The 72089-nt window shown below is 41.6% G+C and overlaps 2 protein-coding genes and 1 long non-coding RNA gene across 5 annotated transcripts; 1 reads left to right on the top strand and 2 right to left on the bottom strand.

Annotated features, from left to right (window-relative positions):
* Positions 1-17138: 17138 nt before the first annotated feature.
* LOC132867082 (uncharacterized) lies at positions 17139-36095 on the bottom strand. Of its 3 annotated transcripts, none has more exons than XR_009650680.1 (7): positions 35804-36095; positions 35634-35678; positions 35468-35528; positions 35328-35387; positions 35002-35081; positions 34769-34846; positions 17139-17265 (listed from the first exon to the last, which is right to left on the bottom strand). It is a non-coding gene; the product is annotated as an uncharacterized LOC132867082 (long non-coding RNA). The 3 variants fall into 3 exon arrangements; XR_009650678.1 differs by lacking the exon at positions 17139-17265 and adding an exon at positions 25989-27025 and having other exon boundaries at positions 35804-36094; XR_009650679.1 differs by lacking the exon at positions 17139-17265 and having other exon boundaries at positions 34678-34846; positions 35804-36091.
* On the top strand, positions 26501-31104 carry LOC132867081 (endonuclease domain-containing 1 protein-like). The gene is made up of 2 exons (XM_060899802.1): positions 26501-26984; positions 29376-31104. Exons 1-2 carry the CDS (start codon positions 26694-26696, stop codon positions 30765-30767), a joined length of 1683 nt encoding a protein of 560 aa, XP_060755785.1. The 5' UTR covers positions 26501-26693; the 3' UTR covers positions 30768-31104.
* Positions 36096-41052: 4957 nt separating the features above from the next.
* On the bottom strand, positions 41053-45023 carry LOC132867864 (acyl-coenzyme A thioesterase 9, mitochondrial-like). Its single transcript, XM_060900836.1, has 5 exons — positions 44936-45023; positions 44764-44849; positions 44580-44667; positions 42748-42898; positions 41053-41949 (listed from the first exon to the last, which is right to left on the bottom strand). Exons 1-5 carry the CDS (start codon positions 44978-44980, stop codon positions 41891-41893), a joined length of 429 nt encoding a protein of 142 aa, XP_060756819.1. The 5' UTR covers positions 44981-45023; the 3' UTR covers positions 41053-41890.
* Positions 45024-72089: the final 27066 nt, after the last annotated feature.

Here is a 72089-nt window from a genome sequence, read left to right as displayed (position 1 = left end):
GCATCCTTCTCTACCACACCTGCCACTTTCATGTCCTCTCTCACCACAGCCATGTATCTCCTCTTTGGCCTTCCTCGTTTTCGTTTGCCTGGCAGCTCCATCCTCAACATTCCCCTTCCCACATGCTCTGCATCTCTTCTCAGGATGTGCCCATACCATCTCAGCCTCATCTCTCTTAGCTTAATTCCCAAGCTCTCCACATGTGCTGTCCCTCTGATGTGCTCATTCCTTATCCTGTCCAACCTCCCATTGCAAACCTTAACATCCTCAACTCCGCCACCTCCAACTTTGCCTCCTGTCTCTTCATTAAGGGCACGGTCTCCAATCCATACATCACAGCTGGTCTCACTACTGTCTTATACATCTTACCTTTCACTTTTGCTGGGACTTTCCTATCACAAATGACTCCCGAAATCCTTCTCCAACTGCTCCACCCTGCCTGCACTCTCTTTCTCACCTCACTATCGCAGCCCCCATTTTCCTGCACAGTTGACCTCAAGTACTTGAATTCACCAACTTTCTTTATGCCTACTCCTTGCATCTTCACTCCACTCTCATCCCCATTCTCATTGATGCACATGTATTCTGTTTTGCTATGGCTCACCTTCGTTCCTCTTCGTTCCAATGCATACCTCCATCTCTCCAAACCCAACTCAACCTCCTTTCTACTTTCACCACTAGGGTGCATCAGTTGCCCCCTAAATATGGAAAGTTCCTCCGATCATGATGCATTTTTGTTTTTATGTTCCTTTAGGTAAGAAAACACACTGGGTGAAATATTTTGACACAATTCAAAAGTTTAATGGTGGCACCAGGAGCTCAAAGTTATGGAAAAAGCTGCTATTTTATGACTTTTATGACAAAATTTCGATCACTTTTCATAAAACATTATGGCACCTTATAGAGTATACCAAATATCTTAGATACACATTTATAGTACATATTCTAAATATATTATCAAGCACAGTTTGAGTTTTAGCTGTTCATTGAATCATTGTTCAACTACTTTTAAACAATACAAATGTATTATGAATCACATTAATGCTTCTCAATCCCTTGCAAAGGTTCTTAACATGATCTCTGGCTCACAAGAAATCAATAAATGGAGTCCAACATTGTGATTCAAACCTTACACGAAAACATAAAATAAGCATTTTTTTGGCAAAAAAAATGAACTTCATGGTGCCACCATTAGACTTTTGAATATGGTCAAAAATTTTACAGGATGTCTTAATTGGTGAAAAGGAACACCCAAACAAAAATCCATCAGATTTTATGAAAGTGAAGGCAACTGATGCACCCTATTCACCACATATCACAATATCATCCGCAAACATCATGTTCCATGGTGACTGCTTCACTATATGCTGAGACATAATACAGACAGACAATAGTAGTGTTTAAACACTAGAAGAGAACTTCTGTACTGACTCATAGATCAAATATGCACTGTTCCAGATCCACACACCAGAATAAAACTGATATGAATGAGCTCAGCAGAGTGAAGTCTCTTTCAGCTGGAGAGGAACTTTCCCTTCTTTCATCTTTCATCTGTCTTTGACCTATGACTCTTCATTTCTGGACAGAGAAAGAGGAACAGAGATTATCCAAACCTGACATACAGAACAATTTAATACATAATTATAATGATGATGATGATGATGATGATGATGACGGATGGATGGATGATGGCTAGCAGGAAGGTGGTTATCTTATATTTCTCATAAATCAGGATTAGTCTGAGTCTCTTACGGAAACATTGCAGAACTTCACGTTCTCTGTGCTCACCTCCTTCCCAGGTGATTTTCCCTTCCATATGTCCTCCAAACACACACATATCTGTGAACCCAAACTGGATATCTGGTCTTTGGCCTCCTAAAAATCATTAAACATTAAAAAAGAGATCAAATTCAAACAATCCTTCAACAAGGTTCTCTGGATGATCAACATTCCAGAATCCTAAGCATGGCTCCAGGTCTTTTGTTTGTTTGTTTGTTTGTTTGTTTGTTTGTTTGTTTGTTTGTTTGGTTGGTTGGTTGGTTTTGTTTTTTAACAAAAGTTCACGCTGTAGGGATACATCTGAACATCTCTGCTTTAGGGATCCCCTTAGAGTAACAAACTAAAGAATGCTTAAGGTTGCTAGATGAAAATGTTTCCCCCTTAAAAGGATACAGTTGAGATTTGGTCTTTGGCAGCCTAAGAAAAAAGAAGGAACTGAGTAAGGGATTAAAAAAAAGAAGCTTTATTTATTAAAGACCAATGTGTCATGTGTACTGTCCATTTAATGTTCTGAGACATCCATGAAACAAGCTAGTTCCTGTTATTACTTATGTTACAAAGCAGATATAAACACACGTTCCCTCACTAGACTCTTTTTTATGCTACCAAGAGACCATAAAAGTGTAAAGTTCTCGGTCCTGAAGGCTGTCTCATGTCAGACTTGCCGTGGGCAGAGAGGCAGCATGCTGCAGGTAGAAGATGGAGGAGCTCAGAGTCATCAATCCAATGGGGAAGATGTTTTACTCTGCCACCTAAAAGCAACACAGAGAAAAACAAACACCACCACATTTCATTTCACTGATACAGGAAATAATGACTAACTATAAATAAAAAATAATAATGATCAAAGTATAAATCACAGTTTCACACATACCTTTAGCAATGTCAAGTCTGAGGATTGCAGGAAACCCCACAGCACTGACACTTGGGTAGAACTCGGACGGAGGATTAATCAGAAACGCATAAGTGTCTGAAACAATCAACAAAAACACACTGTGAAAATATTGCACATAGTAAATATACTTAAATATGAAATGTATTTATAAAATATTTCTTTGCGCGCTGATTAAAGCTTTTCACCTCTCACAGTGTGTACAGATGTATTAATACCAGGCTCTATGGTCTTATAATAATCCTGAAAGATGAAAAGATGTAAAGATGAAATGATTTATTAATTAAAATAAATTGGCACATCAGGACTACATTTCTGACAGGTGCAGTAAACAGAATACCTCAGAATGCTTCAGCTTTATCCAGGACGCTAGGGCGTAATTTTGGGTAGGGACGCTAGGGACGTGTCCCTACCAATATTCAGCCGCTACTGTGTAATCACGATCAATAAAACCGATGTCCTAACCTGAGCAATGATTATATGGCACACAAAGGGTTAAATGTATGACACTGCTAATAATCCCCCCTCTAACGTAGATATCGTTCTCTGATTAGCTACCTGTTTCTCGCTAACTTACATGGTTGGCTATCCCAGCTGTCACGCCATCTGCTGTAAAAGCAGCACACTTCCCACAGCAGCCGTGACTACCCGCCCATCAACCCCCCGTATCTCACACGTACACACCTGACCTACCCCACGCACCCCCCACTCTCCGTCAGCCTACAAATTGAGCTGGACTTCGATGTCCATGCATGCTTGCCCTACGACTTGCATGCTGACTTGAGTATCATGGATGACGGCCCCCCTTCCAAGAAACGAGACATTCGTTCATTCTTCTTCAAAGTCAAGAATGTAAGTGCAGGGTTTCCGTGGAGCTTTAAAGGACCCATGGCATGGTGGTTTGTTGATGCTTTAAATGGGCTTGTGGAGGTTTCCGGATGTTATATCCGCAGCCTTTCTCGAAATGAACCCTCGGCACGTAGATATAGCCTCCTGGGAGAAAGCCCCATTTCAGCCCTTTTCCCAGTGCGTCATTTTGCTAATGAGAAGCATGGAGGCGGGGAAGGGTAGAGGGTGGGGGCAGGCCATGGGGGGAGGGGGAGGGGCTTGACCAAGCTGCGCACACACATACTCGCTGCTATCAGCGCCTGTAGCCATGCTGCTAAGACAAAACCCCGTTCTCCCTCAGACTCCTTTTGTAAACTCAACGTGACACAGAGAACAGAGAGTGAGAGTGTTCGGAGTGGTAGTTTACGAACGTATAATACCCTAGGCTTGAACACGCACTCCATAACCAAAGAGGATAGAAGCAGCAACTACAGCAACATATCGCTTATCCAACAGAAGACATGCATTGCGGAGCAATAGTCAAACATAAGCTCATAAGTTACAGTCAATTTCCAGACTAAACTCAGTTTAACAGAGCATGCTGCATGCTTTTTGGTTTTGTAGCGCAGAGTATCTGGCTAACTGCAGGAAGTGGTTAGCTGCACAGCTAATGTAGCCATTGCAAGGCTAACGCACCTATTTTAAAACACGGCAAAACGACTTAACAGTTATACACTTACTTGTTCGGTGTTTGTGGCTGATGCGGCAGGGATGCTTGGTACAGACCCAGGCTTCAGTGACAGTTGATGTGCAAAACCTGCCCTGTACTGTCCCAAATTGTGGAAACATTCATCAGGAAAATGCTTCCGACAAACATACACCGTCTTAGGTAGACTCGACGGCGTATTATTGGATTAAATAAAATTAAGCCACTGCGTCTTCAGGGGCTCTCCCGTCGGCAGTAAAAACAGACTCCTTTCTGTGTTGTCACATCCATGTACAGAGCAATTTCCATGTTTCGCTTGCTTAGGTGGTGCCATGTTGTTGTGTTCTCTATGGTCTCCTCACTACAAAATTGAAGTGACGTATCTATGGTGGCAACTTTTGACCTGGGCGGGCAATCCATACAGTGGGTGGGAATCCGGGGGGGGGGGGGGGGGGGGCCTGGGGATCATCTCCCTTGCTGACGTAGTAAAGGGAAGAGCCTATCAACGCGCCATTTTGATGCGCCATTCTCAAATGTTGACAAAGGGTGGGCATAGTTTGGTTTACACATTATGACATTTCTAGCCACTGGGGTGACTTAAGAAGGTCAGAGGAACTCATTTTAATGTTAAAAAAACTCAGAAAGTGAAAATTTCATGCCATGGGACCTTTAAAAACAACAAAATCCTTTTGATATATGGAAACCCTTCATAAAAGTATTGCTGCGGCTCCTTAGGCAGGTTTAGCAACGTGACAGGACGCATCAGAGCTAGGCTACTGCATAGCTGCAGAGAAAAGGAATGCTGGAGCAATGTAACTTGGTGTTAGATAATATCTTCGATGAATGAATGTTAAATTTATAGACCTAATGGTTTTACAGAATGTAAGTAGTCAGATGTAGGCTACTGCATGGCCATGCAGATGTGCGACTTGCATTTCAGAATCAACAGCGTGACAGCCACTGAGTCTGCTGCTGAGTCTGCTGCGTTCACCGTTTTACAGAGACCTCTTTCTACTACTAGTAGGCTAGGCTAGATACAACAAATCCATGGTCCTTTACTGCCACCTACAGACGAATATTGGTAACTGCAGCATGAACATAAAAGAAGTCACAAGCACATCTGCAGTGAAAATCATAACACACGTTACGAACACAGAAACAGGCAACAAAAAGACATAATATGGAAAATGGAGGGGCAACAAAAAGAAAAAAATGGGGAGTATACTACAAATGCAATACTAATGTAATCATAATCATGCTATAAGCAGTGACAATGGTTGACGGTCTTGGGATTGAGCCCATCCAGATTCCTCACCAAAGAAAACCACCAAAAAGATACTCTAGTGAAGTGAGCCAGCACACTCCCAAGTCAGCTGAGGAGCATTATAGAACAGAGTTCTATAAAATGTTAGATACTGTACATGTTCAGTTTGAGGAGAGGTTTAATCAACCAGCTCTAGATGTCTTGCAGAAACTGGAGGAACCTCTCCTTACTGGAGACGTGAACAACATTGCTGACCAGTACCCAGAGCTTAACAGGGATGCATTAAAGGTACAATTACTGTAGCCATGTTCAGGTCCAAGTACACTTACAAGTCCAGTGCTGAAGTAGCTGACATAATGAGAGGTTTGAGGGTTGAAGTGAGAGGTTTGCTTGATCAAGTTGAGTCCCTTGTCAGGCTGCTTTTAGTCATCCCAATTTCATCATCTGAAGCTGAAAGAAGTTTCAGTGCTCTTAGGAGACTGAAAACATGGCTAAGAACCACCATGACGCAAGTAAGGCTGAACAATCTTGCTGTGTGCCATGTCCATCAGGGAAAACTGGACAATACTGACCTGACAGAAATCTGCCAGCAGTTTGTCTCTGTTACAGACAGGCGTAGGCATGTGTTTGGTTCTTTCAAATAGGAGCAACCAGTGTAAACTAATTTGCTTGTGTTTATGTTTGAGTATCAGTAACCAACACATTTACATTTCATTTATGTGTACTTACATGTTACATGTTGTAATTATGTGTTTCAATGTTCTTGATGTATGTTAATTGACAGTATGTTGCACTTTTGCAGCCCTTAACATCCTGCATGAGTAAAGCTGAGAACTCTGAAGTTGCCTCCTTGACTTTCATTACATGACGTTACATTACATTTAGCTGATGCTTTTATCCAAAGCAACTTACTATTACTATTTTGGTACAGGGTATTGGTTACAGTCCCTGGAGCAATGTTGGGTGAGGTGCCTTGCTCAAGGGCACTTCAGCCATGGATGGAGATGTAGGGAGAGGTAAGGGTGGGATTTGAACCTGCAACCCTGGGATCCAAAGACCCTAAAAGAAAAAAAAAAAACACCTTTCGGAAGCTCTGCCTTGGATCACTTTTGTGTCCCTACCAATGTCAAAATCAAAGTTACTCCCTTGCCAGGACGTATGATGTCTTTTCCTGGAAAAAGGGAAAAAAGATAAGAATCGATATTTAAAAAAAACCAACAACTCCAGCATACCTGAACATGTTGCAAGAAAATCGTACTTAGATCCAATATTTATGTTTTATAATTATCATTTTCACTTTCTTTAGTGAAATTCAAAATATATCCAGCAGGTGTCAGTGTTGTGATAATAATTTATCTATTAATACAATTTTAATGGGGCGGCACGGTGGTGTAGTGGTTAGCGCATGTTCTCCGCATGTTGCATGTTCTCCCCGTGTCTGCGTGGGTTTCCTCCGGGTGCTCCGGTTTCCCCCACAGTCCAAAGACATGCAGGTTAGGTTAACTGGTGACTCTAAATTGACCGTAGGTGTGAATGTGAGTGTGAATGGTTGTCTGTGTCTATGTGTCAGCCCTGTGATGACCTGGCGACTTGTCCAGGGTGTACCCCGCCTCTCGCCCGTACACAGCAAAATCCCCAGTGTTGAATTAACACCCAGAGTGTTGATTTAACACCCTACTGTGTTTATATATGTCCAATTGGACACAAATTAACTCCGAAAGTGTTAATTCAACACAGGAATTTTGCTACGTTCACACTGCAAGGCTTAATGCTCAATTCCGATTTTTTTGTGAAATCCGATTTTTTTGTGAGGTCGTTCACATTAACAAATATATGCGACTTGTATGTGATCTTCAGTATGAACGAAAAGCGACCTAAAAGTGTTCCGCATGCGCATTGCAGGATACGACGACGTCACACGCAGTGAGCATGGCCAGTGTTTACGGAAGTAAAACCGCCCGGTTGCGGTATGACCCATCCAATCTAGCTTGAATAGCTGTATCCCCCCAAATGGAAATCAGCTCCCTAACCTCTGCGTCCTTGCATTGAGAAGATTCAGAACCTTCACAGCCCGAAGCGTCCCTCGCATTGATGTCATGCGCAGGGGCGCAGATACGTTTTTTGAACTGGGGGGGACAAAAAACTGGGGGGGGACAAAGCTGCCAGCAAACCAACCCCAACCCCGATATGCCTGTCAAACTTGTTGTGGGTTACCATAGCAACCAAGCTCGAGCTCGCAACCTGTGCAGTCTGCGCAGCTCAACCAACCGAATATCAGTCTTTGTTTTGTTTTATGTGAATTGTTGCAACTATGTATACACTGCTGTGCACCTCAATAAACCGAATGGTAATTAGTCTTTTGATTTTTCCGTGAGGTTTGCCTTATGCAAAGAAAGACAGCATAGACGTTTTTTCCTCCCTATAAGTGGGGGGGACCGAACGAAGTGAATTTAAATCTGGGTGGGACGAATTCCACCCGTCCCACCCTCTATCTGCGCCCGTGATTATGCGCCATGTTGTTGTAACTTTTTTTGAGAGACCCACCGCCTACTTCAGCGCAGAATAGTGACATTTGTGGCTTGTTGATGACGTGTAAGTCGGATGAATGCGACCTGGCGGTTCAGACTGAAGTCGCATATGAAAAGAGCGGATAGGAATCGGAATTAGGACCACATATCCAAACGGGCTGGGTCGGATTTGAAAAAATCGGATCTGTGTCGTTCATATTGTCAATAAAAAATCGGATACAGGTCACATATGGGCGAAAAGATCGGATTTGAGTGCTGTGTAGTCAGCTGGGATAGGCTCCAGCTCACCTGCGACCCTGTAGAACAGGATAAAGCGGCTAGAGATAATGAGATGAGATGAGACAATTTTAATGATGTTAATAAATCTAGTAAATGAATAAAATCAGTTCCAGCATTTCAGTTTTAACACTTTATAATTTCTTTCAAATGAAAACCTGAACCGGGAGAGAGAGAGAGAGAGAGAGAAAGAGAGAGAGAGAGAGAGAGAGAGAGAGAGAGAGAGATGCGGCGGTGGCATTTTAGTCCTTTTGTTTGTCCAGCTCTCACAGCTCCTCAGCTGTTCCTTCTACTCAAACACATTGTAGATCATCTTTCAAAGCGTCACCTTTCTTTCTAATACCAATGCCAATGCCATCATGCTCACCATATCACAGATCGCTAACTAGCTGAGTCTCTGCTTTAACTCACTCTTCAAAACTGCTTCGAAGAGTTGCATTGCATTCTGGGACTTTGAGTCCAGTGCAGTGGCGGCTGGTAGTCTTTCAAACAGGGGAGGCTGGTCGGTTACGATATTTCCAGATTTTAAAAGAAAAAAGAAAAAACACATCAATTTTGCCCATACTCTTGCCTCTGATCTGGCTGATTGTTGGCAGGGTCACAAACTGTGAAATAACAGGTTCTTTTGGCCCATTAGCCTACTGTCCAATATACATGATGGTGGTGTTGGGGGGGTATATTTTAACATTTTATATTTTAAAATTGTGGCATGTTGTTTAAAAATTGATCATTATTGAAAGCAGCTCTTTGTCAGGAACCTCAGCAGTAACAGCAGAGTGTTCTGGAATAGGCACAAGCACTGACCTTGGGGAGCCAAACATAGAGCTGGGTGCCACACATTTCATTCAATGACACTTTCCCTATATTTTACTTATTTTGACTGAGAAATGTTTTATTGACAATTTTGATAACCCTTCACTTTTAATCCAGGTCTGTAGTGTGAAATGTTCTCGGCTGTGTTTTTGTTTAAAAATGTTTTCCAAATTGGAGCTGTGTTTAATTCATATCCAGAAAAATATATATTCCAATATAATTTACTCAGCATAAACATTTTAAATAGATTCTATATTTTTGGTCCATCCATGACATATTACTAAAGTAGCCTATTTACTGTTGTTGATGTGGGTCACTTGCTGTTAGCCAATTCACTTTCTCGTACCAGGAGAGCTGAAAGGAACGAGTATTATTCCCTACAAAGTAAAAATCATAGTGTCAATTTTACTCTTTAAGAGTTGAATTTAACTCTCTGTCAGATAACATTTGGTCCCACTCAAAATCAGTGTAAAATTTACTCTGTAGCCAGTGTAAGATTTTTAGAGTTAATTTTACTCTATTTTGTGTCAAAATTAACAATGATCATCACCCTGCAGAGTAGATTTTGTCGTTGTGTGCAAGTGGGAATTAACTCTCACTTTTGACACTACCATTTAGACGATTTTACTCTGCATAGTGTTATAACTACTCTATCCAGAGGAAAATAGGTTTACACTGCAATATTGACACTCCATTTTTTACTGTGTACCTTTTTCACCAAGTCAATTTGAGGCGTTGGTCTACCCTGCTCTTTAATTTAAATTTTTTCCTCGAAAGGAAGACTGGCAAATGGCTTCGCCAAAATTAAATCAGCAATGCTTGGCATCCGTGCGCAGCTTTCTTGCTAGCTGACTAGCCCCCTCAAGTTCAAGTTCAGTCACTCAAATAAACGAAATTTCTGGAACTAAGATAGCAAACTTGACAACACTATATTTACACTTTATTTACAATGAAAATATATACAAACTAAAAAAGCTGGTAGAAACCGTATGTAATGAATGAAATCGAAATGTAAGCTGATCTCTTACAGCACTTGCGAATCCGCATGGAACTGAACTGAAATTCACCACTGCCTGTCTATATTTGAAACGAGCTGTCAATCAAAGAAAATATCCGTCCGCTTTCATCAATCACCAGTTTCCTCGTGGAAAGCTTTGCCATGTCCCTCCCACTGTGAGGCTCGGAGTCCGTAGGCGGGCGTTTTCGCAGTATTTGTCCAATAACCGTCTTGCATTTTGAGATTGAAAAGTGCATAGCTCCCAAATGCCATTGAAGTCCACTGAGGCTGGGAGTCCGTGGGCGGGCGTTTTCGCAGTATTTGTCTAATAATCGTCTTGCATTTTGATATTGAAAGCGCATAGCTCCCAAATGCCATTGAAGTCCACTGAGGCTGGGCTGCATCGCGCTGTCACGAGGGGGAAAAACTCACGCACTCATTAGGCAAACTGGGGAAAGTTATAACGGAATGATTTCGCACTGTAGTTGGGTTGAGCACATATATTTCTATGATTCTGGATCTGAAATAGCAATGTTATAAGGTCGGCTATAACATAAGCCTAGCGCAATTCATCCTACACGATGTTCGTCATTTTTAGAGGAGGCTGAGCCTCCCTCGTTGTCTTAGAGCAATCGCCCGTGGTCCAGCGTCTCCATGATACCCTTCTACACTGGACTTTCCCAAACTGTTGCTACAATGTTGGAATCATACAATTGTATAGAATGTCTTTCTAGGCAGGAGCTTTACTATTTCCCTTCAGTGAAACTGTGAGGCAGTTTCATCTGCTGCAAAAATCAAGCTCCATGAAGGCATGGTGGGTTAAGGTTGGAGTAAAGAGTCCTGTACAGAGCCCTGACCTCAACCCCACTGAAGACTTTTGGGATGAACTGGAACACGACTGCACCCCAAGCGTCCTCATCCAATATCAGTGCCAAACTGCACTAATGCTCTTATGGCTGACTGAACAGAAATCCCCAAAGGCATGCCCCAAAATCTAGTGAGAAGCCTTCCAAGAAGAGTGGGAGTCCTCTCTCTGACGTGGCTGAAAGGTGAACTTGTACAGCTCCACCCATGATGCCCTATCATCATTCTCTGTCTAAGTGTCCATAAAAAGCGTATGTCTGTGAGCCTGAACACGGTACACGCCATGACTCTGAGTTTGAAGAGTGTCTGTCTCATGGGAAAGAAGGAGCTGGAACTGGTAGTTCTGTCAAGTAGACAGAAACTTGACTTCAAACCCGAGCTGAGACAAGGGCCAAGAGAAAAGGATTCACCATAAAATGAAGCAAGATATCACCAATAATTTCATATGGTGTAGTTTTCTCTGAAGAGATGTTTATGGAAAGAGTCTCCAGTGTCAGTGCTTTGTAACAGTCAGAAGTAAAACTGTGAATTTTTCAACACAGAAAATTCTTGAGGATGGAAAGCTTTGTGATTTCTTGGTAACATGATGGACAAACGGTGGTGATCAGTGATTGGTTGGCAGTGGACAGTGGTGAACAGTGATTGGTTGGCAGTGGTGATCAGTGATTGCTTGTCAGTGGACAGTGGTGACCAGTTATTAGTTGTCAGTGGACAGTGGTGATCAGTGATTGGTTATCAGTGAACAGTGGTGAGCAGTTATTGCTTGTCAGTGGTGATCGATTGGTTGTCAGTGAAAAGTAGTGATCAGTTATTGGTTGTCAGTGGACAGTGGTGGTCAGTTATTGGTTGTCAGTGAACAGTGGTGATCAGTTATTGGTTGTCAGTGAACAGTGGTGATCAGTGATTGGTTGTCATTGAAAAGTAGTGATCAGTGATTGATTGTCAGTGGACAGTGGTGGTCAGTTATTGGTTGTCAGTGGACAGTGGTGGTCAGTGATTGGTTGTCAGTGGACAGTGGTGGTCAGTGATTTATTGTCAGTGAAAAGTAGTGATCAGTAATAATTGGTTGTCAGTGAAAAATAGTGATCAGTGATTGGCTGTCAGTGAAAAGTAGTGATCAGTGATTGGTTGTCAGTGGACAGTGGCGATCAGTGATTGGTTGTCAGTGAACTTTGGTGATCAGTTATTGGTTGTCAGTGAACAGTGGTGATCAGTTATTGGTTGTCAGATAATAGTGGTGATCAGTGATTGGTTGTCAGTGAAAAGTAGTGATCAGTGATTGGTTGTCAGTGGACAGTGGTGGTCAGTGATTGGTTGTCAGTGAAAAGTAGTGATCAGTGATTGGTTGTCTGTGAACAGTGATGATCAGTGATTGGTTGTCAGTGAAAAGTAGTGATCAGCGATTGGTTGTCAATGAAAAGTGGTGATCAGTGATTGATTGTCAGTGGACAGCGTTGTTCATTTATTAGTTGTCAGTGAACAGTGGTGATTAGTTGTTGGTTGTCAGAAAAAAGTAGTGGTAATTGATTGGTTGTCAGTGGACAGTGGTGATCAGTGATTGGTTGTCAGTGGACAGTGGTGATCAGTGATTGGTTGTCAGTGAACAGTGGTGATCAGTGATTGGTTGTCAGTGAACAGTGGTGATCAGTGATTGCTCATTGGGGACAAAAAAGTCGCTAGATTCATGTTAGGCTGTTTTGTGAAACAAAGTCACTAAATGGGTCTCAGAAGTCCTTGACATTTTGCAACAAGTCATTAAGAGGGCAAGAATTCTTTATTGTGGGAGTTCATGAGTGCACTGGATTTTCTCCACTCTTACATTCATGCTTGCTAAGACCTCAAAAATAGTGCACTTTGTAGTGGACAAGCTGCAGTTTCTGACACACAGAGTTTGTAGAGGAAACACAACTTAAGTTACAGTACTGACATTACAAACCAGTATAAAATACAACCCTGATTCCAAAAAAGTTGGGACAAAGTACAAATTGTAAATAAAAACGGAATGCAATAATTTACAAATCTCAAAAACTGATATTGTATTCTCAATAGAACATAGACAACATATCAAATGTCGAAAGTGAGACATTTTGAAATTTCATGCCTAATATTGGCTCATTTGAAATTTCATGACAGCAACACATCTCAAAAAAGTTGGGACAGGGGCAATAAGAGGCTGGAAAAGTTAAAGGTACAAAAAAAGGACAGCTGGAGGACCAAATTGCAACTCATTAGGTCAACTGGCAATACATGACTGGGTATAAAAAGAGCATCTTGGAGTGGCAGCAGCTCTCAGAAGTAAAGATGGGAAGAGGATCACCAATCCCCCTAATTCTGCGCCGACAAATAGTGGAGCAATATCAGAAAGGAGTTCGACAGTGTAAAATTGCAAAGAGTTTGAACATATCATCATCTACAGTGCAGAATATCATCAAAAGATTCAGAGAATTTGGAAGAATCTCTTTGCATAAGGGTCAAGGCCGGAAAACCATACTGGGTGCCCGTGATCTTCGGGCCCTTAGACGGCACTGCATCACATACAGGCATGCTTCTGTATTGGAAATCACAAAATGGGCTCAGGAATATTTCCAGAGAACATTATCTGTGAACACAATTCACTGTGCCATCTGCCATTGCCAGCTAAATCTCTATAGTTCAAAGAAGAAGCCGTATCTAAACACGATCCAGAAGCGCAGACGTCTTCTCTGGGCCAAGGCTCATTTAAAATGGACTGTGGCAAAGTGGAAAACTGTTCTGTGGTCAGACGAATCAAAATTTGAAGTTCTTTATGGAAATCAGGGACGCCATGTCATTCGGACTAAAGAGGAGAAGGATGACCCAAGTTGTTATCAGCGCTCAGTTCAGAAGCCTGCATCTCTGATGGTATGGGGTTGCATTAGTGCGTGTGGCATGGGCAGCTTACACATCTGGAAAGACACCATCAATGCTGAAAGGTATATCCAGGTTCTAGAGCAACATATGCTCCCATCCAGACGACGTCTCTTTCAGGGAAGACCTTGCATTTTCCAACATGACAATGCCAAACCACATACTGCATCAATTACAGCATCATGGCTGCGTAGAAGAAGGGTCCGGGTACTGAACTGGCCAGCCTGCAGTCCAGATCTTTCACCCATAGAAAACATTTGGCGCATCATAAAACGGAAGATACGGCAAAAAAGACCTAAGACAGTTGAGCAACTAGAATCCTACATTAGACAAGAATGGGTTAACATTCCTATCCCTAAACTTGAGCAACTTGTCTCCTCAGTCCCCAGATGTTTACAGACTGTTGTAAAGAGAAAAGGGGATGTCTCACAGTGGTAAACATGGCCTTGTCCCAACTTTTTTGAGATGTGTTGTCGTCATGAAATTTAAAATCACCTAATTTTTCTCTTTAAATGATACATTTTCTCAGTTTAAACATTTGATATGTCATCTATTTTCTATTTTGAATAAAATATGGAATTTTGAAACTTCCACATCATTGCATTCCGTTTTTATTTACAATTTGTACTTTGTCCCAACTTTTTTTGGAATCGGGGTTGTAATGTATAAAATACAAAGTATAGTGAAAGATCGCATTTATATGTTTATGTGCATTAATATTCGATCTAGCATGCCCATGAGATCTAAAGCACTGTTAAGTTCAGCTTCAGTCCTGATTATAAATAAGAATAAAGCTCCGAGCTGGAAGTGAACTCTTCAGCATGGGAGATCTTCCCTGTTAGTGCGTATTAACACTGCAGAACAGATTTACAGCCTTATACAGTCTACTGTAAAAAGCTTAAATTTTATATTTGTACAACAAATCACATATACACTACACTACTTTTATAAAGCTGCAGTAAAATGACAATGTGCTCTCTTGTGGCTAATAGAGTGACATGCAGATGGCATTGTATCTCTTGAGTATTCTGGCTGATTCAGACTGGAGACATGAGCTGGGAGAACTCCTGGGGGTCGTGAGCAGAGAGAACCTGCTGCTTATCTACAAAGAGAGGTGGACATGTCAGAAATCAACCAGCAGAGGCTGCTAAAAGAAATCTAAAGAAACAAAAGAAATCTGCTGCCAATACCTTTCTGGAGCACTGAAGATTTCCTGGTACCCACAAGCTTCCATTCATTTATATACCTGAGGAAATAAAAACACATTCATGTTCAAATGTAATAGTTTTTGACTGTCGAGTGCAAAAGTTTGCACACTCCAAAGTTTCTGGATAGAAAATGCATCTCTATTTAATTATTTTATTTACAAAACACAATAATTCATGTTCATCCTAAATACTACAGTAATTCAGCTCAAAAGTTTGCATCCCCCAACACAGACATAAATCACATGAACTGTCGAATCTGATTGGTCAGAAGGATTATTTTAATTATACAGTATTATATTAATGTGCTCATTAGAATATATTATCGTTTCTAGAACAACAGCTTACACAGGGACTTGGTAGTGTTTTATTCCTGTGGTGGAGACTTCCTGTAATCTAAGCCTAATAACAACATATAATAAATGATATCTTGAAGTTTTGTGTGAGGATTTTTATTTGGCATTTTTTCCCAAGCTACATTTTTTAATTCACTTCAAAAGAAAGTGAAGGAACAACTGTTTATAGCTGCTATAACATAAATAATAACAGAAACTTTCTACAATTTAATGCAACTATAATCAGATAAAATGTATGTTGTGTCATACATTATCGTTTCTATCGTGACAGTTCTAAGACCAAAACATGTCACTATTTACCAAAGAGGAACTTATAATCATTGAGAGAGTGATGTTTTCTGTGAAGAGATATTTATTTAACATTGATGGAAGGAGTCTCCAGTGTCAGAGGTTTGTAAGAGCCAGAGGTTAAAATGTGACTTTTAAATATGAATATAATGTCATTTTTTAATGGATAAAAAATCTTGAGCATTGGAAACTGCTGTAGTATAAGAAGAATAAGGAATAAAACACTTGATACATATGATAACAGAAACTATACATCATCGCTCCAGCCTAGCACTGATTATTTTCCTACAACAGCACATCCTCGAATCCAGAACAAACAGGAGGATAACAAAAAAATTTCTGGGGGCAAGTGGAAGAAAAATCCATATTTACACCATGTTCATTCATTCACACATCATTTTAAATATATACAAAATATACACACTCACTGGCCACTCTATTAGGAATGCCCATACATCCACCTCCTGTTTGATGCAGTTCTCTAATCAGCCGATCCCTTGACAGCAGCACAACGCATAAACTCATGCAGATACAAATCAAGAGCTTCAGTTAATGTTCACTTCAAACATCAGAATGGGAAAAATTGTGATCTCAAAGTGTGACTTTCACTGTAGCATGGGTGTTAGTGCCAGATGGACTGGTTTGAGTATTTCAGAAACTACTGATCTCCTTCCTGGGGTCTCTAGAGTTTACACAGAATGGTGCGAAAAACAAAAAACATCGAGTGAGCGATAGTTCTGTAGGTGGAAACAAACACCTTGTTGATTAGAGAGGTCAGAGGAAAATGGCCAGATTGGTTCAAGCTGCCAGGAAGGAACTCATAGCAATTTATATAATCACTCTTTACAACCATGGTGAGAAGAAAAGCATCTCAGCATGCAACAGCAGAAGATCACATTAGGTTCCACTCCTGCAGCCAAGAACAGGAATCTTAGAATCAACAAGAAGTTCCTGTTAAAGTGGCCAGTGAGTGTATATATCTGCATTTTACCAGTGTATAAATCATAGGGGGCGGCATGGTGGTGTAGTGGTTAGCGCTGTCCCCTCACAGCAAGAAGGTCCAGGTTCGAGCCCCATGGCCGGCGAGGGCCTTTCTGTGCGGAGTTTCCATGTTCTCCCCGTGTCTGTGTGGGTTTCCTCCAGGTGCTCCGGTTTCCCCCACAGTCCAAAGACATGCAGGTTAGGTTAACTGGTGGCTCTAAATTGACCGTAGGTGTGAATGTGAGTGTGAATGGTTATCTGTGTCTATGTGTCAGCCCTGTGATGACCTGGTGACTTGTCCAGGGTGTACCCCGCCTTTCGCCCGTAGTCAGCTGGGATAGGCTCCAGCTTGCCTGCGACCCTGTAGAACAGGATAAAGTGGCTAGAGATAATGAGATGAGATGAGATAAATCATAGGTTAATTACTTATCAAAGTTGAGTGCATTGGTCCATTCGATCAGCTCATTTACCTCCTGTTCTACGATGGTCCTGGGTCCGAGCTGCTCGACTCCACATGTCATACCAATAGCTGAAATCTCCACCAGCCCTGCTGTGTCTCTGTGCTCAGTATGAGTGTGCAGAGCCCCTTCACCATACAGTACCTGCACACCAGGGAATGTGTATCAACACTATCATAAATGCCGTCGAATGAGTTTGCAGTGGTGGAATTCAGTCCTTTTGCAGCTCATGTCTTGAGTGATGGGGTCTCCATGAAGGCAAATCTTTCAAGAGAGACCATACAGAAAACAAAATTTTACACACACACACACACACACACACACACACACACACACACACACACACACACACACACACACACACACACACACAATTAAAGGGGCAGTTGGCATTTCCAGAAGCTTCTAGTGCCTGTGACGTGAAATACGATTTGCAGCTAAAACATTGTACAGCCTTCACATTTTGTCCTGCCTCATGGAATGCCTTTTAGGGAAAAGCAGCTTTGATTCAAATGGTGGTAGAGCTGATTTCAGGAAAAAAAAAATTTTAACAGATGCTTTTGTTTCAAATATTTTTATTAATTTTTCAGAAAAAACAACAGAGGTCCGGTACTGAATAATGGACAGTTGAATATATTCAAAGCATGACCCACTCAAAAAAAAAAGACCCCCCCCCCCCCCCATAACCACCCTCACCACCCCCCTCAGCCAATCCCAACCCCGAGCGCTGGATTTAGTAGGTCAGGAAGCCCGCTCCTTTTCCAGGAAGGAAAGCAGTGGTCGCCATATCTTTTCAAATTGTTCAGTTCTGTCTTTTATAGAGTATCTGATCCTTTCCAGATGAAGGGTGTCTGTCAGCTCCGTCAGCCATCTCTTCACTGTGGGCACCTCTTTCCCTTTCCAGCACATTAGAATCAGCTTCTTAGCTGTGATCAGACCATATGACAGTAGAAGCTGTTGCGTCACTCTTAAAGATCTCAACATGTCTGAACTACCCAAGATTATTAGGACTGGTTCGGGTTGTATCTGTACTCTGAATATTTTTGAGAATAAACTGAAAATATCAACCCAGAAGCCTTGCAATTTGACACACATGGCAAAGCTGTGCAGCAGATCAGCTTCTGTATATTCACATTTATCACATAGGGGTGAAATTTCAGGAAAAATGTTGTGTAACTTCACTTTTGAATAATGGATTCTATGTAAGACTTTGAATTGGATTAAGCGATGTCTAGCATTTAAAGAGCAGGTATGGACATGTTCTAAAATGGAGTCCCAGGTGTTAGTAGTAATTTGTAGTACTAATTCCTTCTCCCATTCAGATTTAATCTTAGACATATCAGGGTGACGAAGACTTTGCAGTCTGTCATAAAGGATGGATATTACGTGGTCTGAACTTGTGCATAATTTCAAACACCCATCCAATTTATCAGGGGATGCATTTTCAAATCCAGGCAGATGCTCCCTTACATAGTCCCTGATTTGAAAATATCTAAAACGGTGTGTCCAGGGTAGGTCATATTTTTCCCAAAGTTTTTCAAAAGATGCAAAAGTTCCCTCGACATAGAGGTCACCAATATTAACTATACCTAACTCCTTCCAGGCATTAAAAAAGCTGTCCATGTTTGAGGGAGGGAATGATGGGTTAGAGGCAATAGGTAATAAAAAAAGAGACTTTCCTGAGGTTAAAGTGCCTCTCCATTTGTTTCCAGATCCTTATTATATTGTGTATTATTGGGTTGTGTCTGTAACAGCTTTTATCCACTGCCACAGGTGAAAGAATAATTGCACCAATTGAGTAGGGCAGGCAGTCCTCCCTCTCCATCTCCAACCAGTCAGATGACAGAGACGTGTCGTCCAGCCAGAAGGACACGGAGCGAAGGCAGGCCGCCCAGTAGTACGCTGTGAAGTTAGGCAAAGCGAGTCCACCAACCACCTTAGGCTTACATAAATGTTCTTTTTTAATTCTGCGTGACTTGTAGTTCTAGATAAATGTGACCCCTCACCGAATCCAGGGACACATGTCGGCCGAAACGAATCCGAGATAATCGCAAAAGAAGCATTTTTTTTTCGAAATTTGTGATTTTTGTTTTTTTCCATCATGTGCAAGTTGAGATCTTGAAGAATGCAATCAGTATTTCAGATAATAGATTGTTTTGTTGGAAAAGCATACATTTTTTGTTGCAAATTGTCTCGTTTTTGTCAGGACTGTAGCCTGCTGGGGGGTGTGGGTAAATTACCATATGGGCCATTCACATGATGATTTAAGTCTTTTGTTTTTTTTTCGCGAATCAGCTGTATGATACGGGCTGAGCGCATGGCTACTTAGCTGCATACAGGCATGTAATTTCACTATGGAATGAGTTACTAAACAGAGCGCAGAGGAGCTGAAACACCGCGAAGCAAACAGACACACGGTATTTACATCAGAGATAACCATTTCTTGCAAAAAAAACCCGCAACCTCGTTTTCCAGATTGAATGGAATACTTGAATGATCGGATGATACACGGACCGTTCTAGGATTACATTCCATCGGAGGCATTGGTGTGTGCAAGGCGCCGTTTCTCTTTCTGATGGGGTAAGTTTATTAATCTAAGGCTGTGTGGTTATTTTTGCATGTAACGGAGAGTGTTGTGGTTTGGTTTGGTCACAACCGGACGTACGATTTTTTGGCCGTGTGATTTTTGGCGTTTCCCAAATCGCTGCGTTTTTTTTTTGTTCATGGAGAAAGACGCGCGTTGGCCGTAAGTTTGTCTTGCAACCTGAAAAAAACGTTAGCGCCCGTAGAGTTTGCTTGACATGACAAAGAACCTCTGCGGCTGGTCTGCGGCTCGAAAATCAGCACATCACACGTGTGCTCTCGTGCGTTTCATGCGCGCTCTCCGTGTGTTTCTTGCATTTTTTGCGTGTAGACCGGCTGTAGGAGCACATACGGCCGGTTGTGACCGAGGCTTTACATGAAACTAGCTTTGTGTTAGTTGGTCATCATCGTGCTATCTTTCTTTCTTACGGTGTAATTTTTCAACCACAAAACGTTAAAGTATACTTTAGGACTTATTTTTGTACTTCATAATTGTTTTGGGCATACTTTGCATGGAAGGAAAATTGACGTGGTGATCTTTGTTTACATGAAAGTAGTATCGTGCTAGCTCATAGGGGGTAGGGTTTTCCTTAATGTCATGCAAATGAGTACCATTATGTGCCCGCCCTACACCCAGAGTAGCTGAGATGGAAAACTTTGAGGGCGATTTTCTCCCTTTTCTGTTTTAAGAAGTATACACTTTCAAAAGGCCACACATTCTTCAAATATTGTCAGATCTCCACATGGAAGGCATCATTGGAAAGCTTAGAAACTGTACTTTCTGAATCTGTCAATAACTCAAAATGCCCCCGGGCAGACATGTGTCCCTGGATTCTGTGATCTGCCACAAATGGTAAGATTATTGAGTCTAGTTTCTTGAAAAAGGTTTTAGTGATAAATATTGGTATGTTCTGCAGGAGATAAAGAAGTTGGGGAAGGAAAACCATCTTAACAGCGTTCAGTCGACCCAGTAAGGAGATTGGTAGTGCTTTCCAAAATTCTATACGGTTTTGAGTTTGTCAATTAAAGGAGTAAAATTTCATCGAACAGGGCTTCAAATTTTTTCGTGATTACAATTTCTAAATAGGTGAATTTCTCCGCGGTTATTCTGAAAGGGAGTCGCTTCAACCATTCGTCATCTGTAAACTGTATTGGCATGAGCTCGCTTTTATCCCAATTGATTCTATATCCGGAGAAAGTTCCAAAGAGATTAATTACCTCCAAAATTTTTGGAATTGTAGTCTTGGGCTGAGTCACATACAGTAATATGTCATCTGCGTAGAGAGAGATCTTATTTGAAGTGTAAGCTGTGTTATACCCATGTATGTCTGTGTGTGATCTAATTGTTTGTGCAAGAGGCTCCAGGGCTAAAGCAAATAATAGGGGACTCAGTACACATCCTTGCTTACAGCCTCTACCAAGTGCAAATTGTGAAGACAGTGTCTGGTTGGTCAGGATCCGAGCATTGGGGTTGCTGTACGGTAATTTAATCCATGCAATAAACTTGTCTCCAATTTTAAATTTTTTCATTACTGAGAGCAAGTATGACCATTCTACCTGGTCGAACGCTTTTTCTGCGTCGAGACTAAGAACTACAAGTTCCTCCTTAGGGTCATTGGGGGAATGTGTTATACTGAAAAGGGGTCTAAGATTGTAGAATGAATTCCGTTTGGGCATAAAGTCTGTCTGATCCGGGTGCACCATCTTTCCCATACACGTACTGAGGCATCTTGCTAGAGTTTTGGTTAAGAGCTTTTGGTCTGTGTTTAAAAGAGAGATAGGCCTATAAGAGCCCACCTTTTCTAGGTCTCTACCTTTCTTGGGGATTAGAGTTATTATGGCTTCGTTCATGGTAGAAGGGAGGGTGCCATCCTCAATGGCTCTATTATATAATCTAAGGAGGTAGGGAGCCAGAACTTCACTAAATTGTTTATATAACTCATTGCTTAAGCCATATGGCCCTGGGCTTTTGCCATTCCTCAGCGACTTGATAGATTTTATGATCTCTTCACAGGTGATCTCTGCATCTAAATATTTACGGTCATCCTGATCTAACTCTGGCAATTTGCAGTCACCCAGAAATGATTGCATTAGCCCTGGCAGTGCACTGCTCGGAAATGAATACAGCCTTTCGTAGAACATTTTAAATTCGGCATTAATGTCCTCGTGTAGTGTATTAAAAAGCTCCGGATTCAGATTTTATTTTATGAATATTCCTGTCACTTTCCAATTTGCGTAGCTGACTCGCTAACAATTTATGTGGTTTGTCACCAAATTCAAAAAACCTTTGTTTTGTGTATTGCAAGGCTCTACTTATTCGGTCAGATAAAAAATTATTAAGTTTATATTTGAGTGCAGAGATCTCATTATGCTTTTTAATTGTGGGGTTTTGAGCGTTGTCCGAATCCAATTGTTTTATTTTTTTCTTCCAATTCTAATTGTTCAATCCTGCTACTTTTTTTGGCACTGGACTGGTATGAAATGATGCACCCTCTCAAATAAGCCTTGAAAGTCTCCCATAGTAACACAGGTGAAACATCGTCCTTGTCATTGGTGTCAAAGAATAATGTGAGATTCCAAATATTCACAGAATTTTTTGTTCTCAAATAGTTGAGGGTTAAACCTCCAATTCCTCTGCGGTCTTGTGAATGAATCTAACTTTGAAGAAAAGGTGACAGGACTATGGTCAGAGATTATAATCTTATGGTATTTTGGATTAAAGGCATACTGCAGCATTTTCCCATCTACCAAGAAGTAATTGATTCGGCTATAAACATTGTGGATTTTGGAATGAAATGAATATTCTCTACCTAACGGATTGAGTGTTCTCCAAAGGTCAACTAGATTCATATTCTCCATGTACGTTTTCACCAGCTTGCATGAGTTGGAGGGGGTTATTCTATGAATGTTAGATTTATCCAAGTACGGATCAAATACAACCCCGATTCCCAAAAAGTTGGGACAAAGTACAAATTGTAAATAAAAACGGAATGTAGTGATGTGGAAGTTTCAAAATTCCATATTTTATTCAGAATAGAACATAGATGACATATCAAATGTTTAAACTGAGAAAATGTATAATTTAAAGAGAAAAATTAGGTGATTTTAAATTTCATGACAACACCACATCTCAAAAAAATTGGGACAAGGCCATGTTTACCACTGTGAGACATCCCCTTTTCTCTTTACAACAGTCTGTAAACGTCTGGGGACTGAGGAGACAAGTTGCTCAAGTTTAGGGATAGGAATGTTAACCCATTCTTGTCTAATGTAGGATTCTAGTTGCTCAACTGTCTTAGGTCTTTTTTGTCGTATCTTCCGTTTTATGATGCGCCAAATGTTTTCTACGGATGAAAGATCTGGACTGCAGGCTGGCCAGTTCAGTACCCGGACCCTTCTTCTACGCAGCCATGATGCTGTAATTGATGCAGTATGTGGTTTGGCATTGTCATGTTGGAAAATGCAAGGTCTTCCCAGAAAGAGACGTCGTCTGGATGGGAGCATATATTGCTCTAGAACCTGGATATACCTTTCAGCGTTGATGGTGTCTTTCCAGATGTGTAAGCTGCCCATGCCACACGCACTAATGCAACCCCATACCATCAGAGATGCAGGCTTCTGAACTGAGCGCTGATAACAACTTGGGTCGTCCTTCTCCTCTTTAGTCCGAATGACACGGCGTCCCTGATTTCCATAAAGAACTTCAAATTTTGATTCGTCTGACCACAGAACAGTTTTCCACTTTGCCACAGTCCATTTTAAATGAGCCTTGGCCCAGAGAAGACATCTGCGCTTCTGGATCATGTTTAGATATGGCTTCTTCTTTGAACTATAGAGTTTTAGCTGGCAACGGCAGATGGCACGGTGAATTGTGTTCACAGATAATGTTCTCTGGAAATATTCCTGAGCCCATTTTGTGATTTCCAATACAGAAGCATGCCTGTATGTGATGCAGTGCCGTCTAAGGGCCCGAAGATCACGGGCACCCAGTATGGTTTTCCGGCCTTGACCCTTACGCACAGAGATTCTTCCAGATTCTCTGAATCTTTTGATGATATTATGCACTGTAGATGATGATATGTTCAAACTCTTTGCAATTTTACACTGTCGAACTCCTTTCTGATATTGCTCCACTATTTGTCGGCGCAGAATTAGGGGGATTGGTGATCATCTTCCCATCTTTACTTCTGAGAGCCGCTGTCACTCCAAGATGCTCTTTTTATACGCAGTCATGTTAATGACCTATTGCCAATTGACCTAATGAGTTGCAATTTGGTCCTCCAGCTGTTCCTTTTTTGTACCTTTAACTTTTCCAGCCTCTTATTGTCCCTGTCCCAACTTTTTTGAGATGTGTTGCTGTCATGAAATTTCAAATGAGCCAATATTTGGCATGAAATTTCAAAATGTCTCACTTTCGACATTTGATATGTTGTCTATGTTCTATTGTGAATACAATATCAGTTTTTGAGATTTGTAAATTATTGCATTCCGTTTTTATTTACAATTTGTACGTTGTCCCAACTTTTTTGGAATCGGGGTTGTAAAAAAAATAAAAATTTCCTTTGCAGAATGTCCTGTTCATAATCCTACAAGCTGTGATTTTGAAACTTTGATAAGGAATGGTTCACACACACTTCCTGTCCATGGTAACAAGCGTTCAGTTTCATTCATTCCATGCTGAATTAGCACCAAAAGATGACGGACACTTCAGCAGTCTTGCATCAATGAGCTCAGTCCAGTGTTTCGAGAGTCAAATCACACACAGGTTGCAGCCAAAAAGTGGAAAAAATGCACAAGTACCACACCTCTTGTTTTTATTTTGATGTGAACATACAGCCACACACTGATCCAATTGACCTACACCTCCTACACTGGTGCTGTAGAGCTTGATGGCTTGTAGGAGCAAGCTTTGGATGACTTTCTTTTCCCTCTTGCTCCACCTTTTAGCGATATCATGTGGATTCTTTCCAGCACACGTTGATGTCATGCCACATAGATAATTTGTCTATCCAGCCATCAAGTCCACTCAGGAATTTTTGATCTTTAAGTTTGGACTGAGATCCCATGAGCCGATTAGCTCAGGTTCCTGTCACCTCAATTCTCCCTGGCTTCTGTTTTGGAATCAGGGTTGTATATTGATGTGAGAAATTATTGGATGAAAAAAATGCCCATGATGGCCATTATTCTGGTATGTTATGTTAGGTTATCAATACATATGATCAATACATATTTCAGCGAAATGGCCACACAACAAGCAAAGAAACAAAAGCTTCCAGACTGTCAGAGACAGCAAATTGGGACTGACACGTGACATGGGCATTTTGAACTGCACTTCAGTGTGTATTGTCAGTATCCAGTGTTTCATCCCGAACAGAAATGTTGAGAAGCATGGAATTTGAGATCGAGTGAACCACACCCATGTTGGCTGATATTTCTTGCCTGCTTTCCTGTTAAAAAAAAAGATGAACCTTATCTCTTTAAACCTGCAGTAGGTAACCTGTATTTAAAAAAAAGCCTCTTTGACATATTTGCTAGAACTATCACTATGCCATGACAGTAATACATAGACAGATAACCTGTGAAAAATCACGCTCCTCTGCCTCAACCTAGTGCTCCTAATCATGTTTTCAACAACCCACCACGCTCAAATCAAAGCAATCAAACAGAGCCAGGAAGAGTGTCTGATGGTGTGTTGCTGCTTGTGCACATGCTATGGACCACTGATTTTCTTTTCAATCTGATACTGAGTCATACTGTACTGAATCTAGTGTCCCAACACCGATATGAATACTGATATTTTAAAAAGTCTTCTCGGGTACACAGAAACAAGAAATCTTTGTGATTTCTATAGTGAAAGTTGGTAAATGCAGACATCAAGAGTTGTACTTGAAAGCTTTTGTTTTAATTTTGAATGAGAGCAATTATAAAACGCAGGTTCAGTCAGGTTGAAAAATGTCCAACAAATGTTAATATACATTAGTATCCTCTTCCGGAGTGATTCTTCACATCAACAGGTTCAAGCATTTTCAAAGAACAGCGCTTTGTTTCCATTCTGCCATTGTGAGACTGACTAACAGGCACACCCTGTTTCTCTGCATGCCTTACTCCTGCCTTTCTACATGCTAGTACAGAGAGTGGAGTGAGAAGGTAGAAGCAAAAGCAGTTTCTATCCTAAACAACAATAAAATAAATAAATGGATGAAATTAAGTTAATAAAATCACTACTTAAAGATAGTGCCTATTATCGATTTTTTAAAAATATGAAGATCAATTTTCAAACCCCATCCTTAGCTGTCACTTGGTGGAGGGAGCTACGAGACCTGAAAGGATTCACAATTGATGCTGAATAAGCCATATTTCTGTTTTATTCCAGGTGGCACGGTGGTGTAGTGGTTAATACTGTCGCCTCACAGCAAGAAGGTTCTGGGTTCGAGCCCAGTGGTCGACAAGGGCCTTTCCTTTCTGTGTGGAGTTTGTGTGGGTTTCCTCCGGGTGCTCCGGTTTCCCCCACAGTCTAAAGACATGCAGGTTAGGTTAATTGGTGGCTCTAAATTGACCGTGAGTGTGAATGGTTGTTTGTCTCTATGTGTCAGCCCTGCAATGATCTGGCAACTTGTCCAGAGTGTCCCCCGGCTCTTGCCCATAGTCAGCTGGGATAGGCTCCAGCTTGCCTGCGACCCTGTAGAACAGGATAAGCAGCTACAGATGATGGATGGATAGAAAGATTTATTCCTTGATTGTTGGCATGCAACGTTGCCATTTCACAAGGTACACGGCAGCCTCTTCTGAGGGGAGGGGCTTTGGAGGCAACGGAGCAGAGTGGAGAGAGACAGGTTGGGACTTGGAGGTTATACTTGTTTATATTTTCAAGCTACATCCACTGTCTTCTCAATCAGATTGTGCAGCTTTAACCTTGTCTTCAGGTATATGATTGTGAACTTGAAAGCAAAAGAATTGACAGAACTTGACTGCCTCCAAAACTTTACACCATGATCATTTTGGCTCTGTTCATCTTCATGACCCTGGCAGAAGTGCCCATTTGGGCAGAAGTTGTTAATAATTTTAACGGGTGCCGTAAGTTCTTTTATGAGCGCACTGAACCACAGGGCATGGATCAAAATGCCAAGAAAATCTGCCAGAAATATAACTATGGTGGGTATTTCTATGCTTCACTTTACTCAACATACCACAAGATTCCTGTGTACAGTGCCTACCTTCTTGATAACAACTGTGGCAGCCAGGATGGACGAAAAAGCGGCAACTGGTTCATTGAACCTCAGGTAAGATGTTTTTCTTCTTTGGAGAGTGAGAAGGATCAATTCTGAAAAATATGCAATATGCACCACTGCTTAACTGAAAATTCAAGTCTAAGTATCCACCCTTTTTTTAACCTTATTTTCAATTCCTTGCCCTTGACAAATTCGCAGGTTTAACAAACTCTGAGCTGAACCCTGAACTCTGAGTCTGTGAACCCTGAGTTGGGAAACACTGTGTTTTTGGTTCCAGAACAGCTGATCTGAGTTAGTTCATTTACTTCCATTCTACAGAAATGAAGCCTAAATACCTGTGCCATGTTGTTGCTAAACCTTTGGTGGCTTCACTTTTTATAGATGAGCTCTAAAGTGCAAATGCAAACACTCAGTGCACAGGGTGACACTTCCACATGTTAGCATTTCCATCATATGATTACTTTGAAATTAGAGGGAAGGTGAATGAAAAGGTGAAAAGAGTAAAAAGACTTGAATATCAGATAAGAGGAAACCTGTATTTAATAAAAGAAGAATCAGTCCGGGTGGCACGGTGGTGTACAGGGTTCCTACAGATATTTTATGTTGAATTTACTACCTTTTTACTACCTTTTTACTACCTTCACAATTTTTTTTACTACCACAGCGACAATTTGGATTTGGACATTTTCTCATAATTTAACAAGGTAATCTTTGAGTGTATGTGTTAGTCCAAGTGAATGTGCCACATATAAGTTAGTGACAACTCTACCCAAAGAGTTGGATTGATGAGACAAGATAGAAAGAAAATCTGAACGTACCAGTAGTGTAACTCTTTCCCTTTGGACACATAATAGAACCTCCCATTGCTAGGGCTACACATGGAGTAATGCATATTTGCATAAAAGAAAACAAACTTCCACATATAAGTTATAATTTTATTGAACTGTGAAACTGTGGCCCATAACCTCTTAACGGGTACACAGATTTGCACTAAACCTTGTGTGTCAACACTTCACATTAGGTACAAGATCTGATTACATTTTGTCGGCCAACACTTTCAAGATGGCCAACCTTTTGTTTGTGGAATAATCTTTTGAACAGGTGAACAGATTTGCACAAAAAATCTTATGTGCTTAGGTACATCAGCTCATTACATTTAAATCAGGTCAAATGGCAAACACGAACCCACACACACACACAAAGCGCACCAGGCGCACGCACACATGGGTGCACACACACATGACAAAGACAAGACACACACCCTAAAGATACAAAACACACATAACCCAAGCCCTATTTTGGCAGTCTCTCAACACATTGCCAAGTTTGCTTAAGATAGTCATTTGCACCAGTCCTGTAGTCGTGAAGGCCCGTGGGCAGAGTCAACACCTTCCTCCCAGAGATCAGTGTTTTAGAGGGTTAATCTTAATCATTTGAACAGTTCAACAGATTTGCTCATCACATTTTGGATGCCTCAAATGGCGCGCGCACAACGCACCAGGCGCGCGCGCACACACAACGTACCAGGCACACACACAACGCATTACATGTGCCTCAGTTGTTTGACCTTTTCTTCGATCAACTTTTCAATGAACGCCTCTCGCCGATTGCCATCTACCGCCTTTAGCCAGTCTTTAAAATCAGGTTCCTCCAGCCAGAGGTCTGAAAATTTGCATTTCCCCATTGTGTAATTCTCGTGCAGATGTCGCCAGTCGGGTCAACAGATAGATTCACCCAAATGTAGTAATTTATGGCTATTATGGCATGCAGGTTAATTAAACGAATTAGAAAACACATAGGCCCAGTTGGATGGGGGTCAAAAAAATTTACTACCACGTCAGATTACGTTTACTACCTTTTACTACTTTTTACTGGCCATAATTTAGCCTATTTTAATTAACTACCTTTTACTACCTTTTAAAACCCCGCAGGAACCCTGGTGTAGTAGTTAGTGCTGTCGCCTCACAGCAAGAAGGTCCGGGTTCGAGCCCCGTGGCCGGCGAGGGCCTTTCTGTGTGGAGTCTGCATGTTCTCCCTGTGTCCGCGTGGGTTTCCTCCGGGTGCTCCGGTTTCCCCCACAGTCCAAAGACATGCAGGTTAGGTTAACTGGTGACTCTAAATTGACCGTAGGTGTGAATGTGAGTGTGAATGGTTGTCTATGTGTCAGCCCTGTGATGACCTGGCGAATTGTCCAGGGTGTACCCCGCCTTTCGCCCGTAGTCAGCTGGGATAGGCTCCAGCTTGCCTGCGACCCTGTAGAACAGGATAAAGCGGCTACAGATAATGAGATGAGATGAGAAATCAGTCCTTTTAAATGTCATTGAGCCACTAAACAAAAAGCTTCACTGATCAACGAAAATATAGTAGTCAAATTATATATTACAGATGAACAGAATTTGTCTATTCATTTGTTGGTTAATTTATTTATTTTATTTTGTTCAGCTTTCAGGCATCTCAGATAAGTCAATGCAACCAGAGAGCAAATATGACAGAGATTTGATCAAGTCCAGTCAAGCTCTGAATGATGATTACAGCAACACGGGCTACGACAGAGGACACCTCAACCCCAACAGTTTCCAGTGTGGGGATGGCCGTAAGGCTACGTTCACCCTCACCAACAGTGCACCTATGGATGCCTGCTTCAACCGTGTCCACTGGAAACAATGGGAGCAAGAGGTCAGGAAGACTTTAAGTGCCCGGTCTTCTGTGGGAACTGCCTACCTGGTAACAGGAACTGTACCTTCAAAAAATTATAAAATTCCAAGACAAGGCGTATTTGATGAATCTGGCACAAGAGATTTTGATAGGGTCACTGTTCCTACACATGTCTGGACAGCTGTCTGTTATAAGAATGATGCTGATGATGAGTTGTCCTTTTCGTTTGGCTACATAGGGCAAAATCAACCTGACAGCAGAATAAGCATAATGAGTATACCAAAACTTAATCAACAGCTGTCTTCTCTTTATCATACAGATGTAAAAATTTTCAAAGATGACTGTTTTTCTAACAAACCTAAATCTGAGGAAACCATCAAGTATCTTTATAAGCATATCCAGCTGCCCTTTAGTGACAAACTGGAAATGTCTGATGATGTTCAGAATAAGCTTCATACTGCCATAAGCCAGTCTGACACTGAAGGCAGCGTGCCTTTAAAGAGGCCAAGGCTAACAGGTGTGACAATACGGGAGACTTTCAACAGCCCGAAGACTTGGTTTGAAAAGATAGAGGGCATGAAATATGTGTCTGGGTTGACTTGTGTACTGTCCCAACAATTTACTGGGCCCATTAAGAGTCTAAGTAGCACAGGGATTCAAAGAAGAGACACCGCTGATGATTCTCAAGAGCTAGTTTGTAGTCTCGTTCCAGAGGAGGTACCGGGCTGTACTACCTCTTGCCTGTACAAGGAGGAGGCTAGAGGTTATTATTGCTACGATAAAGTTGAAGAGAAATCGTGTTCTCCTGAGTATTCCATAATAACAGTTAGTGGAAAGACGTGTAACAGTGACAACACCTGTGGAAAACACGGGTATGACTACTACTGGTGCAGGGAAGGCGATTCATGGGACTACTGCAGTCCCCCCTTACCAATGGGCAAAGGAAAGGGAGGGAAGTCTTGCCGTTCCAACCACAACTGTGCCTTTTATGGTAAAGATTACACCTGGTGTTACACTGATTACAATGATAACTGGGACTACTGCTGCAAGATTAGTGATAATCTTTCAGCTCTAAATGGCAAGACCTGTAAGCCTGACCATCCATGTGGTTACCACGGTTATAATTACCTTTGGTGCTATACCACAGATGGGTCTTCGGAAGACTGCTGTACCCAGTGACCCGCCCACACACAAACCCACACCGACAGTGCACGCATGTTATAAAACAGGTGTATATATAAACATACACCGATTAACCATAACATTATGACCACTGACAGGTGAAGTGAATAACAGTGATTATCTCATTACAATGGCACCTGTTAAGGGGTGGGATATATTAGACAGCAAGAGAACAGTCAGTTTTTGAAGTTGATGGGTCCGTCTCAGAAACTGGTCTCTCATTTGGGACATTATGGTCAAAAAATACATTTTCTAATTTTACTCTTTTTTTGCATTCATCTAACACTGTTTCTTCTGTCATGTTTAATAAGAATAAAGATAGTATCTTGCTTTATCTGGCCTCCAGTGTGGAAAATTCTTTTGATTACAATTCAAATGCTTTTGTAAAATTGATTTTCATATAAAATAACTCCATCATGAAGAATTAAAGCCCCTCCTTCACGGATGAGTGAAAATATTGAATAAATTTCTTCTTTTTGATTGCTTGGGCAAAAAAAATGCCAAGTTATGATGACTGAATTGATTATTCACTTAAATATGAATAATATGATACATTTTCAGGGCTCGAAATTTGTATATTTTTTCACCAGCCAGCTGGACTAGTTACCTTCCAAAGTAACTAGCCAAACAGAAAATCAACTCGCCAAAATTTATTCATGTATGAATTTTACTCAGGGGTGAAAGTAACTTTTATTGCTTGCCGTTACTATTATTTTGAGTCATAGTGTGCGCGCGTATCATCCACCTGTATCAGTTTTTGATTATAAATAAAATTGCAAACATCATTTCAACAACACAATCGTTTTAATAACATTTTTTTTTTAGCTGAACAGTTGAAAACTAACTTTTCATTTTAGACATTCTGTCTACTAAAACACTTTGGATACCAGCTGCACACGTTGGCGCAAGATGGTTAAGCAGTGGGCTCCGCGCACTATCTCGCACGCTGTCTGTCGAGTGAAACAGGAAGGAATTCACTTCAGACAGAATTCAGAGACAGGTCAGAACGAGTTATATGCAATGTATATTGAGGAAAACGTGTTGCTTTTGGTAAATTGACGTTAGCAGGCACCCCCGTGCAATGAACCGGTGCTACAGGTGCTCTAGCCCCTGCCCCTTTTCTGTTTGCTGTCCAAAGTGCCCTTTTCATAGGGACTGTTTTGTTGTTTTTTTTAATATTTGTAAAAGATAAGTTAGCTCCAACATCAATATTCTCTACAATTTGACAATAATATATGAAATTATATTTTTATAAAATAACGTTTTTCTATGTAAATGCGGGCATCAATCCGTGACGTCATGCATTCAGTGAGCCTCCGTGCAGAAAGCGCATGCAGGCGGTTGACAGTGGGAGACAGTGCGAGGAACGGCATGGTAAGGTCACACTGAAAGTCTCCTTTCATTTCTTATCTGAACATGCAATATTGTGCAGCTTAGAACACAACAGTAAATGCGTAGGGTTGTTTATCATTTAATGAAGCCGCCTAGGCTATATTTAAACCGTTTGTTCCATCCATTTCATTGACGTCGCAGATTCGGAAACTTTAGTTTGAACGATGGCGTTAATAACATATTCTAGCAGCTTCGAAAACTTAAGGCTGAATGACGACGTCCACAACATATTCTAGGCTGTCAGACCTTCTTCTGCTGGCAATTGAGAAAGATATCCATATTGAATACAGTGTTGTCATAGACATTTTCAAGAACATGGCAAACCGAAGACTGCTGCTTTGAAGAATACTGCAGTATTTAGATGGATCTCTCTCTCTCTCTCTCTCTCTCTCTCTCTCACACACACACACACACACACAATGTTCAGTTGCAATTGAAATTTAGTTTTGAATAAAGTTAACGGGCGGCACAGTGGTGTAGTGGTTAGCACTGTCGCCTCACAGCAAGAAGGTCCGGGTTCGAGCCCCGTGGCCGGCGAGGGCCTTTCTGTGCGGAGTTTGCATGTTCTCCCCGTGTCCGTGTGGGTTTCCTCCGGGTGCTCTGGTTTCCCCCACAGTCCAAAGACATGCAGGTTAGGTTAACTGGTGACTCTAAATTGACCATAGGTGTGAATGTGAATGGTTGTCTATGTGTCAGCCCTGCGATGACCTGGCAACGTCCAGGGTGTACCCCGCCTTTCGCCCGTAGTCAGCTGGGATAGGCTCCAGCTTGTCTGCGACCCTGGAGAACAGGATAAAGCGGCTACAGATAATGAGATGAGAATAAAGTTAACTTGTGTGAAAAATTTGTTCCAAGTGCCCTTTTTTGAATGTTGAGCCCCTGCCCCTCCAAAGGTCTTTGCACAGCCCTGTTAGCAGGTGTGTGCTGAAAGTGCATTTTTTTTTTTTTTCAGAGACAGTATATTTTCCTTTCCGGTACGGCCAAATCTTTTAGTGGTACGCCGGACCGGCCAGGACCAGCTTACTTTCACCCCTGATTTTACTTCTGTCAAAAATAACACAGAAGAGAGTAGTTACCATTGTTCATGACTAATGTGCATTTATTTCAAGAACCGGAGTATTTTGATACTGTTGTTAAATACCGTATTGGCTCGAATATAAGACGGTGTTTTTGTTGTAAAAAATAGCTCTTAAAAAGGGTCTTAAATTCGCGGACTAGACAAAATGCCGCCAAAAACGAAAGTGAAAGTGAGGACAGTGAGAGTGAGCAAAGTGAGGCTGCGGATCTCTGTGCTGAGTAGCTGTAATTTAGCAAACTACCCTTTCCATTGTTTCAGTTGTTTATTATTGTAAACCTTAATGTATTGTTTAATGCATTGTTTAAAGCATTTGCACTGTTCTGCAAATTTATTCCATATACCCGTAGGCTATGGGAAGTTAATGCATTGACATTCTGAAGTTTATGAACTTTCAATCTAAACCTGACAAATTTGTTGAATTAATGCAATTTAAATGTTTTAATTTGGCTTGTCTAGTAGCCTGCAGTTTAGCCTCTTTTTTTACTTCTATGAAAAGTGTTCACGGAAATGAGACTGAAATGACCTCTATTTAAATGTGAAAAACAAAAGCCTCTAATTTTAAACAGAATTTTGAAATAAATACGCTTTATATGAATGAACATTTGGTCTTCAAAAAACTTTTTCCCCAAAGATGAACTTGGAAAAGGGGGGGGGGGGGGGGGGGGGTCGTCTTACATTCAGGGTCGTCTTATATTCGGGCCAATACGGTACATAAATGAGAACAACACAGAGCACCATAATATAATATCAACAAATAATAACCTATGCAGGTTGGGATGTCTGTAAACCAATCAGGATACTCTTTATCTAGCATGTGCTACATGAACAGGCACACACGCAGCCTCCCTCATGCATTCCGTCATATGCGCGATGCAGACATTAATGTTGTGCGTGCACGCTCTTGCTCGCTTGCTCTAGATTCCAGGAGATATTCTCCAATTTGCGGGCATCAGGGAGCCACTATTAATATGCGGGAGACTCCCGGAACTTCCGGGAGACTTGGGATGTCTGTTATATGCATGCGCAGTAGTGAAAAAACCGACAGCCTGAGCGTCCTGCCGATAAACACAGTGATTAACACCAGGGCTGGACTGGGACAAAAAAACGGGCCGGGCATTTTTGACTTCGACAGGCTCATAATTACCGGAGTACAAACGACTAGTAACCTGCCCCCCCCCCCGGAGGAGGTTTGGCCAGGTATTGCAATGACCCCGTCTGTTAGTCTGTCCCCCTGCAGTGTGTGTGTGTGCCATCTTTACGGGGAGCCAAACACACCGGTTGGGGCCAGGTTGCTGTCTCTCATTGCACTTGTTTAAGTATGTTTTCCATGAAGCAATGTACATTTTTTTTACGGTTGTTACATCCTGGCCAAGGGGAAATGGTGCAACATTTAAAGCAAGAATTCCCGGCCCCCAAAAAACACCAACAAATGCACAGTAACTATGCAGTCAATGATTTATTTAAAATGCTTCTTGCACACAATGGGGCATGGTTGGAAGAGAGTCCCCAGAAGCTGGGAGGAACCGACCTTATCTGCAGTCTTCAGTCCAATCTGCTACTTGGACACACCTACACACTGACACAGTCACTCTCATAATCATCCCACCTGCAGCCAATCACACACACAAGTACACAGACAGAAAGGAAAAGGAAGACATTACAACAATTTAAGGTTAGGTACATACAAGTTAATAAATGTTCAAAACAACCTCAGGGTCATCACACTTTTATATTGTAGTGAGGTGTATTATGTTTACTCACCTGGTAGATAGCTCACTTGACTTGAACAAACGCTCTCATACCCTGACGATCCTATGAACATCTATGTATGCCAGAAGACCCTTCAGAGGAGCAGGATTTCATAAAGAGGGAGATGCAGAGAGGTGAGACATAAACAAGTTTACACTCACTTTTAAATGACAGCTTCAAATATTTTTAATAGATGTTAGAATAGATAGAATAGATGATGAAGATTAATAGATGATAGAATAGATGTTTCATGTCCATGAAAGCATTACAAAGACTACTAACTGGAAAAACATTGGGAAAGCCAGATAAATAGGCACATAAATGCATTGTGCACTTACTTGCTGAATCATGACTTGTGACCCCTGAATATCTATGACAAAATCCTCTCAAATGGCATCCTAAATGAATGGCAGACATATAAATGACGAAATTGTCATTAAATATTAATTTCTAAAAAATCAGATTGATCTATACTTACCCAGAACCCAAATGCCTGTCAATCTTGTGAACAATGGTGAATGAGTATCCTGAAATGGAACCTTAAAATAGTAACAGAAAAAGGATACAATGAATGTTGATGGCAAAAAATCACTATAAATATATTTCAAACAAAACAAATAAGTTTCCATACTTATATTGCTTACTTTGTGACAACGAACAGTCAACAAAACCTGAGAGACAGGGGCTTCCTAAGAGGAAAAAAGAGGAATCAATGAAAGGGGATGTTTTTGTGTCCCAATTTCAATTTCATGTAATTTTGAATAGAACATTTCGCTGAATAATATAGCTAGTGTTAATATTTAAAAAACCTTACCTCAGTATAGGGGGCGGCACGGTGGTGTAGTGGTTAGCGCTGTCGCCTCACAGCAAGAAGGTCCTGGGTTCGAGCCCCATGGCTGGCGAGGGCCTTTCTGTGCGGAGTTTGCATGTTCTCCCCGTGTCCGCGTGGGTTTCCTCCGGGTGCTCCGGTTTCCCCCACAGTCCAAAGACATGCAGGTTAGGTTAACTGGTGACTCTAAATTGACCGTAGGTGTGAATGGTTGTCTGTGTCTATGTGTCAGCCCTGTGATGACCTGGCGACTTGTCCAGGGTGTACCCCGCCTTTCGCCCGTAGTCAGCTGGGATAGGCTCCAGCTTGCCTGCGACCCTGTAGAAGGATAAAGTGGCTAGAGATAATGAGATGAGATGAGACGAGACCTCAGTATAGTAGGAGTTTCCGAAGTAGTTCACTTTTTTCTGCAACTCTGTCAATGACGGTGTCTGTCTCGAGACCCATGAGGATGTCCTTTTCTGAGGACATCAACATGAAGGCCTCTAACTTACTTGCATTCATGCTGTTCCTCAGTCTGCTCTTGATGAATTTAAGGGTAGAAAATGACCGTTCACAAGCGACTTGTGTCACTGAGAGGGTGAGTAAATATTTGTATGCAAGAGCTACATGATGATATGCATCTGTGAGCAAGTTGAATCGAAGGAGAATTTGGTAACAATACAGTGGGCAGTTCTTGCAAGAGGCACAGCTTTTGTTGATAATTGTCATCTCCTCCTTGTTTTCATCAGGTCCTTCCTCCACAGTCCTGGATGCATATGCTTCCAGTGGTGATCGTTTCAGCATTTCCCACTGGGTTGCCAAGCTTTGCAGTTCTGCCTGCAGATTGTTAACTGTTGCGGAACTGTCAAATTTAATCAGGCACCTGCTCAGATCTTGGAGTGCAGAATCAGGAACACCACTAATTTTGATATCTGGAAAGTGTCTGGGGCCCAGAAATGATAAGTCTGCATATAAACTGCCATGTGTCAGAAATCGTCTTTGAATGGCCTCAATAACGGTGTCCATTATTTCGTTGTGGACCTTTACCTCATAGGTTTTGAAAGCATCACTGGATGTTTCATCCACTGCCATCTCTCCTGGCATGGCTTTCTTCTTTTTCGGTCTTCTTTGAGGTAGTGAAGCCTCCACTTCCATGTCCATCTCCTCATCCTGCTGCTCCTCCAGCTTCTCATTTGCCCACTTCACAAAATTGTCAACAGCACCCCTGACTGCCCTGAAATCTCTTGCCACCTCTTTTAGGGCCTCATGTGTAGAGAGCACCATCCTGTGGGCAGAGAGGATGTCCATCCCTCCTGTTTGTAAGTATTTTGACAGGGGCGTTGTCTGCTCAAATATTCTCATGAATATTTGAGCTGTCAGGATTGTCTCGTGTTTCAGCAGGCCATCATTGTAACCTCTTGCTTTGGTTTGAACATTGCCTTTTACTGTCTTTTGCTCTTGAATGGCTGACAGGGTGCACAGAACATCAACATAAAGACAGTCCTGGGGATTTCCAAAGGAGCCAAACATCATCTTTAACGCCTCATGCTTTGCCCACCAGCGTGTCTCTCCAATGGGAGCTATGCGCTTGTGTCTGCTGCTGTGGCTTTCTTTCTCCCATATATTCATCCTCTGATGTGGTTCTCTGATAAACACTGCTGTTTCATTAAGAAGATGAAAAAGTGATCCACTCTCAATCACAATTTCAGTGGTGTCAGAAAGAACCAGATTCAGCACATAGGCATAGCACCACACATGAACATGGTGAGGGGACTGTGATGCTAAGAGTGACGAGAAGCCTTTGTACCTTCCTTGCATGTTGGCAGCCCCATCTGTGGCATTTCCAATGCAGAGCCTTTTGTCTAAGTTGAGACCATCAAGAACATCACTCAGCAACTGAACAAATGCCTCTCCTGTAGATGCACTGCATCTGACCACAGCAACAAGCCTCTCATTTATGGTATCAGTCACATACCTCAGGACAACTGAGCATTGGTCTTGTGCTGTAATGTCTTGTGTGGTGTCCAGTTGGACAGAAAACATTCTAGTTTTTAGGATTTCTGTGGCAATGTTCTCTTTGATCAACTTTAGTATTGTGTCAATCACCGAGTTAACAGTTGATTTAGACAGTAGAGTGACAAGGGAACCCCTTCTTCTTGAGCCTGATGCCGATTCATGGTGTTTTCTGCTTTTGTCAATTACTTCACTGAGATGCTCTTTCAAGGCCACACATATTTCCCCAGTAAAATTATCAGTTCAAGAAAATTACCATGGTCAAGGCTACTGTCCTCCAAAGTATACGCAGCCTCATTCTCTTCCCTATTACTCGGACAATTTCAACAACACGCTCTAAGACCTGGCGCCTCCTCTTGATCTGCTCTCTGTGAACAGTGAGCTGTCTTCCCCTAAGCAGACTGTTTGTCAGCTTCTGAACAGTTTAAGAAATAAGCTTCAGCACAGGCTCTATGTGCCATGCTTTTTTCATGCTCTACAGCTCTCTGGTGGGCATGTCTCCAGTCTGACATCCCAGGTATGAATATGCTGGAATCAGTAGTCTTGCTAAAAGCCAAGCATACAAAACGGAATAAAGCATGACGTTGATTACAGTACGTCAGCAACTTCCTGCTTGTGCCATCTTTGTTAGTGAACACCCTCTTTACAATTGCGTTTGTAGCATCTTGTTTGGGATGATGCATTAAAAACGCTTGCATCCTACCAGGCTCTGGTCGTGAAAAGTAATCTACTGTGTCGTCACTCTCTTCAACCTCACCTGCCACAAGAGCCTGGCTTGACTAGACAGGAAGAGAGGGATAGAATATTGCAATTTATAAACTACTCCATAAATAATTCTCATCTCATTATCTCTAGCCGCTTTATCCTTCTACAGGGTCGCAGGCAAGCTGGAGCCTATCCCAGCTGACTACGGGCGAAAGGCGGGGTACACCCTGGACAAGCCGCCAGGTCATTACAGGGCTGACACATAGACACAGACAACCATTCACACTCACATTCACACCTACGCTCAATTTAGAGCCACCAGTTAACCTAACCTGCATGTCTTTGGACTGTGGGGGAAACCGGAGCACCCGGAGGAAACCCACGTGGACACGGGGAGAACATGCAAACTCCGCACAGAAAGGCCCTCGCCGGCCCCAGGGCTCGAACCCAGGACCTTCTTGCTGTGAGGCGACAGTGCTAACCACTACACCACCGTGCCGCCCTCCATAAATAATTAATTGATTAAATAAATCTATTTGGAACTCGCATGGTGGAGCAGAAATGAAAGCAAAGCACTATTTAAAGGAACAGTCCACCGTATTTCCATAATGAAATATGCTCTTATCTGAATTGAGACGAGCTGCTCCGTATCTATCCGAGCTTTGCGCGACCTCCCAGTCAGTCAGACGCATTTTTTTTTAACAGCAGATCCATAAATAAATCACAGGTTGGTGGGTTTTTACTTTTGCGTATTTTAATACAGTATGTAAGTATTTTTACAGTAACACCTAATTCAGAAGAGAAATTTAGTTTTTGTCCGTAAACTAAGATGAACCATAACTGGATTTGAACACTCTAGTATGAGTGTGTGCTCATTGCTCATGTGTGTGTTCACTGCTTTAGATGGGTTAAATGCAGAGAGGAAATTTCACAAGTGTGTGATGAATAAAGTTGTGCTTTCTTTCTTTAAAAAGGTTGTAGTCCACTGAAAAGTCTACAGTTATCACTAATTGTATTTTAAGTTGTAACTTTATACACCTAAGGATTGGTGCGCTCACAGAATAATCATAACCGTAATAAAACATCATGCAAAATATTTCATCACCGTCGTAACTCCATTTTTCGCATACCCAAAACCAATACGATCGTGTGTTTTGATCTAATCGGAAAGCCTCAGGGTCAAGGGCACTACCTCACCAAAAGTAGTAACTCAAAATCACTACGCCATATAAAAATTTAGTTATAAATCTGCGATTTTGTTTTTTAAAACGAAAGCTGAAAGTTAGGTATAGAATATGTTTCTTACAGAATATGTTACGATGGTAGCTGGTCTTGTATGAATTTCTGAGCTATAAAATGAGTTGTGGTCTATTTTTTACCGTAGCGTGTTATTTGTGTGCGGGGAAGGACACACATTAACAATTTGCATGTGTAGAATGGAATTTTCCACTCCAACAGTTAGAAGCTGATCGTGCTTCCATTTGCAGTCTTTCTGTTACGCGAGTGATCTGTTCGGACGTTATCACTGAAAAGGTGAGTTTTGACAGTTTTGTTTTAGTCTTGCAGTATAAGGCAACAGAATGTCTCTTTTTCATCTTACTTTCATATTTCATAGTGTTTGTGTATTTTTGGCCAATATTTTGCAACCATGGTCAATTTAGATCAAACTTTTGATAGAATCTACGGCCAGTCATTTTGCCCCGCCCCCGCTCCGTCCGGTGCGGTAGTGATGTCCCGTTGCTCACACGCCGCAGCAGAGACCCGCACGACCTTCAGCCGGTGCAGTTGCTGTTCTTTTACCACCGCCGTTATTCTCATCTTTCCAGTGTGTTCTTGATTTTTCCATTGTGTCCTATTTCGCCATATCAAATATCCAAAATCAGGGCTCGAAATTTGTGGTGGTCCAGTCGCCCGAGGCGAATTAATTTGTCATTTGGTGAGTAATTCCTGTCACTAGCCAGCCCGGCTGGCTAGTTGAAAATAAAAAAGATATATGAAGCGTACATCTGAGAATTCAAATGTATATTCTCCTGATCTCAGCATAAGACAAAAAAAAAAGTCGTCATAAAACCTGTAAAGCGTAACCTTTACTATCTCTCCCGTGGTATAATTCTTACTGATACAAAACACTGACACTGGAGACTCCTTCCATAAATGTGACATCAGCATCTTACAGAAAATGTGAACATGTCAACAATGAGACATTTTCTTTTTGACGTAACATTTTCGAATCCATTTATGATTTGTCTTAGTTTATGGACTAAATTTCTTTTCTGAATTAGGTGTTACTATAAAAATGATAGCATACTGTATTAAAATAAGCAAATAAATAAATAAAAACCCACCAACCTGTGATTTATTCATGGATCTGCTGTTATTAAAAAAAAACTGATCTGAGAATTCAAATGTATATTTGTTGCTGTTAATAATAATAAAATCACAAGTGTGTATATATACACACAAACATTACATACACGATTCCATCAAAAATATCTTTTATAAACTTAATAAGCACACTAAAATGTCTGATTAGATTTTATTAGGCTCTTTAACATAAAAACATGACCATTTGAGAAATACACAACAAATGTTTGTTATAGTAAAAAAAAAAACAAAATCCTGGCATTTCATAGGTGATGTGCACACGCTAAGAACGTGAAACTTTGATTTACTGTGCTGACACCCTTCCGTTCCAAAGTAACTTTATTCTCATAATGGTGAATAAGTGCACTTGAAGTTTTCTTTTACTGGGACCATTGATCAAGATGCTCACAAGACAAAACTCATATTGCTTTCTTGCTTCATCCCTTCATTTACCTGCCAGCTATCCTAGTCCATGCGGTAACTTCTGGTAGCTAATCATTTTTTATTGTAATATACACGCACAAGACAACAACCACATAACATTGCTGTCGGGATGTGATACTGAAAAAAACTGGGAGAAAAAAAATATCACGGAGTGAAACATTTCAATCCATGATCAATTTAGTCTAGAAGTCAAAGACAGACAGACACTTTGGTTAACGAAGACACTCAGCAGCGTATCCATACAGCGATATAAAATACAAAACATCTCCTAATATCTTAATAATAAGTGCAATAGACACAGTCTAATACACTATTTTTGTAGTGAGAGTGTGTGTGTAAAAGTACAAGTGTTTAAAAAAAAACGTTCAATGTTACTACGAGTATAAATATTTGTGAATATTTTGAATCTATATTTATAAATGAATAACGTATACATGCACACAAACAGAATCTGTCCAATGTAACATCGCCTCAGAAAAAGTGCAGTTGCATTCCTTTTGTTTGTCTGCTGCATTGCATTGGAAGACATCATCTTTTATGGACACATCGTATGCATGATGTTCTTTACTGGCTCTTCATTGTCTCATCAAAGTGTCTTTTCCCATCCAGATAGAGCATGGACTCTAGAGGAGACAAAAACAGATATTAAAACCATCATTTCGAGTTCTGTGTTAATCCATATAAACAACATCATCATCACAGAAGGCTCTCAGATTCATAATCCAGAAAGAACTCCTATCTTAATTCATACACTACCGTTCAAAAGTTTGGGGTCACTTTGAAATGTCCTTATTTTTGAAAGAAAAGCACTGTTCTTTTCAATGAAGATCACTTTAAAACTAATCAGAAATCCACTCTATACATTGCTAATGTGGTAAATGACTATTCTAGCTGCAAATGTCTGGTTTTTGGTGCAATATCTCCATAGGTGTATAGAGGCCCATTTCCAGCAACTCTCACTCCAGTGTTCTAATGGTACAATGTGTTTGCTCATTGCCTCAGAAGGCTAATGGATGATTAGAAAACCCTTGTACAATCATGTTAGCACAGCTGAAAACAGTTGAGCTCTTTAGAGAAGCTATAAAACTGACCTTCCTTTGAGCAGATTGAGTTTCTGGAGCATCACATTTGTGGGGTCGATTAAATGCTCAAAATGGCCAGAAAAATGTCTTGACTATATTTTCTGTTCATTTTACAACTTATGGTGGGAAATAAAAGTGTGACTTTTCATGGAAAACACAAAATTGTCTGGGTGACCCCAAACTTTTGAACGGTAGTGTATGTAAGGTTATTCTTGTTATAAGGTTTTGCAGTTGTAAAGTGATGACTTCTTTTCTTGATCTCATTTATTCCATTCATCTTGAATTATTGTTACTACAACACACACACGGAGAGTGAAAAATAAAGATGCGAGATCTAACCTCCATAACTCTGCGGGACCACAGCTAGAACAGGCTTCTCGACTTGGAAGGTGAAGTGAAAGATGTTGGTGGTGTTGTGCTGCCGGGTCAAAGGGTCGAGCACCTCGGTGTGAACTCTGACCTGGACGTGGTGTCCTTCAGTGTAACACACCTGACGATGACAAAAAAACAAAAACACCAGAGTCTAGACACTTGCAGTTGAAAATCAATTAATAATGCAACTGTTAATAATCTTAAGCACTTTTAGATGTGATCGGATTATCGTGTCTACTGTAACAGCTCATTCACAAGGACTAAAACTAAACACACTTAAATGTGCAGCTTCAAAACAAAGAAAAATGTAGTCGTTGCTAAGGTGAAATTTTTTTGTAAGGATGTTTATTATGGGCCAAAACAAAACAAAACTGTAGCTTCCTGCTGCATAATTTTTCTTTCACTGACTTAAAGAGACAGAAAATAGGGATGCTGATGAGTGAACGACTGTTTATATACCTGCTATAACGGCACGGACAGCGTTTATGGAGGACTGCGGGCTTGTTTATGCGGCCATGTTGCCAGGCGAGCTTTGTGTTTGCCAGCAACTGGCACAAGTGTACGCGAGCGACTGTAAGCCAAATTCAGTAAATATCTACAGATAAACTTGTAGAAGTTACATCTAAAAGAACAATGCCAGAGACCTGTAGTGCTTTTGGATGTAATAACAGACATGAAGATAAGCCTGGTTTAACTTTTCACCGCTTCCTGGCGAACCCAGAAAGACGAGAACAATGGCGAGCGGCAGTTAAACAGGAAGAAAAGCATTCCCATGTGTGTGGAGAACATTTTATACATCAGTTGGTGGGAAAGCTCTGTGCAACATGAAAATGTAGCTCTGGATGCGATATATTTTATGAAACCCCTAATGCTTGGCTCGACTAGCAGCATGTTCGTTATGCACCGGTAATGTAGATTCAGCTAAACACCATAAAATATGCTAGATCTAGGCCCTGGATTGTTTATTACTATTAGAAGGTCATGTTTTAGCTTACCTTTGTCATAATAAGGGATTTTTCTTTATCAGGAATTTCCCATAACATTCCGGCACAAAACCTGCCTTGAAATATTGGTAGGCATCTGTACTTTTGTAAGTCTTTAGCATCTCCAGTGTAGGAATCCCAAAAACTAAATAGTTCAGGATGTCGTAGTGTCCCAAATCTGATAGCTGGTTTACCGAACACTTTTCAAGTGGAATAAAAACATTTGTAGGTAAATTACCTCTACCTTAATTAAAATTTTTTTTTTATCTAATGTAAACTCAAGCACAGCAAAATTCCTCTTTTGCATTTACTGTAATCCATCTGAAGTGGTGAACACGCATACATGGGGGGGCAGAATAAATAATAAATACGTGTGTGTAAATTATATGGATCTGTGATGCCTGCATGTTTCAGTTTTTGGATGTAACGCAATCTGCTGGTATAATATAGATTTTGTTTTAAAAAATCATTTCAGAGAGATTGTACTGACTGCAGTAGTTCTAATTTTCATTAACAACTGTCGCGACTGTTTCTTCGTTTGCCTGGCAATAGAATGGACGCTGCGTGGTAAACAAAAATCTGTGATGTCACTGAAAGGCCCCTATAGAGCTCCACACCTTTAAACATAAATATAACCTGTTAGTGTTGGCAAACTTCTGTGGTACAAGAGAAATAAAGCACTTCAGGACGTGCTGCAATTTCAAATTAATCAAGTTTGAAATGGTAATAGTAACTCCACTTCATCTAACCACCCTGTCATTCATTATTTTCCTACAATACCTATAGTAGAGGAGTGGTTTGCATTTTTTATTCTACCTGTGAGGACAGCAGTAGCAGGGAGCCGATCTCCACCGGCTTGCGGAACATGATGTCATCCACTGCCACCAGGACCGGCCGACAACCACTGTGATAAATACTGCGATAGAAACGTCATCAGTAAACACAACACCGATCACTGAGTAAAAGTATGTGAAAAGATCAAAGCAGAGCTGAACCCTACACGAATGTACAGGCATTGGCCCAGCCCAGCTCATACGCCTTTCTCATCAGGAAACCACCAAATATCCGATTGAAGATGTTCCTCTCCTGGATTGCAGACACACAAACACACTAAAATTTCATCCCCCCCAAAAAAGTTACATTTTCATTCACATGGGTGGCTTCTGGCTGACCTGTGGATGGCAAATCACCAAGCCTTTTAACTTCGCGTCCTCCATCCATACAGAGTTGGGGGGAAGGATTCGACCCCGGAAGCTAACAGTTCTATACAGGAGAGGAAAAAAAAAGTCACTCTCATTTTAGTATAAATATGGAGGTGATCATCCACATTGAATGAATGATATAATGATGAATGAATAATATATTGGACTTTTGTCCCCATCGGCGGGGGGGATCTGCAGGTTGGGATGTCTGTAAACCAATCAGGATGCTCTTTATCTAGCATGCGCTACATGAACAGGCACACACGCAGCCTCCCTCGTGCATATTCCGTCATCTGTGCGATGCAGACATTAATGTTTCGCGTGCACGCTCTTGCTCACTTGCTCTAGATTCCGGGAGATATTCTCCAATTTGCGGGTATCAGGGAGCCATTATCAATATGTGGGAGACTCCCGGAACTTCCGGGAGACTTGGGATGTCTGTTATATGCATGCGCAGTAGTGAGAAAACCGACAGCCTGACTGTCCTGCCGATGGAAACCCACGCAGACATGGGGAGAACATGCAAACTCCACACAGAAAGGCCCTCGTCAGCCACTGGGCTCGAACCCAGAACCTTCTTGCTGTGAGGCGACCATGCTAACCACTACACCACCATGCCACCCAGAATTTTACGGGAACGCGATGTAGTCAACCATTTATCATGTCCCAGATCAAGCCACCATTTTTTCACAAATTTGCAGAATTTTTGCCAAATTCTGAAGAGTATTCACATCAAAGATTTAGTTTTATCTGTATTATTTCTTTCATCATTCTATTTCAAGTTAAAACCAACATCACCATTCAAAACCGTATAGTTTATTGATTTAGTATATTTAGTGGGGTACAGTACCCAGTTTCTGAGACAGACCCTGAGGTGCTGGAAGCAAGAAAAATGGGCAAGCGTAAGGATCTGAGTGACTTTGACAAGGGCCAAATTGTGATGGCTAGATGACTGGGTCTGAGCAGCTCCCAAATGACACATCCTGTGGGGTGTTCCCGGTATGCAGTGGTTAGTACTGAACAAAAGTGGTCCAAGGAAGGACAACCGGCGACAGGGTCATGGGTGTCGAAGGCTCATTGATTCACATTGGGCATGAAGGTTAGCCCATATGGTCCAATCCCACAGAAGAGTTCCTGGAGCACAAACTGCTGAAAAAGTGAATGCTGATAGCTTTCTGATCCTTACGCTTGCCCATTTTTCCTGTTTCCAACATGTCAAATTCAGGAACCAACTGTTCACTTGCTGCCTAATACATCCCACCCCTTGACAGGTGCCACTGTAATGAGATAACCAATGTTGTATATATTACATGTATCACCACTCTTTCAATTCACCTGTCTTTTCCAACATGGCAGGTATGTTAAAAGTATACTTTATTCATTCATTATGTTACAATCATAATAAACAATCATGAAATCTTTTATTTTTGTTGTTTAGATTGAACAATGCAAGTCGCTTCACTTTTAGAAGTAAATGAGATTTCAAACTGGATTCCAGACTTTAGATGCAAGAAAAAAAAAAGCTTTCCTGCTGTCATTTACTTCATGTATGTGATTCTTATGTATTTCATGTTCCTGAAGGACATAAAGGACGATGCACTGTTGGAACCTGCCTGTGCTTGTGTATTCATGGAACATCATGACAATTAATAAATTAATCATTACGTTACCGTCATGTTTGTACATGTGCATGCCTTAAAAAAAAAGTATACAGATACATACTCGTACTATACAACAATACATGTATGCAAGGATATTAGTTCATTCTTTTTTACTTTCTATAGAAGAAAAGCTTTGAGAAATATCTCTTTACATTGAAATAAAGGAAATTTCAAAAAATATTATGCCACACAATTCAGTGCAAAATACAGTCCTCTGTTCACCCTCAGTTTCCTGGCAGATGTGTCCATCTGGGGGAAAGTTGCTGATGGTTTAGGTGAGTGTGATACGTTCGTGTATTTTATAAAGGCTCTGGGTCACTGGGAATGTCTCATATAGAAGTAAGAAGCATTAAATGATAAGCTATTAAAATGATTTAATTATAAATAGGTGGGAATTATAAGCCATAGGATATAGAGGTAGTACACAGACATGCACAAGCTCATGGTATTAGTGAAGTCTCATTGGACCAGAAAACAAAAACGCAGTGACAGATGAACATATAAGACAGAAAAATGACTCATATTATTCTAATTATTAACTACTTGCCACTTTATTTATTTCTTTATTTACTTACGTATTATCTAACACTGCGTCGATGGATGCTTGGTTCAACAGTGTCCACTGTATAACAATCACCAGTCAAATGTAGACCTTGCTGTAGAGTCTGAATTAAAAAATAAATAAATAAAATAAATAAATAAAAAATACCCAGACAAGACCATATGTCTGGAATACATGGTGGAACAAGCTACATGACTGGTGGTGAATACCTGAGAACTGGTGAGGTCTGTGATCAAATCAATAGTAATATAAGACCAAGGTCTGTTCAGTATAGGTCATGGTTCCAAAACACCTGAGCGTAGCCGTCATGGAAACTTAATCTGAGCACAAACTGGGCAGGCAGGATTTAACAATCTGTGTAACATCCTTTTTACATTAAACTGATATGCAGACGTTGTACTGAGGAGATGTGACCAAAAAGGGAGCAGAAGAGGGTGTATTATCGAGGTTGTACAGTGTATGTAGTATTGAAATATTTTAGAAATGCACCTCATAGCAAATATTTGTGGGATTCATTTAGATCAATTAATCACAAAGTACGTAATTCATTAGATTAGTAGTTTTTTAATCTCTTGACAGCCCGAATAACAACGTATTGAAAAGACAGTGAAAAGAGCACAACTAATTTAAACTTTCCTCTGAATTACTGCCTTATTTTGGCAATATAGAATGAAAGGAATTAACCTTTTTATGCATGGTGCTCATTACAGTGGACAGATATTCAAATATTATTTAGTTGATGTGTGAGATGATGAGGGTCTGGAGGAGAAGTGTTTATGTGTGAAATTTCTGCAATAGTCCTTTACACTGTAGGCATGGCAACAGTCACCTCTAGAGTTAGATCAGGTGTGTGTGTGTGTGTGTGTGTGTGTGTGTGTATTATGATATGGTTTTTGAAAAACCCCCATAAAGCTAAGATTGTAACAGTTACAGGAACACTCTGTAACACACGTCATGCTACTGTGATGGTGCAGTCTGGCTAACATTACCTTCTTTCCAATGCTCACAGAAAAAAAATCCCAGACAGAACAAAAAGAAATCGAAACTCCCATTTTTATGTCTGTGTACAAGTTTCTTTTCCATTGAGCTGTGTGAGTTAAAGGTAAATTTAGTTTACAATAGGTCTAAGTAACATGTTTTGAATACATTTAGTGTTACTCTAGTACTTTGCTAGTTTCTAATTCATGTTTATTTAGAAAAAAAATACTTTTCCCGGTTTGGCCAGTATTTTACAGTAAAATGGCTGTAGTTATCAAAAAAATTATGATCTACAGGGAACAGAAATATCATTGTTTTATTCAGTACATGTCTGGCAATCACAGCCGCCTGCATTCTACCATAAAATACACTGTACAATTATCTTTAATGTGTAGTAATAACACATATTTAGTGATAATATAATCCAACAGTTTGCTATTAATTTGTTCATGTAAAAGGTTTGGCTGTTAATTTTACAGTAAAAGTCTGGCCTTTGAATTCAGTCGTATAACAAAGAAAATCTGAATGTGTAAAACATTTTGATAAATTGGGAAAGTTGTAAAAAGGAAATGGAAACTGGTTATTTCAATCATCCTGAACTCAGTTTCCTCCTCATGGTGCATTTGATTGTAAGTTTTACCTGTAAACTAACAAACTGGCCAATTTGCCGCTGTTTCTTTGCTTCTTGATGAAATTGTTGCATTGAAATCCATCCATCCATTATCTGTAGCCGATTATCCTGTGCAGGGTCGCAGGCAAGCTGGAGCCTATCCCAGCTGACTATGAGTGAGAGGCGGGGTACACCCTGGACAAGTCGCCAGGTAATACAGGGCTGACACACAGAGACAAACAACCATTCACACTCACATTCACACCTACGGTCAATTTAGAGCCACCAATTAGCCTAACCTGCATGTCTTTGGACTGTGGGGGAAACCGGAGGACCTGGAGGAAACCCATGCGGACACGGGGAGAGCATGCAAACTCCACACAGAAAGGCCCTCGTCAGCCGCTGGGCTCGAACCCATGGCCTTCTTGCTGTGAGGCGACAGTGCTAACCACTACACCACCATGCTGCCCCTAATTTTAAACTAACTTATCTTAAATAAATAAGTTCTTATGCACAGTGCATGTGTGTGCTCTGGTGCTGCAGTTGTGCGAGTCTGCTGTGCTTGTCATTCCCACATCCAGCTGCAGCCACCATCTAGCTCCATGAGCAAAAAGAGGGGCCGAGTGCGTAAGACCTCTCCTGATGGTTCTACGGCTGCCACATCAAGACTCTCACAGTGCCTCCTTGTTGGCACACCACGGGTGACGCTGAACTGTGAGGGATCTAGGAGAGGGTAACTCTGACCACAAACCTCCGCTGCCTTGTGGCTACACCCTAAAGAAGAAAGGCTTCGGGAGTCAACCCTTGGAAAAATCTAGAGCTGGAGTCCCTCAGGCAGTCCAACATCAACGACGATGTTCTTCCGGCAACTCCTGCAGTCAAGCTGGCTCCAAACGTAATGCCCGGCATTCCCACGGACACAGTCGGTTCGACTGAGAGGGGGGGCCCTGTTGACTGGGCAGCACTAGGTATCCATACAACTTGCCCAGGCCTGCACCCTGGAGAGGTCACTCCAGTTTCACCTCTAGGAGAGAGCACAACATGGAAGACAGCAGTTACGGGTTATAAGACCCCGCTTGATTGGTGAAGAGTTGGATGCCACAGGTTGTCTTCATCGATGGAAGGAATCATTGCGTTCCACTGTTCAGCTACTGCCCAACTCAAGCCAGGCAGCCCCCGGTCAGTAAGGTGCTGACCCTACCATGGTCTGTCTCCTCTAGTAGGTGCCTGGGGCTCAGAACATCTTTGCTCAACAGGGAGATTGTCAAACCTGCACCAAGACACTACCACAGAAACACAGCGAAGACTCCAGCTCTTCGAATTGCAAGCTGGAACATGCGCACCATGCGCACTGGCCTGTCAGACAACCTCCAAAAAAATCAATGACATTCGCAAGACAGCAGTAATTGACAAGGAGTTGCACAGGTTGGACAATGACATAGCAGCTCTGCAAGAAACACGTCTTCCAGAGAGTGGATCACTGAAAGAAGAACACTACATGTTTTTCTGTCAGGGAAAAAGTACAGAAGACCCTTGAGAACATGGAGTTGGCTTTGCCGTCAAGAACACGCTGCTTCGCATGATTGAATACCCCTCAGGTGGTTGTGAGCGCACACTCACCTTGCGCCTGTCTACAACAGCCGGCCCTGTGAACCTTGTGTGTATCTATGCGCCAACCCTGCAAGGTTCTTCTGAAGTCAAAGACCATTTCTACGAACTTTTGGATCGCATAGTACAGCAAGCCCCCTCGACTGAGCACCTCTATCTCCTCTGAGACTTTAATGCTAGAGTGGGAGCTGACCGAGAATCCTGTCCAACTGTGCTGGGTCACCATGGCATTGGAAAGATGAATGAGAATGGCCAAAGGCTTCTAGAGCTGTGCTGTTACCATGGCCTGTGCATTACGAACACCTTTTTCCAGAACAAGGCTTGCCATAAAGCATCCTGGAGACATCCAAGGTCAGGCCATTGGCATCAACTGGAAATGGTCATTACTAGGCACAGCTCTCTCAACAGTGTACAGAACACCAGAGCGTACCACAGGATTGGCTGTGATACCGAACACTCACTCATAGCCTCAAAGATAAAGCTTCGGCCTAAGAAACTCCACCGCTCTAGGAAGAACTGCCAGCCTCGGATTAACACCTGCTATGCTGCCATTCCAGCCAAAAACCAAGAGTTCATGCAATGTCTCGTGGAGCTGCAGCCAAATACCCATGCAGAGAATGCTGCAGACAGGTGGAACTTCCTCTGAAGTGCCATTCATGATGCTGCTGTCCAGACTTATGGCAAGAAAGAACAGATGAATGCAGATTGGTTTGAAGCCAACATTTCGCAACTGGGCCCTGTCATCGACGCCAAGAGGAAGGCTCACATCCACTACAAGCAAGATCCCAGTCAGAGAAATCTACTGGCATTCAGGGCTGCACGCAAGCAAGCCCAGCAAACTGCTCATCAACATGCTAATGACTACGGGTGCCAACTGGCAAGCAGCATCCATCAAGCATCTGATACTGGTAACATCAGGGCAATGTATGAAGCAATCAAACAAACAACCAAAGAAGACTGCACCTCTGAAATCCATGACTGGTGAAACAATCATTGACAAGATCAAGCAGATGAGATAATGGGTTCAGCGCTACCTGGACCTCTACACCAGAGAGAACAGCTATAGATGCCATTGAGTGCCTCGCTGTCTTAGAAGAACTGGACACTGAATCCTCAGTAGAAGAACTTGCCAAAGCCATCGACGCCTTGAAAAGTGGAAAGTCACCAGGAGAGGACGCCATACCACCTGAGATCATCAAATGCGGAAAACAGGCCCTGCTGGAACCACTGTATGAGCTGCTCCTCCTCTGCTGGAGAGAAGGCAAGGTGCCACAACACATGTGAAATGCCAAGATTGTCACTCTGTATAAAAATGAAGTGACCGCAGTGACTGCAATAACTACAGAGCAATTTCACTGCTAAGCATCGTTGGCAAAGTCTTTGCTAGGGTGGTACTCAGACGAATACAAGTTCTCACCAACTGTATCTACCCTGAGTCCCAATGCGCCTTAAGTGCTCAGAGATCAACGGTGGACACGATCATCTCTGTTCGACAACTCCAAGAGAAGTGCCAGGAACAACAGATGCCACTGTATGTTGTATTCATTGATCTCACCAAAGCCTTCGACTTAGTGAGCAGAAGAGATCTTTTCCAACTCCTAAGCAAAACTGGCTGCCCCCCACAGTTGCTCAGCATCATTGCCTCCTTTCATGATGACATGCTGGGTGTAGTCAGCTACGATGGAGAGACCTCAGAGCCCTTTGCTATCAAGAGTGGCATCAAACAAGGATGGGTTTTAGCACCAACTCTGTTTAGTATCTTCTTTTCCCTACTGCTGAACTTTGCATTCAAAAACTCCACAGAAAGCATCCACCTGCATACCAGAAGCGATGGGAAGCTATTCAACTTGGCCAGACTACAAGCAAAGACAAAGGGCCGCACCATCCTCATCAGAGAACTGCTCTTTGCAGATGACGCAGTTCTGATCGCTCACTCTGAAGATGACCTCCAACAGCTGATCGATCAGTTCTCCACTGCCTGCAAGAAATTTGGTCTAACCATCAGCATTAAGAAGACGAAAGTCATGGGTCTGGATGTTCTAACTCCTCCATTCATCAACATTGATGACCAAATGCTCAAGGTCACCAGCAGCTTCACCTACTTGAGCACCACTGTCAGCTGCAACCTGTCACTCGACAACGAGTTGGACAAACGAATCACCAAGACTGCTGGTGTCATGGCCAAGCTCAACAAGATAATATGGAGCAACAACTATCTAACTAGTAACACCAAAGTCAAAGTACACAAGACCTACGTCCTCAGTACTTTTCTTTACGGCAGTGAAACATGGACAATCTACGGCAGGCAAGAAAACTGTCTGGAAAGCGTCCACCTCCACTGTCTTGGACTTGGCATCACATGGTGTGACAAGGTCACAAACACCACTGTGCTGAAGCGTGCTGACTGCCTCAGTATGCATCTCACCCTTTGTCAGAGAAGGCTTTGCTGGATTGGACATGTGCGCCCTATGCAAGACGGCCACATTCCCAAAGACCTGCTGTATGGGGAACTTGCGTCGGGGCAACGCTCAGTGAGCTGTCCAGTTCTCTGCTTCAAAGATGGATGTAAGTGTGACATGAAGCTGACTGACATCGACCCTGACAGGTGGGAACAGCTGTCTTGTGGTAGGAGAAACTGGCACCATGCAGTCTGCTCTGGAGTCAAGAGGGGAGAAGAGAGCCGCAACCAGCAGCTGAAGGACAAAAGGGGAAGTCAAAAGCAGAGGCAACGGGAGCGGGCCCTCAACCCACCATCCAACTCCATCTATGTCAACTGTGGAAGGGACTGCCACGCAAGAACTGGATTTCTGAGCCATTCTCGACCCTGCTCCCAACTAGACTGATGACCAGCCAAGGCACTACCATCATTTCTCGAGATGGACGGATGCCACACCATTTATGTTAAAAACTTATTAATCTTAAAATCATTAATATAAACATTTTTAATATATACATATATGTATGTTTACATATTTACATAAATACATTATACCCTACTTTACCACTACCGGATATAAGTTTGATTACTATTAATTTATAATGTTCATTATACGAAAAAATTCTCATAAAAGCATGACATCCTCCTATCCCCAAGAGGGGGGAGGATGAGGAGCCCATTCGGACGGACCAAAGAACACCGACACACAGCAATGGAAACACAACTAAGAGTACAGAATGCTTCTGTGGCAAAGTGTACAAAAACCCACGTGGCCTGAAAATCCACCAGGCCAAGATGCAATGTGTGCAGACAGTACATGTGTTACAGTGCACAAGGAACAACCCTGGTGAGATGCAGGAGGAACTAGGCCCGGAGTCAACCCACAGTGCCCTGAACCTCCAAGTGACACAAGCCCCAAACCCACACAGAACATCAGAACATCATCGGGTCAAGTGGCCCCAAGCCAACAAGGAGAAGGAGTGGCTCCAGTTCGACGACGATGCCGAGTCCATCTTGGAAGCAACAGCCAAGGGTGAAGTTGACCGATGCCTCCAGACAATGACCACCATCATCATCAGCCTAGCAACTGAGAGATTTGGGCTGGAGGAGAAGAGAGCAACGAAGCTCCGCTACACCATCAGCAACAGAGCGAGTAAGATCCACTAGATTCGGCAGGAGCTGAAGAACCTGAGGAGATGGTTCAAGGAGGTAAGGGAAGAGGAGAGGAGACCTCTCACAGAGCTGCGTAACATCTTCCGCAAGAAGCTCATGACCTTAAGGAGAGCTGAGTGGCACAGGAGAAAGAGGAAAGAGAGGGCCAGGAAACGAACTGCCTTTATAGTGAACTGATTTGGGTTCACAAAACAGCTGCTTGGGTAGAAGTGTAGCGAACAGCTCTCATGCTCCAAAACTGAAGTCCACCAGTATCTCAGAGACACGTTCGGTGACGAATCCAGGGAGCAAGATCTAGGCCACTGCCAGTCTTTGATTGATCCACCTGCACCAACTCTGGACTTCAATGGGATGGAGCCTAGCTGGACGGAGATCCAGGAGGCGATCAAGAAGGTTAGAGCAAGCTCAGCCCCAGGACCAAGTGGGGTACCTTATAAGGTATATAAGAACTGCCTGAAGTTACTCCACAGGCTCTGGAGGATCCTTAAAGTGATCTTGAGGAGGGGAAAAGTAGACTGATGACCAGCCAAGGCGCTACCATCATCTCTTGAGATGGACGGATGCCACACCATTTATCTTAAAAACTTATAATTTTAATATTAATAAGTTTAAAAAATATATATATTTTACATATTTACATGAATGCAATATATTCTACTTTACCAGTCCCATATATAAATTTGGTTACTATTAATTTATAATATTTATTATACTAAAACCATGTCATAAATGCATGACATCCTACGATTAAACACTAATACTTTTAACAATAACCAGAAATATAAACCTACATGCTGATTTTTAAAAGTAATTGCCAGAACTGCTTTATTCTAAAATTGTTACTACTACTTAAATATGTTACTATTAAATTAATGATTATTATGTATGAGTCTCGGGTTAAAATACTTACCACAGATACTTACTACACATCTACTGATGAAAATGTGGTGATGAATGTGAAGTGTTGAGGGTTATAACTCACTCAAAAATAATAAGAAAATTCTACTTCTGGTCTAGGATTGGGATGGGCCTCCTAATGAAAGCTCCTCAAGTTATTCATCAGGAGTCAATCGCTGCCTTCTACGGGGAGGGGCTTCATCATTGTCTTCTTCATCCCTCCTCCTCCTTATCCCGTGGCACTGGACAGGACTCATTATACTGACAACAGGAACCAACATATAAGGGGACGGGCCCAATGAAGGCAATGGGACAATCAAAGGGGGTGGGCTACAAATGCAGAATGGGGTTCTCAAAGGGGAAGGGTTCCCTAAGGGGGACAGGGTGCTTAGAGGAGATGGGTTCCCAAAGGGGGATGGAGTGTTCAGAGGGGTGTTGGTCCTCAAATGGATATGGTTCCATTTGGGTGTCAGGTTCCTCAATGGGGTGCAAATCCTCACAGGGGGAGGGTTCCTCAAAGGGGTCAGAATCCTAATGGGGTTTGGGGTCCTCAAAGGGGCTGGAATCCAAAGGGGGGTCGGGGCCGGAATCCAAAGGGGGGTCGGGGCCTGAATGAGGGTCGGGGTCCTCAAAGAGTTCGGGGCCTGAACGGGGGTTGGTTCCCTCAACTGGGACAGGGTCTGGTTCCCAAAAGGGGACAGGTTGAATAAAGGGGATGGGGTCCAGTTCCTTGAAGGGTAGGAGGTCATAACAGGGACTGGGTCCAGTTCCCGAAAGGGGACTGGTCCAATAGTGGGGACAGGGTCCCAAAAGGGGACAGGGCCTGTAAGGGGGATGGGGTCTTTTTTGGGTTCAATAAAGGGAATGGGGTCCAGTTCTCTGAAGGGGGAGGAGGTCCTCAATGGGGACGGGGCCTGATTCCCAAAAGGGGACAGGTGCAATAAGGGGGACAAAGTCCCAAAAGGGGACAGGTTGTGTAAGGGGGATGGGGTCCCTGTAGGGGTCCATAAAGGAGATGGGGTCTGGTTCGCTGAAGGGGAGGGAGCCCTCAATGGGGACGGGGTCTTGTTCCCAAAAGGGGACAGGTGCAATAAGGGGGACAAAGTCTCAAAAGGGGACAGGTTGTGTAAGGGGGATGGGGTCCCTGTAGGGGTCCATAAAGGAGATGGGGTCTGGTTCGTTGAAGGGGAGGGAGCCCTCAATGGGGACGGGGTCTTGTTCCCAAAAGGGGACAGGTGCAATAAGGGGGACAAAGTCTCAAAAGGGGACAGGTTGTGTAAGGGGGATGGGGTCCCTGTAGGGGTCCATAAAGGGGATGGGGTCTGGTTCGTTGAAGGGGAGGGAGCCCTCAATGGGGACGGGGTCTGGTTCCCAAAAGGGGACAGGTGCAATAAGGGGGACAGGGTCCCAAAAGGGGATAGGTTGCATAAGGGGGATGGGGTCCTTGTAGGGGTCCATAAAGGGGACGGGGTCTGGTTCCCTGTAGGGGAGGGGGTCCTCAAAAACACCTCAAACCCATGCTCATTCTCATCAGGCCTGTGGTCTTCATTCTTGTCTCTCTCCTCTGTGCTGTCATCAAGCTGACTGATAGGATACGTCCTTCCTGTGTTCATAGAGATGAAGAGACAGTGAGATACATCTGCATGTCTCATTAAATGAAACAGAAACCTTTTTTTTTTCCAACAGAGTCTGTTTTGTACAGCAGGAAATCCTCACTCCAAACATCCTTTACACCAAATGCATTTACACAAGTGATGCTACTGCAAACTCAGAAACAAACAATTCGGGAATTTCAGGTTTTTTTCCTTCCTTTTATGAGAAATACATAAAGATGTGCAAAGACAATTCTGTACACAGAATCTGTAATAAACATTCTCTTCAGTTGTCTTCACCTGCTTGTGTGTTTTTTTTAAATGATTAAACAGCATGATCGCCTTAATAAAACCATGAAAATATTTTTACACTTAGTTATCACACAGTGCAAATTTTGAAAACTGTTTTAATAAATGCTGCAGTGGAGTTCCTGCGAGCGGAGCCCCATAACAACAGAATGTGGATACATTAAGAAACCTATCGAGTTGTTTTCTGATGGTTTCAGTCCTGTGCGCGCCTGCGAGCATACCAGTGTTAGTAATTACCAGACATACACACCGCCTAGTGGCCAGTTTTATAGTAATTACCAGTCATACACACCACCGAGTAGCCAATGTTAGTAATTACCAGTCATACACACCGCCTAGTGGCCAGTGTTATAGTAATTACCAGTCATACACACCACCTAGTAGCCAATGTCAGTAATTACCAGTCATACACACCACCTTAGCGGAGCTCTGGCCCACGCGAGTGATGTCCCATAGGCATAGTGTGGATACATAAAGAAACCCATCGAGTTGTTTTTTGATGGTTTCGGTCCTGTGTGTGCTTGCCACCACAGGAAACCCAACAACTAGTGAAGGGAGTAGTGAAGTGTGAAGTAGAGTAGTGGTCGGGACAGTATAGTAGTGAATAACTTGTTGCTGTTGTCGCCCGACGTCACCGTGTGTCATGTACTCACGTGCCTGCCATCACAGGCAACCCAATCATGGCAGGAAAATCTCCATGCACGACGTGCACGCGTCATGCCTGAATTTTTATTTTGAATTATTTCCGATTCTTGATTTAAAAAAACCTGACTCATTTTTCATTCTCATCTCATTATCTCTAGCCACTTTATCCTGTTCTGCAGGGTCGCAGGCGAGCTGGAGCCTATCCCAGCTGACTACGGGCGAAAGGCGGGGTTCACCCTGGACAAGTCGCCAGGTCATCACAGGGCTGACACATAGACACAGACCAGAGGTGGAAAGTAATGAATTACATTTACTCACATTACTGTAATTAAGTAGATTTTTTGAGTAATTTGTAATTTTTTAAGTAGTTTTTGAAATGGGTAATTTTACTTTTACTCAAGTACATTTTGAACCAAGTATTTTACTTCGCTACATTCGAAAACCGCGCGTTACTGAGTAAAAAAATTTAATGCGGGGAAAAAAAACAATTGGCCTGAACTGAAAGGAAACTGGCGCAGGCGCGCGTGCGGAATATCCATATTAGCCTACATGTATCGTTGGATGATGGCTGGTGCCGAGGCAGCCAAGCAAGAGATAGAGGAGGTCATGGAGGAGGTTGAGGATTGCCAAGAAGAGAATTCCCGTGGAACAGATGCGCCGGACAGCGAGGGAAATCCTTGGCCGTATCTCCGCCAGTACTTTGCATTCAAACGCAAACGAGGCAATAACATAATAATGCAATGCAAAATGTGCCTGCCCTGCCGTACAGAGCTATCAGTCTACAAAACTTCCACATCAAATCTGCGGAAGCATGTGGTGGTAAGTAGATATGTGCATTTACCTGTGTATCCCAAACGTTATATTTATTGTTTGGTTAAAACCTTCCACTGATAAGTAAAATGTGCCTTCATTATCAATTCTTTTGGCCGCCTAGCATCCATACTGATCACTAACATTTCAAGTGAAGTAGCCTAAATGAAATGAATCACCTCACGTTTACAAATTTGTTTTATCAGAACGACAGTCAGAAATAATACGAGTGCATGGTTTTAGTTGCAATTGGTCTCTCATGAAAAAATCCTATTTCATGTATAGACTAGCTCCTGGGTTGTTAGCTGTAGCCTAGACTAGAGCTTTGGGAGGTCACTGATAGGCCATCAAAACATTTTCACTGTCTTGTATACTTTGTTTGATTTTGGTTTTCTTTTCTTTTTTTATTGTGGTGTTTGAGTTGGACCATACAATTCAGAATTTGGCACTTTGCTTAAAAATGTTTTATGGGGTGGTCTCAAAATAGTTTGCACATTACCTCTCGACAGGTTGTAAACATTATGCAGTTAATTTGTCAATTATATTTTCTATATAAGGAAGAGCACAGTGTTACTAAGGAATCGCTTAGCTGTCTTTAAATCGTGAGAGCCCTGGACACTTTGAGTTTGGTTGGTTTATGTTTCATATGTGTCATTTAGTAAGTCTGCTTTAGTGGCTTTAATAGATTAGATTAGATGAGAGTCACTTTATTCATCCCACATCAGGGAAATTCAAGTGTTACTGTAGCAAGAAAATGTCAAACAGATAACAAATAAAACTGAAATACAAATTAGACAAATGAAGGATTAAATACAGAGGGCTATTTGCATTATCTACCGTGAAAAAGTATAGAAAAATTGCCTTATTGAGGCTCGGAAAAATTGCACATTACAGGTAGACTCTGTGTATATATACACACACGTACATAAATTATATATATACATAGCAGGCGTTTGTCAGTAAAGAAAAAAATGGATGATAGAATTTACAAGTTAGGCCACTTGTACTTGAAAATGTTTTATGGGGTAGTCCAAACAAAGCTTTATACATTATACTGCCTGAAAGGTTATTATGTGGATTAATAGTTCATTAAAAACAATGTGATTTATGACTTGTCCTTTCTTTTTTTACATCAAATAATTGAAAGTAACTAAGTAACTTTTACTCAAAGTACATTTTAAATTGAGTACTTTTTTACTTGAGTACATTTTTAGATGGGTACTTTTACTTGAGTAGAATTTAAGCAAAGTAAAGATACTTTTACTTAATTACAATTTTTCAGTACTTTTTCCACCTCTGACACAGACAACCATTCACGCCATTTGGGGAGAACATGCAAACTCCACACAGAAAGGCCCTCGCCGGCCACGGGGCTCAAACCCAGACCTTCTTGCTGTGAGGCAACAGTGCTAACCACTACACTACCATGCCACCCATTCTTCATTCCACTTTTTGCATAAAATTCAATAAAATATATATTTCTTTTTTTAAATCATAACGTAAATTGTACATGTTGTAAAAAAAAAAAAAGGTGATAACGAAAAAGAAACCCTGGGGTCCTTTGTGACCTCCCCCACTATTACACGCCTTGCTCTTGGAGGGATCTTTGTTGGTCGGCCACTCCTGGGGAGGGTAACAATGGTCTTCAATTTCCTCCATTTGTACACAATCTGTCTGACTGTGGATTAGTGGAGTCCAAACTCTTTAGAGATGGTTTTGTAACCTTTTCCAGCCTGATGAGCAACAACAACGCTTTTTCTGAGGTCCTCAGAAATCTCTTTTGTTCGTGCCATGATACACTTCCACAAACGTGTTGTGAAGATCAGACTCTGATAGATCCCTGTTCTTTAAATAAAACAGGGTGCCCACTCACACCTGATTGTCATCCCATTGATTGAAAACACCTGACTCTAATTTCACCTTCAAATTAACTGCTAATCCTAGAGGTTCACATACTTTTACCACTCACAGATATGTAATATTGGATCATTTTCCTCAATAAATAAATGACCAAGTATAATATTTTTGTCCCATTTGTTTAACTGGGTTCTCTACCTACTTTTAGGACTTGTGTGAAAATCTGATGTTGTTTTAGGTCATATTTATGCAAAAATATATAGGAAATTCTAAAGGGTTCACAAACTTTCAAGCACCACTGTAATAACTAGAACGGTAAAGAAATAAAACAAGAGGCTGGCTATGACGGAAGAAAATTCTACAACCCAGAAACAGATGGCAATGCCTAAATCTATATATTAACTCTTTCACCTGTTGTAAAACTGTTTATAATCTCAGTTCTGCTCACTTACACACAGTTTTCTTTCCTATTAGTTCTAGAGCAGTTTCCTGAACCACCCCAGTCAACAACTCAAAAATAAACTCGGACACATTTCATCTTATTGAAAGCATTTTATCTGTTTTAACTCGGTTATTATTTTCAGCAGGGTCTAGTCACTGTTTTACAGCCCAATAAAAACACAAATAAAACCCTGAACACTGAAAAACAATCATTTAGTGACATTAACTATGCTAACTATGCTAACTAGCCGGATAGCTAATCTTAGCTTCGGTCCTCAGAGTAACTATTAACTTTTAATAAACTTTAAGTCAACTATCAGACTTTAATATTAAACTAGAGAACACAAACTAACACTCAGTGAGAGAAATTATTATTATTATTATTATTATTATTATTATTATTATTATCTTAAACCTTTAGCCGAGTGGTTTATTTCTGCCCACATTAACATTTCTGAAAACATTCCTGTTTTTCATTTCTGTTCGTTTCCTGTTTGTACTTTAACACATTTAATGACATTTTTCAGCGCTGTCTGTTTTTAACCATCATAAAATCATCTGCAGTGTTTGTATCCGTTATAACTTTAATACTTAAACAGTAATGCGCTAATGCTGACAGCTAGTTAGCTTAGCAACTTGATCCAACTTTTCTGACAGACCGCTAACTTTAGGCTAATTATGGATGTAAACCGATTAGCCAAACAATAAGGAACAGGTCGCTTTGACCAAAACCCCTCTGAACCGCTGTTCACTATATTCCTGAGTGTTTTTCCGCCTGTTTAGTGCTTTTTTGACCTTTTTATTTATTGTAATAACGCGGTGTTTAAACGGAGGAAACTCGGTAACTCACCTTTCCGGGGGTCGGTCAGTCCGCTCCATCCGGTCCGAGGCTCTTCCTCCTGGATCTTCAGCAGGTCTTCTCTCCTCAAGCTCATGGTGAAGGGCGCAGGAATCAATCGCAGGCGGTGCGGGAATAAATCCCGAGGATGTGAGAATAAATCCAAAGGTGTATTCGGTAGTTTTGCAGCAATAATCGCAGAGTCAAAGTTTCATGTGGAATCCGGAGCTCGTCAGTTCAACGAATGAGCGGTTTTAAAATTAAACAATCCAAAGCGTGGCTGCGTCTTTCCTTATTTGGTGTGAGGGTGGGCGTGGAACTAATTAATATTCATATGAGGAATAAGAGGAAAGTGGTGAAGGCTCTTTGTTTCACCGCGTTGCGTCCCGAGAGGGAATGGGTTTTTTTTCCCTTCAACTCTATCAGTCCGAGTTCGATAATTATTAATTCTATAATTATCCTATGATCATGGGCGTCGCCACCATTGAACGTGAAGGGGGCGTGTCCCCTTCACATTTCATAATTCTTCGTTTGGACCCGCCCACATTTAACATAAAATATGAGTTCACCCAGCGCCGTTTCTATTGCTTCGTGGAAGAATCCATTCCACTTGATCGATAAGAGAAAACACAGAGCACTGAAAATCCACTCCGGGTTTTCCGGGCGCTCCCTACAACAACTCACCGCGCGCGAGCGAAGTGAATCTCAGCGCGAGCACAGAAACGTTGGTGCAGCTGCTCGGAAGTGGAGGAGGTGACGTCAGCCCCATTGCCACCTCACAATGGCGAGCTTTTGCTAAAACCTTATTCTTTCGTTATCTGCCCTCAAAATTAACCCGAGGCCACGTTAAATTAATGTTCAACTCAACAATGAAATAAGCTTAGCCATTGTCCCAGTGGAAATGTTAGTGCAGTCAGCTGGCTAGTCAATGTTAGGAGATGTATCAGCTATCATTTAATTCAAACCCAGTAGGCCTGCCTTACTGTAATGCCAAGAATGAGGTCAAGACTGCTCTGATGATATTTACTGATTCCTTGTTTTGTCTGGTCTTTGCCAGTTTTCTGGAAAGTAACACGGGAAATGGGGAAGGAAGAGTAGAAAGGAAAGCAATGGAGAGAGATGGATGTTATTCCAGGTGGATTGTGAAGGAAAGGGGGATAAAAGTGATGAAGTGGTAGAAATTGTGGTGGCACCAATGTCAGAAGGAGTTCTATCTATAAATCCATTTGTGATACTAATCTGTAAACGTTACTGTAGTACCAGGGGCGTGTTTAGCCTATTTTTGGGGGTGCTCAAGCACCCCCAAAAACGAGCTCAGCACCCCCTAGCTCAGCACCCTCAAAACACTGCTTTTGGACGTAATTTTCAAAAATAAGTGCCCTTGCGCACTGCGCAATGAATGTGTGCGCGGGTGTGTGTGTGTTCTTGAATTCATCCGTTACGTGATAGTTCTATGAGCAGTAAAATCCCTCTCCTCCTTGAGTCCCCTCTGATTGGGCTGCCTGTCCGCGCGAGTGCTTGCTACGACATGGTGTTTTTTTTAACTGGATTCCACGCCGATGAGGAACTAACGTGGAAATAAACGCGGAATAAACGTGGAAACACTATAGTTCAAGCCAGGTGCCTCTGTCAGCTCTGGGGGCTAAGCACCCCCAAAGATCAGATGCTAGAATCGCCCCTGTGTAGTACCACCATCAGGGGCGCCGCCAGAAATTTTGGGCCCCATGAAAGATTAGAATTTTGGGCCCCCCAACTTTGCCCACCCTCGTCACAATTGCACTATTGTCATTATTTGACTTTTGATAGCCCATGGACCTTGAGTTTGTGACTTTGTTATTACATTTTATGTATTAACCCACCAGGGACTAGATGAAAACTGGTCAGTGACTAATTCTGGTGCATTTACAATCACAAATGAAAATTCAAGATTTTGCCACACGCCTTCTTGTGCTAGGACAATTGGTAGTGAAATGTGTGATGTGACTGCATTGAAACCAATGGTTTAGAACATGTGAACATTCCACACACGTAACCATGTCAAACACTTGACTGGTGTCCATTATTAGCAACACTTTAATCTAGCAAATTGTATATGGCGCTCGCTCATTAAAAACTTCAATCCTAAAGCATTTATGGGTTGTATTGCTGTTTACCTCCTTCTCCAAAGGGGGGTTCAGTGGTTTGGTAGGGCGGAGGTCTCCCGGAGGCTGAGTCTGTGCATATTTAGGGCACCCCATTAGTTATGAAACTGGTTATTAGTACCAGCATAACGTAATATTTCATCTTGTTTATCACACAAGTCAGTTCAGTTATTAAAATGAAAAAATGTCACTGTACAAACTGTAAAAGTGTTCTCTTGATAGGCTAATCCAACCACGTTCATACTGTTCATTCGCTAATATTTTGAACACACATGTGAGCGATAGCTACCTTTCTTTGGCAAAAACTGAGTGACCAGTTGCCTGCCTCTCTATGTTTTTGACAGCCACTCTTCATATTTAGCGATCATAGACTGTACGCACTCCACTGCTGGCTGGCTGGCTGCTGCACCGCGACACAGCAGCAAGTAGCGTTGCACTGATCAGCACACAGATTTAACGCATCGCGCTTCTACCAGAACTGGACCGTACCATTTCGCAAAAGGGGGAGGGTTAAATGACGATTATGTTGAAGAACTCAAGAAATAGACAACCTTGTTCAATTAGCTCATTTTACCAGATGGAATATTGCATTGTTTTTATTTCAAAAGTCTTATTAAAATAATTAAAAGCATATTATCAGCCCCTTAAAGGGCCCCATGGCAGTGCTGGGCCCCTAGAATTGTTCTAACCTTTCCCCCCCGGTGGCACCCATGACCACCATTGCATGTAGGTTGACAAAACTGCACTTGTTCATTGTGTGAAATTCTCTTTTATGTGTCACCATTGTGTGATTTTGTGTTATGAAGTTTGCATGATGCCATGTCATGCCTGTTCGTTGTGTGAAATGATGAATATTCTTATTTTTAAACATACCGTTGAGTGTCACTATTGCTTGGCCCAGTGGCATGTTGGGTTACATCTAAAACTAAATAAAAAAGGAAACACAAAATAAAAAGTAAAATGCGCCCATAAAGTCATTGTTGGTGATAAATTGTGTCACATTCATCTCATTATCTTAGGCAGAGCAGTGGGTTTAAAAACAGGCTGATGAATATATGGACTAGTTGAATGAGAACTTATTGTTGAGTCTCTAAAATAGTCATTGAATTAAGTGACTTTTGTAGGTAAAATTAGGTGTTTAACAACCTGTTAAAAATACACCAGAATGCAGGAAATGGCATCTAATTAATTAAACATTTTCTGGGGGAGGACCCCCGCCAGTGTGTCCCCCCCACATTAAAAATGCTTCTGACACCCCTGCCTATGATCAGGTGAAGGAGCACAGAATTTACTGCGATTGGTTTCAAATGCATTTTATTGTGATGAATTGATTATTATCCACAAATCCATGAAAGGTTGGAGGTTTTTTTTTAAAGGAGTAAAATAAAATACATGCACAATACATGTTGATCACAGGTGTGATCAACACTACATTTGTGATCTGTCAGTCTGAATATCTGTGTAGTGACATCCAGTATTAATAATATTACTTATTGATGTGTGGTATTTTATCATAAAATCCAACCATTTTTGAAAGTTAATGTCTTTAATTCATAAATGCATAATGCTCACTCGTTTTTATGTGGCCCATGACATTAACCATTTCCTTTTTATTTGTTTTTATAGATTATCAGGGAAAGGTTCTGATGCACCTAGATTAAATTGTGCAGAATTATCTGTAGGTACTTACCTCTTGCAAATATTTTATGTGTACATACATCACTTAATCTGACCATATAATGGTAAACAAGGATTTCCTAATTTATCATTATATTTGCAGACTCGCGCTGCTGTGACTGCAACAACTAAGGAGACAACTACTGTACCAACCCACCATTCATCTGATTCAGAAACCAGAGACAGCTGTTTGCTCTTTCACTGCTAGAATTTCTATTATTGAATACTGGTTCACCATTAAATATTTTCTAGAGCCAGAACAAAAATAATGGTTGGCATGTGTGTAAATATTGCAGTCAGTCTCTGTAGATTTTTATGCCATTTTAGTGTAATGTAATATCTGACCAGCGGCCATCATAAAAGTGTAGAATAATACCTTTAAGTTCCTTTGCATATTCATGATTACATTTGATTCAGGCAATGCATGTATTAATCTTCTATTTCATCATGTGAAACTACAACACATGACCTGTTATGATTGTCAATTGTACTAGTACATACAGTTTTATATCTTTATAACTACAACATGATTTTCAAGTGTACTAGTACACACGGTTTATATATATATATATATATATATATGGTGTAGTGGTTAGCGCTGTCGCCTCACAGCAAGAAGGTCCTGGGTTCGAGCCCCGGGGCCGGCGAGGGCCTTTCTGTGCGGAGTTTGCATGTTCTCCCTGTGTCCGTGTGGGTTTCCTCCGGGTGCTCCGGTTTCCCCCACAGTCCAAAGACATGCAGGTTAGGTTAACTGGTGACTCTAAATTGACCGTAGGTGTGAATGTGAGTGTGAATGGTTGTCTGTGTCTATGTGTCAGCCCTGTGATGACCTGGCGACTTGTCCAGGGTGTACCCCGCCTTTCGCCCATAGTCAGCTGGGATAGGCTCCAGCTTGCCTGCGACCCTGTAGAAGGATAAAGCGGCTAGAGATAATGAGATGAGATGAGATATATATATATATATATCGTTCACATTTCTAACCTAACCTGGCTGATGCAGCTATTTTTTTTGGTTGAAATAAATGCACCAACTATGCAAAATATTGTTGCTTCTTCCATGTTTTCTGCATAATATTACTCGGGTTTTGTAAGGTAGTAGAAAGGATGTGAAAATGTAAGGTGGTGAGAACGTGCCCATATGAGTGTGAAAGTATCCATAGTATAGTGGGAAGGTCCCCATAGGGTAGTGGGAAGGTGCCCATAAGGTGGTGGGTACGTAATTTCTCTACGTAACTTTATGATGTCATAAAAACGTTGCTGGTAGTCCAGACTTTTACACAGTATGTAAAAACACTACATAACATCTACCAAACCATTATGCTGTAAGTACGGAGTTACTACGTAAATTGTTACCTGGGTTTATAGCACAATACAACATGAGGTAATAATTCATTTACTGATTTTGTATTTAAATCTGTTTTATTGAAAGAAGTATCTTAGCACAAAGACATTCATACAAATATACTCAGTTTTTAAGATTAAAGACAACAAACAAATGTAACAACAACAAGAGACACACCCCTATTCTCCTCCCTCCTCCCCCAGGACCTCCTGAACCATGGCAACATTGAGGCAGTCAGATCATACCGTGAATTAACTCAACCATTTACTGATTTTGATCCAATCCTATAATTATCCTATGATCAGGAGAAGGAGCACAGAATTTAATTTCAAATACTTATAATTTCATTTTCACCCAGACTTCATGCAGATGAGGATCTTTTGTTAAAGACGTTCTTTTCACACTTTCATAATATTCCATAAACATAATAATTTTACAACAAATGTTTTAATGAGTCTGATTTTTGACTTTGACTTTTGAATTACTAACACACCAAAGATCAATGCATCATGATAGATAGATAGATAGATAGATAGATAGATAGATAGATAGATAGATAGATAGATAGATTAACATCAAATAAAATGCAATTTTAACACACTATGTCTCTCAGCTGGCCTGGGAACGCCTCGGTGTTCTTCCCGAGGAGCTGGCCGAGGTGTCTGGGGAAAGGGAAGTTTGGGCTTCCATGCTCAGACTGCTGCCTCCGCGACCCGGCCCCGGATAAGTGGAAGAAGACGAGATGAGTAAACACTTGGAAAGGAATTGATTTATGAGACCTTTTCTAGTTATCTGCCCAAAGATTTATTCCCTTTTAGACACTTTACTTCAAATCAATTTCTTTAAGCGTCAGGTAGAAAAACATCCTGTACTGATGGCTTCACCAGGGGGAAATGGAGGAACTGTCCTTCAACTGCTTCACTATATCTTCTTCTTTTGGCTGCTCCCGATTAGGGGTCGCCACAACGGATCTTTCGTCTCCATTGCTCCCTGTCTTCCGCATCCTTCTCTACCACACCTGCCACTTTCATGTCCTCTCTCACCACAGCCATGTATCTCCTCTTTGGCCTTCCTCGTTTTCGTTTGCCTGGCAGCTCCATCCTCAACATTCCCTTCCCACATGCTCTGCATCTCTTCTCAGGATGTGCCCATACCATCTCAGTCTCATCTCTCTTAGCTTAATTCCCAAGCTCTCCACATGTGCTGTCCCTCTGATGTGCTCATTCCTTATCCTGTCCAACCTCCCATCGCAAACCTTAACATCCTCAACTCCGCCACCTCCAACTTTGCCTCCTGTCTCTTCGTTAAGGGTACGGTCTCCAATCCATACATCACAGCTGGTCTCACTATTGTCTTATACATCTTACCTTTCACTTTTGCTGGGACTTTCCTCTCACAAATTACTCCTGAAATCCTTCTCCAACTGCTCCACCCTGCCTGCACTCTCTTTCTCACCTCACTATCGCAGCCCCCATTTTCCTGCACAGTTGACCTCAAGTACTTGAATTCACCAACTTTCTTTATGCCTACTCCTTGCATCTTCACTACACTCTCATCCCCATTCTCATTGATGCACATGTATTCTGTTTTGCTATGGCTCACCTTCGTTCCTCTTCGTTCCAACGCATACCTCCATCTCTCCAAACCCAGCTCAACCTCCTTTCTACTTTCACCACTAGAATGCATCAGTTGCCCCCTAAAAATGAAAAGTTCCTCCGATCATGATGCATTTTTGTTTTTATGTTCCTTTTGGTAAGAAAACACACTGGGTGAAATATTTTGACAAAATTCAAAAGTTTAATGGTGGCACCAGGAGCTCAAAGTTATGGAAAAAGCTGCTATTTTATGACTTTTATGACAAAATTTCGATCACTTTTCATGAAACATTATGGCACCTTATAGAGTATACCAAATATCTTAGATACACATTTTTAGTACATATTCTAAATATATTATCAAGCACCATTTTAATTTTAGCTGTTCATTGAATCATTGTTCAACTACTTTTAAACAATACAAATGTATTATGAATCACATTAATGCTTCTCAATCCCTTGCAAAGGTTCTTAACATGATCTCTGGGCCACAAGAAATCAATAAATGGAGTCCAACACTGTGATTCAAACCTTACACGAAAACATAAAATAAGCGGTTTTTTGGCAAAAAATGAACCTCATGGTGCCACCATTAGACTTTTGAATATGGTCAAAAAATTTTACAGGATGTCTTTATTGGTGAAAAGGAACACCCAAACAAAAATGCATCAGATTTTATGAAAGTGAGGGCAACTGATGCACCCTATTCACCGCATATCACAATATCATCCGCAAACATCATGTTCCATGGTGACTGCTTCACTATATGGTGAGACATAATACAGACAGACAATAGTAGTGTTTAAACACTAGAAGAGAACTTCTGTACTGACTCATAGATCAAACATGCACTGTTCCAGATCCACACACCAGAATAAAACTGATATGAATGAGCTCAGCAGAGTGAAGTCTCTTTCAGCTGGAGAGGAACTTTCCCTTCCTTCATCCTTCATCTGTTTTTGACCTATGACTCTTCATTTCTGGACAGAGAAAGAGGAAAAGAGATTATCCAAACCTGACATACAGAACAGTTTAATACATAATTATAATGATGATGACGGATGGACGGATGATGGCTAGCAGGAAGGTGGTTATCTTATATTTCTCATAAATCAGGATTAGTCTGAGTCTCTTACGGAAACATTGCAGAACTTCACGTTCTCTGTGCTCACCTCCTTCCCAGGTGATTTTCCCTTCCATATGTCCTCCAAACACACACATATCTGTGAACCCAAACTGGATATCTGGTCTTTGGCCTCCTAAAAATCATTAAACATTAAAAAAGAGATCAAATTCAAACAATCCTTCAACAAGGTTCTCTGGATGATCAACATTCCAGAATCCTAAGCATGGCTCCAGGTCTTTTGTTTGTTTGTTTGTTTGTTTGTTTGGTTGGTTGGTTGGTTGGTTTTGTTTTTTAACAAAAGTTCACGCTGTAGGGATACATCTGAACATCTCTGCTTTAGGGATCCCCTTAGAGTAACAAACTAAAGAACGCTTAAGGTTGCTAGATGAAAATGTTTCCCCCTTAAAAGGATACGGTTGAGATTTGGTCTTTGGCAGCCTAAGAAAAAAGAAGGAACTGAGTAAGGGATAAAAAAAGAAGCTTTATTTATTAAAGACCAATGTGTCATGTGTACTGTCCATTTAATGTTCTGAGACATCCATGAAACAAGCTAGTTCCTGTTATTACTTATGTTACAAAGCAGATATAAACACACGTTCCCTCACTAGACTCTTTTTTATGCTACCAAGAGACCATAAAAGTGTAAAGTTCTCGGTCCTGAAGGCTGTCTCATGTCAGACTTGCCGTGGCCAGAGAGGCAGCATGCTGCAGGTAAGATGGAGGAGCTCAGAGTCATCAATCCAATGGGGAAGATGTTTTACTCTGCCACCTAAAAGCAACACAGAGAAAAATAAACACCACCACATTTCATTTCACTGATACAGGAAATAATGACTAACTATAAATAAAAAATAATAATGATCAAAGTATAAATCACAGTTTCACACATACCTTTAGCAAGGTCAAGTTTGAGGATTGCAGGAAACCCCACAGCACTGACACTTGGGTAGAACTCGGACGGAGGATTAATCAGAAACGCATAAGTGTCTGAAACAATCAACAAAAACACACTGTGAAAATATTGCACATAGTAAATATACTTAAATATGAAATGTATTTATAAAATATTTCTTTGCGCACTGATTAAAGCTTTTCACCTCTCACAGTGCGTACAGATGTATTAATACCAGGCTCTATGGTCTTATAATAATCCTGAAAGATGAAAAGATGTAAAGATGAAATGATTTATTAATTAAAATAAATTGGCACATCAGGACTACATTTCTGACAGGTGCAGTAAACAGAATACCTCAGAATGCTTCAGCTTTATCCAGGATGCTAGGGCGTAATTTTGGGTAGGGACGCTAGGGACGTGTCCCTACCAATATTCAGCCGCTACTGTGTAATCACGATCAATAAAACCGATGTCCTAACCTGAGCAATGATTATATGGCACATGACACTGCTAATAATCCCCCCTCTAACGTAGATATTGTTCTCTGATTAGCTACCTGTTTCTCGCTAACTTACATGGTTGGCTATCCCAGCTGTCACGCCATCTGCTGTAAAAGCAGCACACTTCCCACAGCAGCTGTGACTACCCGCCCATCAACCCCCCGTATCTCACACGTACACACCTGACCTACCCCATGCACCCCCCACTCTCCGTCAGCCTACAAATTGAGCTGGACTTCGATGTCCATGCATGCTTGCCCTACGACTCGCATGCTGACTTGAGTATCATGGATGATGGCCCCCCTTCCAAGAAACGAGACATTCGTTCATTCTTCTTCAAAGTCAAGAATGTAAGTGCAGGGTTTCCGTCGAGCTTTAAAAACTCAACAAAATCCTTTTGATGTATGGAAACCCTTCATAAAAGTATTGCTGCGGCTCCTTAGGCAGGTTTAGCAACGTGACAGGACGCATCAGAGCTAGGCTACAGCATAGCTGCAGAGAAAAGGAATGCTGGAGCAATGTAACTTGGTCTTAGATAATATCCTCAATGAATGAATGTTAAATTTATAGACCTAATGGTTTTACAGAATGTAAGTAGTCAGATGTAGGCTACTGCATGGCCATGCAGATGTGCGACTTGCATTTCAGAATCAACAGCGTGACAGCCGCTGAGTCTGCTGCTGAGTCTGCTGCGTTCACCGTTTTACAGAGACCTCTTTCTACTACTACTAGGCTAGGCTAGATACAACAAATCCATGGTCCTTTACTGCCACCTACAGACGAATATTGGTAACTGCAGCATGAACATGAAGTCACAAGCACATCTGCAGTGAAAATCATAACACACGTTACGAACACAGAAACAGGCAACAAAAAGACATAATATGGAAAATGGAGGGGCAACAAAAAGACAAAAAATGGGGAGTATACTACAAATGCAATACTAATGTAATCATAATCATGCTATAAGCAGTGACAATGGTTGACAGTCTTGGGATTGAGCCCATCCAGATTCCTCACCAAAGAAAACCACCAAAAAGATACTCTAGTGAAGTGAGCCAGCACACTCCCAAGTCAGCTGAGGAGCATTACAGAACAGAGTTCTATAAAATGTTAGATACTGTACATGTTCAGTTTGAGGAGAGGTTTAATCAACCAGATCTAGATGTCTTGCAGAAACTGGAGGAACCTCTCCTTACTGGAGAAGTGAACAACATTGCTGACCAGTACCCAGAGCTTAACAGGGATGCATTAAAGGTACAATTAGCCATGTTCAGGTCCAAGTACACTTACAAGTCCAGTGCTGAAGTAGCTGACATAATGAGAGGTTTGAGGGTTGAAGTGAGAGGTTTGCTTGATCAAGCTGAGTCCCTTGTCAGGCTGCTTTTAGTCATCCCAATTTCATTATCTGAAGCTGAAAGAAGTTTCAGT

The sequence above is a fragment of the Neoarius graeffei genome, chromosome 19, assembly GCF_027579695.1.
Source record: "Neoarius graeffei isolate fNeoGra1 chromosome 19, fNeoGra1.pri, whole genome shotgun sequence".
NCBI lineage: Eukaryota > Metazoa > Chordata > Actinopteri > Siluriformes > Ariidae > Neoarius > Neoarius graeffei.
The sequence above is the reverse complement of the archived record's forward strand: the minus strand, read 5'-3'. Positions and strand labels throughout refer to the sequence as shown.

What these genes read in the sequence shown, in the direction of transcription:
- LOC132867864 (XM_060900836.1), bottom strand. Translation starts at nt 44,980, where the DNA reads ATGGAGGACGCGAAGTTAAAAGGCTTGGTGATTTGCCATCCACAG. An exon ending in GCCAATGCCTGTACATTCGT is followed by an intron (nt 44,668 to 44,763) that starts GTAGGGTTCAGC and finishes TATTTATCACAG; the next exon opens with TGGTTGTCGGCCGGTCCTGG. An exon ending in GGTCCCGCAGAGTTATGGAG is followed by an intron (nt 41,950 to 42,747) that starts GTTAGATCTCGC and finishes TGTCTCCTCTAG; the next exon opens with AGTCCATGCTCTATCTGGAT.
- LOC132867081 (XM_060899802.1), top strand. Translation starts at nt 26,694, where the DNA reads ATGATCATTTTGGCTCTGTTCATCTTCATGACCCTGGCAGAAGTGCCC. An exon ending in ACTGGTTCATTGAACCTCAG is followed by an intron (nt 26,985 to 29,375) that starts GTAAGATGTTTT and finishes TATTTTGTTCAG; the next exon opens with CTTTCAGGCATCTCAGATAA.